The sequence below is a fragment of the Hevea brasiliensis genome, chromosome 9, assembly GCF_030052815.1.
Source record: "Hevea brasiliensis isolate MT/VB/25A 57/8 chromosome 9, ASM3005281v1, whole genome shotgun sequence".
In the NCBI taxonomy this organism is placed as follows: Eukaryota; Viridiplantae; Streptophyta; class Magnoliopsida; order Malpighiales; family Euphorbiaceae; genus Hevea; species Hevea brasiliensis.
In genome coordinates, this window is record NC_079501.1 from 95,765,467 (window position 1) to 95,837,555 (window position 72,089).

Below are 72,089 nucleotides of genomic sequence, written 5' to 3' on the forward strand. Positions count from 1 at the left end.
CATCTTTCTTTCACCCACGTCATCCCAACACAATGGGGTTCTACATTTTCTGCCATACAAAGCTTCATATGGAGGCATCCCAATGCTTGATTGGTAGCTGTTGTTGTAAGCAAACTCAATCAAAGGCAAATGTGTATCCCAACTACCCTCAAACTCAATCACACAAGCCCGTAGCATATCCTCCAAAATCTGAATTACCCTCTCAGACTGGCCATCTGTCTGTGGGTGGAATGCAGTACTGAAGTTCAATCTAGTTCCTAGGGCTCTCTGAAGACTACCCCAGAATCTAGAAGTGAACCTAGGATCTCTGTCTGATATGATGGATACTGACACTCCATGCAGTCTCACAATCTCATCAATGTACAACCTGGCCAATGTTTCTAAATTGTAGTCCATCCGGACTGGCAGAAAATGAGCAGACTTGGTCAGTCCGTCAACAATGACCTATACTGCATCATGACTCTTCTGTGTCCTTGAAAGTCTGATAAAAAAATCCATAGTTATTCTCTCCCATTTCCATTCTAGCACTGGTAGTGGATGTAATAACCTAGTTGGTACTTGGTGTTCTGCCTTTACTTGCTGATAAGTTAGGCATTTGGAAACAAACTCTGCCACATCTCTTTTCATACCCATCCACCAGTAATGCTCTCCTTTAGCCCTTTATACATTTTTGTACCACCAAGGTGCATGGTAAAAGGAGACTCACGTGCTTCCTTCAAAATGATCTACCTCAAATCAACATCATTAGAAAAACATATTCTACCCTGGTGTAGCAATAGACCATCATCTCTTATTGAGAATTCTGGTTTCTTGCCCTGCTGGACTTCTTCCAACAGTCTCTGATACTTTTGATCATTCTGAGCAGCCATTCTAATCTGATCAATCAATATTGGTTGTACATGCCATGCAACTGCTATCTGCCCCTCATCATTAATCTCTAAACTGGCATGTAATGATCTCAACTCATGTACCATAGACAAAGGAGTAACCCGTAGACTTACCATAGTCTTGCGACTTAAGGCGTCAACCACAACATTAGCTTTCCCTGGCTGATAGTCTATCAGACAATCATAGTCTTTTATCAACTCTAACCATCTCCTCTGTCTCAAGTTCAACTCCTTCTGAGTACCCAAATGCTTCAAACTCTTATGATCTGTGTAGATGTAGCACTTCTCCCCATACAAATAATGTCTCCAGATCTTAAGAGCAAACACAATAGCTGCAAGCTCCAAATCATGTGTTAGATAATCCCTCTCATGTGGTTTCAGCTGACGTGATGCATAGACAATGACATTTCGATCTTGCATCAACACACAACCTAGCCCATTTTGAGAAGCATCGCTGTAAACTGTATATTCTTTACCCGGTGTAGGTAAAGTCAGGATTGGAGCCTCAGTCAAACATTTCTTCAATTCATCATAACTCTGTTGGCATTTATCCTTCCACTGAAATTTCACATCTTTCCTAAGCAGCTTGGTCAATGGAGATGCCAACATGGAGAATTCCTTCACAAACCGACGGTAGTATCCAGCTAAACCCAGAAAACTACGAATCTCCGTGATATTTCTGGGTGGCTTCCAATTAAGGACAGCTTCAATCTTACTTGGATCTACCTTGATGCCCTCTTCTGATACTACATGCCCCAAGAAAGATATTTCCTTTAGCCAAAATTCACACTTCGATAATTTGGCATATAGTTGTTTCTCCCTCAAAATCTGTAGTACAATCCGCAGATGTCTATCATGCTCTTCTGCATTCCTCGAATAGACCAATATATCATCAATAAATACCACAACAAACTGGTTGAGGTACGTTCTGAAGATAGTGTTCATCAGATCCATAAAAGCAGCCGGAGCATTAGTTAACCCGAATGGCATGACCAAGAACTCATAATAGCCATAGCGGGTTCTGAAGGCAGTTTTAGAAATACTCTGCTCTTGTACTTTCAACTGATAATAACCTGATCTCAGGTCAATTTTGGAGAACACAGCTGCACCCCTCAATTGATCAAACAAGTAATCAATGCGGGGCAATGGGTATCTGTTCTTTATTGTCACCTTATTCAACTGTCGATAGTCAATGCATAACCGGAGAGTGCCATCCTTCTTCTTTACAAACAATACTAGCGCTCCCCAAGGTGACACACTAAGGTGGATGAAGCCCTTGTCAAGCAACTCTTGCAACTGTACTTTCAATTCTTTTAGTTCTGCTGGTGCCATTCTGTATGGCGTTATGGAGATTGGGTCCACACCAGGCATAACATCAATTTCAAACTACACTTCTCTTTCTGGAGGTAATCCTGGCAATTCATCAGGAAATACATCCAGAAAGTCACATATAGTAGGAATGTCCCTCAGTGCTGGACTCCCCATTTGGGTGTTTATCACATGCGCCAAGTACGCCTCACACCCTTTCCTAATCATTTTTCTAACCAGTGCAGCTGAAATGATGTTTGAAGGCAATAACTGTCTCTCCCCATGTATTACTACATCACCATACTAAGGGAGACCAAAAGTGACTGTCTTCAGTCTACAGTCAATCATCGCATGATGCCTAGCTAACCAATCCATGCCCAAGATAATATCATAATCTCTGAAGGGCATTTCAATCAAATCAGACAGAAAAGTGTGTCCTTGGATCACTAAAGGACAGTCCCTATATAGTCTATTTAGCCTGACCTCCTGACCAAATGGACTAGTTACTAGCACATCATAGTCCATTGGTACACACTGAATAGCGGTATAACACATCACACTAGCACTAACATACGAATGTGTGGAGCCAGGATCAAATAACACATGTACATCTTGGTCAAGGATGGAGAAAATACCAGCTACTATGTCTGATGTTTCAACCTCCTCCCTCTGACGCATGGTATACACTCTGACTGGTGCGCCATCGATACCGGGCCGTTAATGTTGCTTTGACTTCCAGGAGTGTTACCAGGACCCCTACCTCTGCCTCTACCTCTAGCAGCTGACTGTGACCCTCTAGGTGCAGAGACTTGGGCTGATCCCTCAGATGTAACAGAAGGTCCAGACCGACGAGGACTAGTACAATCCTTAGCGAAATTTCTGCTCCCTCCACAGTTAAAACATGCACCGGTGGCCTTGAAACAAACCCCACCGTGTATTCTACCACAAGTTTCACACTGTCGTACTGATAGAGCTCCTCGGGGTGCCTGCTGGGTCTGCTAACCAGACCGGGGTGGTCTTTGGCCAGAGAATCTGCCTCTGCCAGATCTACGGGAGCTGGATCCCCCAAACTATTTCCTCTTCCCATAACCACTCTTAGATGTTTGTCTAGTAGTCCTTTCAGTCTTCTCTTTCTCTTGTGTACCCTTCTTCACTACCCCTTCTGATTCTATCCTTTCCAATTCCAGGGCCTGTGAGATCAACTCAGAGAAATTCTGATGTCGGAAACCCACAACTTGCATTCTCAGATTCGGCCTTAACTCGGCCTCAAACCTCTTACATCTATCTCTGGGGGTGGAGACTAAGCTTCCAGCGTAGTGGCTCAGTCGAGAGAAGTCCCTCTCATATTCTACTATGGTTCTGTCCCCTTGTTTCAAACTCAGGAATTCTTGTAACTTCATATCCACATATGCATCAGGGACGCACTTTGTCGAAACTCCCTCAAAAAGTCTGACCAAGTAAGGACTGGAGGTTCTACCAGGCTGTGGGGGATGGTCTTCCACCATTCATACGTATCCCCTTGCAACAAAGAAACAGAATACTCGAATTTCAGCTCTTCTGCACACTGCAGCTTCCTGAAAACCCATTCCATTCGCTCTAACCACTGTTCTGCCTCCAGTGAATCCACAGTGCCTTTAAACTCGGTGGCCCCAAATTTCATCAATTTTTCATATTGCCGAGCTGAGGGCTGTGGTTGTGCTGTAGGTGCTTGCACCTGAGCTTGGGGTGGCACATTTCTCGCCATTTGCTGGAAAAACGCAGCCATCTGCTGTGCAAATTGAGCAGGAAACTGCAGTGCTGGAGTAGGAGCTGGAGTGGCTGACCCAATCACGTTCTGGAGTGCTGGGGCTTCCACTTGAACCTCAGCCTCAACAGATTGTTCCACGGAATGATCTCCTTCTTCCATTCCGTTTTCCCAAAATTTCTACTTCCTGAGATCAAACACAAGGAGGTTGACCTCCGTTAGTACATATTCATGATGTAAATATGTCATATATATCAATTAAAGACACTTGAGCAGTTGTACTTATCAAAGAAATATTCATACACATAGTCAAAATTTATTGCAAAACCATGCTCTGATACCACTAAAACATGTCACACCTTACCCCTCTATAAGGCATGACATGTTCCTGTAGAATACCTAATGAACTACCGAACTTCACCTACCGATAATTCATTAAGTACACTACAAGGGATTTTAAAACTATTTTCTTACATTTTGGAAGTGGTGAGCATTTTGATAGGAATTAAAATCATTTATTCAAAGCTTAAAAACTAGTAAAAATTTTTGTCCATTTTTATTTTTCCGCTAATTTTATAAAAATTTCGGCAGAGTGCCATCTGTATTTTGAGAAAACAGTTCTTCAAATACCTGAGAAAAACACTTCCAATAAATTTTTCACAACTCCCAACCTCCAAATAATCTCAAGTCAACTCAATTCAATCCACTTTAAAATAATTCCACAATTCAATCAAAGTTTATCATCTCAAAATATTTCATAACTTCATTCACAGTGCATAAAGTGTGAAATTCACAAATACAAACCTTAATTTACAAAAAGAAGTTCCAAAAATAATATTATTACAATTTATTATACAACTGCTCAACTTTACATTGATACATAAAACATAGCAATATTTACATCAAAATAACTACAAGGGTATAAAACAATACCCGTACAAAAATATCAGTGTGGTCCTCAATTCAATAGCAGCTCACTCTACTGCTTTCTCATTGCTCTTATCTGCGACAGCAAAATAAGCTATCGCTGAGTATAAAAATACTCAGTGGTGCACAATAAAAATTTTAAATACAATACATAAATCATTTATTAACAAAATACAATTTAAATATTTCTCAATCACATTTCACAAATTATCAAAACTCATAATAACACAATTTAGTCAAATAATTTAATAAACACAGTGTTGCCAAGTCATACACAACTTAAGCCATGACACAAAATTTTAGATCAATGCCATGTTGTACACCACGACAAAGCAATCTATAACCCCACTAATCGAAATCAATGAGGGAGGTGGCTAGCTAGCTAATGAGTACTCATCCGATCTACAACCTCAACTGGTAACCCAGAGAGGGAGGAAAATAATCGATCTCACCCCATAAATGGAGGAGGAATAATAAGGCACTGTCATGCTAAGTGTGAATAAAAATCTATTTCAAACATTTTATTCAAATAATTCATGAGAAACCCGATAGATTTCCAAAGTCATAGTTTCATACATAAAGTGGCAACACAATTCATGATTGACACCAAATTTTTATAAATCATATCAAATCAATTTTTTTTTCAATGACAAAATGCTCAAGTAAGGTTTATTGTGCACAAACCTGACGTGAGTCGCCTCTAGGCCTTGACTCAGTCTCTCAGACCTTCCAAGTCTTTTTCAGTTGAAACACACAATTTCACAGTGTTTCAGTACCATAACTTAGCATAAATCCAAAAATAAATTCAAATTCATTTTTATCTAGTTTATATCTGCTAAACTCGATATTCTTTAAATTTTGTGTTTTGGGGTTACTATTTACTACGCTATTTAAGTCAATTTGTTGACTTTCTAAGGCTTAATAGGTATGGGAATTCCAACTTCACCCACATACCACATTTTGGTCACTAAATTTGTTAGTTTTGGTTGTTTTCTCAAAACTTAGGTCTTTTAGGTAAATTTGCCAATTTTCAGTTTTGGAGTCCTAAGTTGCACTGTTTCATACAAACTTGCCTACCATTTAATTTCAATCAAAACTCAAACATATGCATAGTAACCCTAGTTGGCCAAATTTTCAGTTTGGTCCTTCACAAATGTTTTTATTTCATTTTAAGTTAAGATCTAAGTTACCTACACCAAGAACACAAATATTAAACATAAATTTTCAATTTAAATTCACTAACCTTAAACTTTGAATTTCAATCTTCAATTCCACCCCTCTTTCCTTCCTTCTTTCTTGCTCAATCCTCTTCTCAAGTGACTAAAACAAGTTTTTATGTGGTAATTATGGGAGAAATTGGGGTTTAGTAGGGATTTAAGAGCTTGAAGCAAGCTTTAATGGAGTTTTAACAATGGAGATGTGAGGGAGAGGGAGAGGGAGAGTGACGGGTTGAAGAAGACTTTTGTGTTTTGTTTTTTTCTTTTTTCTTTTCTTTCTTTATGTCTTTTGTCTTATGGAAGACCCAAAAATCCATTTAATCTAATTTATTAATTATAATCTTTATGGCATCATGCATGATGTCATGCATGATGTCATTTTCCTTCACTTTTTCATTTTCTTTTTTTTCATTTATTTTTCTATTAGTTCTTTAATTTAATTCCTGACTCTAAAATTTTCTTTTCTCCGATTTTATTTGACAGTTAGGTCAGGAGTCAGCTCTCGGGGTCAATTGACCAAATTGCCCCTCGCCAGTTCAACCCAGTTTGCAAATAATTCAATATTTCTTCCGGCTCCCTGACCTAATTACTTGACTGGCTTAACTTTTCCACTATGTTCGTAATGGTCCTAAGGACCGCGGCGTCACATTTTACGGTTCGAAATTTGAGTTTAAATCGACTTCGCAGTCGTTCCTGAGAAAGTCACCCATCGCTATGACTCTTGGCTCGTTTAACTTCTTATGTTCTATTTTTCTTATTTATACTTAACTAATTGGCAATTACTAATTATTTGTGTTTATAGGTTATCTAGTTGTCTTAGATGTGGTTCTAATACCCTTAATTGTCCAGACCGATACCGGTCACCGGAACAGTGAGATCTACCAAGCTATGCAAACGGGGATGTTACAAGCCAAGCCTGAACAAGCTAAAATTTGGATCGGCTCGACTCGACTCGACTCAGCTCGGTTTTACATCCCTAAGCCCACTCTCTAGCATGAGCATTACTTTAAAGATTATATCATTCCTTTTAATTACAAATTATAATGAATCTTAAGATTTAGAGAAATTGAGATTGAACGGTAAACATTTTTGTATTTTAATTTTAATTAAATTCAATAGTTAAATTTTTATAAGAAAAAAACTTGATTGGACTTAAAATTAGACCTAATCAATTAATTTTGATTTGATTCAAAATCAATTTCATCAATTCAATTTAATTGGTTTCAATCTTATTTTGAAACTGAACTTATAATTATTAAGAACAAATTTAAAATTTTAGAAAATTCTTATATAAACTCATATTACTATAAACTTAAAATATAACCGTGAGAGACCATAATTTAATAGGTGGATTTCACAATATATTTTATTTAAATAAAAACAATCCTAAAATTTTATAGTCCTAAAAATTATTTTACTACCATTGAATTAAAGTTTGTTGGTTAATTTTAACTCTGCTTGATATGATATTTTTTATCATTATATATCAAGATTTTAATTATCTAAACTCAATTTACTATGAATTTAAAATATAAAATATATAATGAGATTTACTTATTAAATATATTAATCTTATATATATTTATATTTTAAATTTATAATAGATCAAATTTAGGCAAAAAATTTTCTTATACAACGTATCCTTATTATAGTTAGTAATTTTCTTCGGTTGGTGTAATTTCCAAGGTTCTTCCTTAACACAGCTTCATGTACAGACATTTTGCGAAGATTCCATTTCAAGGCCCAACGTCAAAATAGCACTTAATAAACAGCTAATGCAAGGAATTTGGGGTAGCCAAGAATTTATAAACGTGTGGACTTTTGTATCATAAGCTTCCCAGGGTTTGAATTTACAGTAAATCTTTCAGATAATTAAGCAAGAAAGATCATTTCAACAATTATTAAAAAAATAAAGTTATTAAATGGTAACACCTAAATTTTATATCAAGATAGCTGTTATAAATTTGGTATTATATAAGAATAAGTAGTAATTGTAATATTAAATATTTATATTTAAATTTATATATTTATTATATAAAAATTAATTAATTTTACATAAATTTAAATATAAATATTTACTTTAATGATTTTTTTTAAAAATAACTTTCTATAGAATAAATACCAATGAGTTATTTATAAATGATTTGTACAAATTTTAATTCATCATTAAATCAGAATTATATCTTGACAGCTTTTGTTCTAATAAAAATTACTTAAGTAAAATATATATATATATATATATATATATATATATATATATATATATATATATATATATATTCAACCTTATGGACCATGGCAACTAAGATTTGTAAATCAACATTTTATTAATTAACAAAAACACAAGAAGGGGCTGGAAGGTCCCAGACAATTATACTATTAAGGAAATTCTTGTCTAAACTCATCCATCATATACCTAAAATATAATTATATAGGATCTATATATTTAATAAGTGAACCTTGTTATATATATTGACCTTATTTAGTAACAGCTTGTAAGGTAACGTTTAGTATTTTAACCATGGTTAAAGCACTATCTCTTTTATTTATATTATTCATTGATATAATATTTATAGTAGTGTTTAGAGGTTGAGAGAGTGGTTTATGGAAATTTATCCCTCCTAGCTTATAGAGATGAGAGAGCATTTTGACTAGAATCAATAAGATAATACCACTATTTTTACATTTAATGGTTAATCCAATAATTATTTTTACTGAATACTTCTGCTTTAAATCACTATTTAAAAAACTAATTACTAACAGCTAATATTTAACCGTTAATACCTAGTAAAACAACTCACAGTTACTAAAACAAGTAACACTTATTAAAACAACTAATATTATCAAATATGACCCTTATACTTTGGATTCGTGATGGATTGAGTTTAAGTAAGATTCATACTACCTAATCTATTATTGATAAACTAACTAATTAATTAATTAATGAGGTCAAGACTTAAGAAAGGAGTTGGAAATAATTTAGGGATGATAACAAACTAACCTTAATTTTTAGGCTAATTTTCAAATGAAGGCTAATTTATGTTATAGTAATAATTAAACCTCCATACTTATGTTTGAATAAAGAAACATAAGGATATAAAATAAAATGAGTTTCTCAATGCACTATTTACTTTTAATTTTTTATTTAAAAAATATTTTTTAACTTATAAATTATTTTAAAAATAAAATTATTTGGTTAATAGCATTTAAATTTAATTTAATTTTTTTTATAAAAAAATTTAAAATTTTAAAATAAAAAAAATATATGTACTATTTTAAGTAATTAAGAGTTTGTTAGAAACAAGGCTAATATTGATTTTTAAATTATTATTATGATAATATAATCTTTTATGCTTCGTCAAAGTATAAATTTTAATTTATTTTAAATAATTTTTTTAATTTATAAAATAAGTTAAATACCTTTTAGTGACATTAAAATCATCAATATAATTATAAAATTTTAAATTAATTTTACAATCAACCCAATAAAATTAATTAAAGATAAAGGCAAGGTATAAAGAATTTCATTCTTATAAATTAAATTTAGGCTAAATAGAAAATATTTTCTTTATTTTTTTAATGTTGGTACTTAGAAAATGAGTTAATGATTTTTTTTAATTAAAGAAAAATTAATTTATTTAAAAGAAATGACGACTTGTTCTTTTAAAAAAAGAAAATTATTTTTAAATTTTAATAATTTTATTAAAATATAAAAATATTTATACATATATGACATAAATATATAATATTAATTTAATATTATAATCGAATAATAAAAAATATTTTCATAGATAATATTTTTTAAAAAATATTTTTTATATATAAATTATTTCTCACTACGAAAATTAACTTTTAAAATATTATTAAAACAATCCTCTTAAATTTTAAAATTAATAAATTTTTTAATGTAATAAACTGAGATAATAATATTTTAAATTTTTAATATGAATATTATACTATAAATGAAAGGGATAATATTTTTTAATATTAAACGTGAATCATAGAATTGGCTTTAATTAATTTTTAAATATAATTAAAAAAATTAATTTTTAAATAATTTTTTAACCATATTAAAAATAATATAAATAAAAAAAAATTCAAAACCTTGATTTCCATAAACCACGTGACAGTGGTTTCAATTGGGTCCCTTATCGTCTTCCCCTCGCCCACCACGTGTATTATCGTTGCGTCTTTGTTCCTTTCATGCTTCCTCTCTGTCATTTGAAAGGCATTAAAATTGTACAACATGAAAATTCAAGGAACCAACTCTCGTCTAAAAAAGTAAAGAGAAAAATTCCAAGGCCGTGCAAGAATATGTATATATAGAGAGAGGAATAGCCAACCCAAGCAGCCTATCTGCAGAGGTTGCTTTCAGTATTGTTATTGTGTTAATTATCTTCTTGCTCATTTTCTCAAAGCAAAAGCAACCCCAATACCCTCACGCTCTACAAAAGCAAAAATGAAGTTTGGTAAAGAGTTCAGTGCACAAATGGTGCCAGAATGGCAAGAAGCATACATGGACTATGATTTCCTCAAAACCCTTTTGAAAGAGATACAAATATTCAAGCTAAGAAACAAGCCACCAGTCACCCCAAGTTGTGTCCTAAAGAGAAAGCTAACTCTGTATAGAGCTTTCAGTGGCCTAACGCAAAGAAACAACAGCCCCAAGGGCTCCTCCACTTCTTCTTCTGACATTGAAAGCCAAGCCATTTTGGTGAATTCTTTTAACCGTGATGGCTCTCAAAGCTATGAGACTATGTTCCTTATGTCTTCGGATGAAGGAGGAGAATGTGAACTGGCTTATTTTAGAAGGCTTGATAATGAGTTCAATAAGGTGAACAAGTTTTATAAGGCTAAAGTTGAAGACGTAATGAAGGAAGCTGGCATGTTAAATACCCAAATGGATGCCTTGATTGCTTTTAGGATCAAAGTGGAAAAACCTACTCTCTGGTCTGATAGTTCTGCTGATATGACTCGTCTTGCTTCTGATGTTGCAGCTTCTGCTGCTACATTGGCAGCTTCCTTTCCATCTGGAGCTGGTGCAACTAGTAAGTAATTAACCTCTTATTATAATCTAATTAATCCTTGCTCTAGAGATCATTTGCTTTTCAGATAATTAATCTTGGGTATTAGTTTGCGATGAAGGTCCAAGCCAGCATGATGGCACTATGCTAGCTCCATTGGAGATACTAAACCAAGTCAAGATCAACAACACACATGAGACTCCCTGCTCCACCATCAAAGGCATCCTCAAAGTTCCACAGGAGACACAACTGAAATTCACCAGGGAAAATCTTAGGAGAGTTGAGGAGCAACTCAAGCGTGCTTTCGTTGAGTTCTACCAAAAGCTTCGTCTCCTTAAGAATTACAGCTTCTTGAATACATTAGCATTTTCGAAAATCATGAAGAAGTATGATAAGGTATATATATATATATATATATGCATGCATATATGATATAACCCAGATTTCTCATCTAATTAACTGACTAATAATTTCATGATTTTAATCTCACCTTTTTTTTTTTATTTGGCATTGCTAATATTAATCTCTGCAGATTACTTCAAGAGATGCATCAAAAGCTTACATGAAAATGGTGGATAACTCCTACCTTGGCAGTTCTGATGAGGCAAGCAGCTTTCTGGATCTCCATCTAAAGAACCCCTTTCGTTTAGTTTAAATAAAAGAATTATGATTTCATGGCCATATATGTGTATATATCATATAGGTAATCAGACTCATGGTAAGGGTTGAAGCTACATTCATTAAGCATTTCTCAAACTCAAATCGCAGTAAGGGCATGAGGATCTTAAGACCAAATGCCAAAAGAGAAAGGCATAGGACAACATTTTTTGTGGGTAAAATTTCTGTTGATATAACAACTGCTCTGCTTAATTACATGTAAATTCAGATATCTCTATGGTGTTGAGTCCTTTTTTATTGGAAAAACTCTCAGGTTTTTTCTCTGGCTGCACGGCAGCTCTCATAATAGCTCTTATTTTGATCGTACATGCCCGCAATATCATGGATAATCCAGGAAGAGAAACATACATGAAAACCATGTTTCCCCTTTACAGGTAAACTGAGTGATTTAATTTCTACTTCCCAGAACTCGATCAAAGCAATAGAGCTTATCTGATCATGCTTAGCTATGGCCCATGTCTTTGACAAGCTATATATCTTGCAGCTTGTTTGGGTTCATTGTCCTGCATATGCTAATGTACGCTGCAAATATATACTTGTGGAGGCGATACCGAGTGAATTATTCCTTCATATTTGGTTTCAAACAAGGAACAGAAATGGGCTATCGAGAAGTTTTCCTTGTCAGTTTTGGTGTTGCAGTACTAGCACTAATCTGTGTGCTCTTAAACCTCGACATGGAGATGGATCCTAAAACAAAAGATTACAAGCAATTAACTGAACTTCTCCCTCTAAACCTGGTTATTGTAAGATTCTTCAACTAATTCTACTCTTCTCAGCTCCATTCAACTTCAGAATTTCCAAGCGAAATTCATCATTTTTCCCCATTTCTCTGCAGCTTCTACTTATCCTATTGTTCTTGCCATTCAATGTCCTATACCGCTCAGCTCGCTTCTTCTTGCTCACATGTGTCTTTCATTGTATTGCAGCTCCTCTCTACAAGGTCAAACATTGTAGCAGACTTGAATAAAATATGAAACTTAAATTAATTTTTGGATTTCTAATTGTCTTGTAAATTTCTTCTTCCATTTCAGGTTTCACTCTCTGATTTCTTCTTGGCAGATCAACTAACCAGCCAGGTTAGTTAGTGACCAATGCTATATTTCAGTCTAAAAAACAACCCTTTTCTGCAATAATATGAGAATAATAAATTCCAATCAATGTACTGATATAGGTGCAAGCCATTAGAAGTCTGGAGTTCTACATCTGCTACTATGGTTGGGGAGACTATAAACAAAGAGAAAACACTTGCAACACCAGTACTGTATACAACACCTTCTACTTCATCGTTGCTGGGATTCCATACTGGTCTCGCGTTCTTCAGGTTACATATATATAACCATTAAAATCATGATTTGTACCAAATTTTTTTTGAAAAAATTATTAGCTATATATTGGCTAACATGTTGTTTTATTATCAATTTGTTTCAGTGCCTACGGCGCCTGTTTGAAGAGAAAGATCCAATGCATGGATACAATGGATTGAAGTATTTTGTGACAGTAGTAGCGGTTTCCCTGAGGACAGCTTACAGTCTGAACAAAGGGGTTGGTTGGAAAGTAATAGCTTGGATATTCTCAGTCATAGCAGCAATCTTTGGAACATATTGGGATCTGGTTATTGATTGGGGACTTCTTCAGCGCCATTCCAAGAACCGCTGGCTGAGAAATAAACTCCTTGTCCCTCACAAAATTGTGTACTATGTAGCCATGGTTAGTAGCTCTAAAGGAATTATTATTATTATTATTATATTAGAAAAAAAATTTTCTAAACTTAGTCTATGTCTTGATTTTGTCATCCGCAATGTTGTGTTGCAAATTTCATATTTCAAATGTTCTTGTCTAGGTTTAAAGGGCGTGTTATCTTACATTGACTAGATATAAGGTAAAAGTGTTAAATATAAAAATTCAGACAATGATTCTCTTAAATTAATTTTTGGAGTTGAGTTAGACCCTTTCTATTTTCTTTACAAAGTCCCATTACATGATGTTTATGTTGTCAAGAGTTCTAAATATAAAAATTTAGGCAATCATCCCTTTAAACTAACTTCTGATCCATTACATATAGATTCCATCATATATATTTTGTTAATAACTAAATTGATATGATCTGCAGGTGTTGAATGTCTTGCTGAGGTTTGCTTGGTTGCAAACCGTATTGAATTTCAATTTCTTTTCCTTGCATAGAGAAACTTCAATTGCCATTGTTGCTAGCCTGGAGATCATTCGACGTGGCATATGGAATTTCTTCAGGTAAATGCATGCAAGAATGCAAACTTGGAATATTCTTAACAATGCAAAGACTTGGCTTATAAAACCTCTCATTTTCACTAAAAATTCAATGGTTTCATCATTGATAGGTTGGAGAATGAGCACCTGAACAATGCAGGAAAATTTCGTGCATTCAAATCCGTACCACTACCTTTCAACTATGACGAGGATGATGACAAAGATGGATAGCTAGCTGTACATTTATCAACCTGGAGAATTTAACACAGCATAGAAAACTAGAAAAATCATACAGAGAAACGCTTTCTGACGGGTGAAAAAGTAAAAGATAACCCAGCAGGTTCTTTTCATATAATTGGCTAACCGACGTTTTTGACAAGTAACAGAAACAAGAGGAAAAATAATAATAATAATAATTAAAATAAAGAACCCATTTTCAAAAGTGCCTTGTGTTCTTAACTGTATATTCATGTGCAGCTACTATTTGTTTGATTTTTGGTTTCTCTGTTAGTTAAACTTTCTAGAAGATATATACTTGCCTTTGATCTATTCTAATTTGTCGTTTTAACGTTAGATAAAGCAGATTAGCAGAAACAGTCAAATACTTTTTTTTTTTTTTGGGAAAAAGAGAAATTCTTTAAATCATGATGAATGATCAACCCTGAAAATATTTTTGCAGTCTGATCTGGTCATTAGGATAAACAACGGCAATAATTTTCCTATCACTTGCTCTCACTTTCTCTCTGGCCAAACAATTATAATTTTAATCAGTGAACTGTTTAATCCCTCTCATTATTTTAATAAAATATTTTTTTAACTCAACTATTTAATCCATGATTTGAATAGTATAATTATTTAGTCCCATACTTTTAAATCACGATCAACAATTCAATATACTACTATTATCTCTCCTTTAACTAATTTGAGTAAAAAAAAAATAACGAGAGAGACTAAACATTTCCTAGAATAAAAATAAGAAGATTACATAACATATTTCTCAAAATATAGAGACTAAATATTTAATTTTATTAAAATATAAGGAGTAAATAATTATTTTTCTAATTTAATTTGTAATTTTAGTAAATAAATCAAGTGAGCACAATTCAATTTAAAAAAATTAATTATTTTTTATTTTTTATTAGATTTTATTGTTAATTAGTTCTGTTTTTTTAACGATTGAACCAAATATTTCAGTTCTTTTGTTGGTTCAATTTGATTGTAATTTTAATAATTTAATTTTCAATTCTGAACCAATTGAATGCTCACTCTAACTAAATGCTTCGAATTAAAAAAAAAAAAAAAATTAATCCCTTCTCCAATACTTTGAATTCTTTTGTTCCTTTCCTATTTATCCTGCTCCACATTTTAATCAATATGTAGTAGTAACAAGCAAGGAGAGTGATATAAAAAATGATAAAGGTCAGGATGTGACCACCGAGTGATTCAACTATGAATCATCTCACTCAAAAGCCAGCCTTTGCTATCTTTACCATCAGTCAAGCAATTGGCAATCATCAACATCAAGAATGATGTTATTATTGGATTTTTTTTTCTATATATGGCATTAGTGATGCTATTCTCCCTAGTCAATTCTATATTCAATTCAATGTCATTACTGATCGGAGAGATTATCAAAACCAGTCTAATTCTTACAGAACCACAGTCCCAAAGAGGCTTTTAGTATTTGGAGTAAAGTGTAAACCATATTAACAAGCGTAGGATCACTCATTACTAATTAGCCTTCCATACTAGAGCACAAGGAACAAATATGACAAACAAGAACTTGCCAGTTTTACAATTTCCATGCCTCCTAATGTCTTGCTCTCATGTTGAGTTATGAACTTAAATCAATCATATTCAAGGGCTCAAGTATTTGTAGCACTCTAATGTTAATAGTACTATGTAACCAGGGATAAAAGGAAAAGCTACATTATCCTGCTTTAAGCTCTGCTTAAGTACAGTTACTACCATAAGCACTAGACAACATCACCATACAAGCTCCAACTAGTTGTAGGGGTTTGCAATTTTCTGTTTAAATCCAAAAATTCGATTCAATCGAATTGGTGGTTTAGTTCAATTTGAGATTTTAGATCATTTCAATTTTAGGTTCAATTTTTCACTTGCTTAATTGAAAAAAAAAAAGAATCGAGGCCTACTTTTTTATAGGACTTACGTATATTTTGTCCAGGTCCAATCAATAGACTAATCCCAACCCTTTCCAAGCTTGCTTACTCTTTAATCAAACAGTAACGATATTTGTCTATTTGATTCGGTTTGATTATTCCTTGAATATTGATTTGGTTTGATCTAAATTATAAGGTCAATCAGTTTTTCAGTTTTGCTTAATTGATAATCCATTAATGCAACAAAGCATAAAAACAACTTGAGGGTTGCCTCTTTAAAAATCTAGAATATGGAGAATTATGTTAGATTCTCCAACAACTTTGTCAAGGTAAAATATTTGCAACTGAATTGATCATGGAAAAGAAAACAGCATCTAGATCTAACACAATTGATCTTGGAAAATATGTTCCCCAAGACCATAGCTTGGGGAAAGCAGGGTCTTGTAACAAATAGAAAGGGGGAAAAATTGTAACTTAATTTTGGCAATAGCAAGTGGCAAACGTGTTTAACAGGATGCACATGTTCGTTGACAGGAAGCAGGGTCTTTAAATTTCTCTCATCTCTCCCTCTTTTTCATGTGTGTGCCTGAACATGTAAGCACACCATTTGTCCTGCAAGGTTCACATGATAAGATGAAAACTGTAAGCTAAAGCAGCAACAGTCTCTATCATTCACCACTCTCCCCAGCACATATTCTCATTTCAAATTAAAAATGTAAGACATTGGCACTAGGTTTAGACATTGGCACTAGGTTTACTCTCTCTCACTCGATACAATGAATATTTCCACACGGGACAATCACAGTCGAAAGGGTACTTGGCTTTGCTCTTTCCCCAACCTACGGTGAATTGCAACGCAAGCTCGTAAGGGAGCTTGCAACCTACAAGCTTAATGGGGGAGCTGCAATCTATTTTACAAGCGAGATAAAAGAGTCAAAATTTTCCACCCTTTATTCCTCATTCCAATTCATGCATAAATACACAAATTATGGTTCTTAATTTGGAATTATACACTTGAATGCATAATTAATTCCTATAATTTCTACAATTAAATCAAAGACATGGGAATAAATTAATGCCTAACTCCCTTACTGATTGAATTCTTCCAGACCCGCTTATTATGTTAGTGAGGGAATGAAGACTTGTTTGGAATCCCATCCTGTTGCTGGGATCATCTAGTGTGCCACTTGGGACCATCCAGTGTGCCATCTGATTCAGGTCTGTATCACACCTGCAAATAATGCAAATTAACCTGTATAGACCAGGTCAAAAGTATCAACACACTTTCACTTCAGTCTTGAACAACCAGATTGACAAAGATAAAAAGCAATAAAGCATAAGAAACAAACAGTGCGAAGCACAAATCCAAACAATCCTTATTCATATGTAGCAATCATTTGAAAGATCATGTCAACAATGATAGAAAGCAGCAATTGGACTTCCCAATACTATCTGCATTATAGAGTTTGTCATCTTGGTAAAGATTTTAGCAACTCCAGGCACAAAGAAATAAGTATCCACCACACATCTTCTGGTTGTTGCAAAAATATCCACCACTCAGCTTCTACCAGGATAACAGTCCCAGGAGTTGAACCACAGAGGAAAAGAGTGAAAGAACAGTCTAATTTTAGGTAAAATTTCATGCAGTTATGATTTTATCAGCTCTAAGTACCCATGTTGTCAGCATTCATAAGGAATATCCTACCACAAAATCAAATTTATATATTTAGCAGCATTGCTCCTCAGGAACTCCATTTTACCATTATATATATACACTCTTGTCTCATTAGCAAATAAACCCGTAAATCATATCACCATTCTCAAGTAAACATCATCACCATTGTATCAGAAAAGTCAACTGGTAAGAGTGGTGAAATTCACTGGCATTCACAGAAGTATGATTGAGACAATAACCCAAAGATTCTACTAAACAAGTAAACCCAAAATATAACAAAATGTGCAACTGAGATATGCTAGTCAGCCAAAAACATATCACATAACATAAAAATGATTGTTAAATGTAGATTCACGTGAAAGTAATCAACACCATTCATTTGTTCTAAACATTTTCATCGATCACCTTCTCTTGTTAACCCAATACCCATATCGATTAAGGAAGTAAATCTTAATTCCTAATATGTTCTATTGCATTAATTAGTTCAAATTAGCATAAACAAACAGAATTTGGCTTTCAAGAAAGCCCCCAAAACAAAAAATCAACAATCACCTAACCATCTCATTTACCATTCGTCGAATCTTTGGAATCCACAACTATTTCTGTTTCCTCCTCAGCCACATTTGATTCTGATCCTTCTGACGCCTTTTCGTTCTCCAATTCTTTCATGAACTTCTCTTCTGCATCCTTCTCCACCCGCAAAATAGGCTCGTAATAATCGGCGTGAGCCTGCATACACTTCCTCAACGCCGCAGTCGCATCAAAGCACTTATCTACAACATTCTCCTTGTTAGTGTCGGCCTCTTTGATGCAATTCTCCCAATCTATAAAAACATCTCTGCATCCACCCCCTTTCATGAACAAACAGAACCCACACTCTCCCTCCTCTTCCTCCTCCTCTTCCTCAGTGGGTTTCGTTTCTTGATCTGATTCATCTGGGTTTTGGGTGCCAATTGAAGAATTTGTGGTTTCTTTTGACAATTCATCCTTGGAAGGAATATGGGTAGCTGATTCTGGGGCTTTGGGATCCGAAGAGGTCATGGCAGGGTCTGATGAGCCAGAGGACGAATCGAGGTTGTGAAAATCAGTTGGATTCGTCGTTGACGTTGCCGTCGCCGTCTAAGAAGAGGGTACAGAACCCATGACCATAGCTTAAAACCTCCTTAAAACCCTTGTCTTGGGAGCTGACCGCTGACCATTTTTTATTGTCCACCCGACCATCGATTTAAAATTAAATTAAAGGTAAATTACTATAACATCCCTATAATTTATTAAAATTAATTATTTAATCTTTATTTTTTAAAACACTTTAATAAAATCTGCTTATTTAATCTTACAAAACGTTAGTTAATCTTATACATTTTAGTCTTATAATTTTAACTATTTATATTATTTAGATTTGTTCAATAATATTAGTTAGGGGAGAGCAGTTTTCGGTTTAAACCAAAAAATCAAATCGAACCGATTAATTCGATTCAATCGGTTCGGTTTTAAAATTTAATCAGTTCGGTTCGGTATATAATTTTGATAATTTCGATTAATCAGTTCGGTTCGGTTATTTTCATAAAAAAATCAAAAAAATCGAACCGAACCAAAATTATTAATATATATAGGAAATAAAAAAAAATCAAATCAAATTGAATCTAACCGAATTGAACCGAACCGAAATCAAAGAAAACCGAACCAAACCTTAAGATTTTTGAGTTTTGATTTCTATTTTTTTTGTTTTTATGTTTTTATTATTTAGATTTAATGTTAAAAATATGAAATTTTATAAATTTCGATTTGATCGGTTTAAAATCGAATCGAACCGATATATTATCGGTTCGATTCGATTCGATTTTCTCTTATCAATCGGTTTGGTTCGATTATTAAAATTTTTAATTTTTAATTTTTGGTTTTATCGGTTCGGTTCGGTTCAAAACCGAACCGACCGTTTGCACACCCCTAATATTAGTTATTATAGTAATTATTAACTATTTTATTACCTATTAAATTAACTAATAGTTGATAATTTATTTATACAGTAAAATAACTGGCAGTTATTAAAATAGTTGAAAGTTATTAAAATAGATAATATTGTCAAACGAGACTTTAATGTAAAAGTATTTAATAAAGATAATTGTTGACGTAAGGCCTATTTGGCATTACTGTTGAAACTGCAGTTGAAAAAAATCACTTTTTTAAATATATTATTTAGAGAGTATTAAAAAATAATTAAAAATTAAATTTGATCAATTTTAATCATAAGAACACTAAAATAACAAAACAAATTTTTCCAAACTACTTTTTTTAATAGCATCTAAAATGATGCTTTTATTCAGAAAAATAGTTTCAGCCTCTGAAACTCAATGCCAAACAGAGCTGTAGTTATTAAATATAAAATAGTTACATCATCTTATTGTTTTTTATCAAAATATTCCTTCAATCTCTAAAAGTTATGAGGAATAGATTTTTATGAACCACTATCTCAATATAAATAATATACTACTGAATAATATAAATAAAAAAAATAATATTTTTACTTTAATCAAAATATTAAATACTGTTTCAAAAGTTATTGTCAAATAAACCTTTAATTTATATAATTTTAACTATTTATATTATTTAGTCATTCTGAATAAGGTTAAATAAGTTTATTAATATTTTTTTATACAAAAATTAAACAAAAGTAATAAAACTTTGACCTTAAATTAATTTAAATTATATTTTGTCAAATTGACTGTATTCATCAACCAAGTTAATTAATTAATTAACTTTTTTATTAAAAAACAAACAATATTAATATGGTTCGATCATATCATTCTTATAAATAGATTTGATTTGCATTGAATTGAGTTTATTGCTCAAGTTAATCCAAAATTTCATAATTTTTTAAAAGATGTTCTTTTCATATCAGGTTAACAATTTTAGAAGATAAATCATACCATGATAACAAAAAAAAGAAAAACTTTCATTTAACCTCAATTTAAAGCTATTAATATTCCATAAAAAAATATCAATATTAGGCTCTGTTTGTTTCATAAAAAATATTTTCTTTAAAAATATTTTTCTAATTTTTTAATGTTTGAAAGTACTCAAGAAAATTAATTAACAGAAAATATTTTTCTAATCGAAAAAAAAAAGATTTCCATTTTTCAAAAAAGAAAGTCATTTTCCATTTTCTAAACTTTAAAAATTTTATTAAAATGTGAACACACTTATACATACATGAAATAAATAAATATTATTAATTTAATATTACAACCAAACAATAAAAAATATTTTTATAAAAAATATTTTTTTGAAAAATTTTGTAACACCCCTAATTTTTTTTAAATTTATTATTTTTGGGCAAATATTGATGTTTTAATTTTATTTAAATTTTAAGAAATTATTTGAAATTTTTCAGATTTTCGAAATCGGGTTTGATTTTCCGAAAATATAAAACTTTGATGATTTTTAAAAATTAATTTAAAGATCACGTGGCAAAACTAAAAATGTATTTGGAGTCTACAAATTTTTTTGAGTTTTCTAAAATTTTTTCGGAATTTTTGGGCCTCGTTTTTGGTCCCAAGGCAGAGTAAAAATTTAAAATTTTATATTTTGAATCGAACCGGCCGAATCGAACCGGACCAGCCTTCCTTCTTCCTTTTTCTTCTTCCTGCGCGCGTCCCGACCTTCCTCTCTTTCTCTCCCGTTTTCTCTCTCCTCCCGCCCACTGGCCACGACCACTTCCCGCCACCCTAGCCGCGCAAGAACCCCTAGCCGCCTCAGCTTGGCCGCTCAGAAGGCCGGGCAAGCGTCGCACGAAGCGACGCGACCCTTCGACTTCCCGGTCGAATTCCGGCCGATCCGGCCACCAATCGGACCTCGTCTTGTGTTTAAATCCATCTACTCGTCGAGAGCTTTCCATAGACACTAAGAACACCGAAATCCATCAAGCGGTTTGTCCAATTTTTTGCCCGGGAAGTTTTAGCCCATTTTGACTTTTGGGCAAGATTTCTCACAAACCGTGAACCCCACGAAAAAACCGAGAGTACCAGAGCGCTCCACTCGTCGAGAGCTTCGCGGCAATATAAATTTCGAAATTTTTCGATACCGTTTTTGAGTGGGTCCCACGGAATTTCGCAGTATTTTTCAGAGCATTTAATGAGCTTAGAAAATTCTGTAAAATTTATGTACTAACCCCCGTATTGTGGGCTTCGTGTAGGTATCTTCAATTCGCGGAAATTCGACAGTTGTCTAGGTTCATGAATTTCCTACGCATGCATCGACTCACCAAAAAGTCTCCGAATTGGATCAAGGTTTTGGCTACCCCACCATTGTCAGACATCCCAAGCGCGTCCCGAAGTCAGAATCGGCATAGGTAAATCCGAACTTTACTTTTTCGTAATTTTCTAGTGCTTAAATGGGATTAAAAATCCGTAAAATATTCGTGGTAGCTCAGAAAATTATGATTCTTTTTGCAATAGTCTAGAAATATTGCTAGGGACCGCGGGGCAAAGTTTTAAAATTTTTAGAGCTTATTTGGGCAGTTTTTGCAAAAAATGATCAATTATAAGAACTAAACTGTAAATTTACATATTGTGATTGATGACTGTTTGGATGGGCCAGGAGGGGCTGTGTGATATGATTGAGTTGTGAGTGTATGAATTGTGAATATAAAAGTGCGTTTTGAGCCCTTTTGCAGATTGGGTAGGTCTTAGGTATAGGAGAGACTCTGCCGGATTTTCGGCACGACTTAGGACGTATTTGGTCTTTTCTTAGTTTGTATTGAGTCAAATTTATTAAATGATTGTAATAAAATTGTTAGGTAAGCCGGGACAGCCTTCTTCCTCCGCCTAGCCGTCACAGTGATTGCTGTCAAGTCTGTGAGTAAAATATTAATTTTAATTGTAATTTCACTATTATTATATGTTCAAGTATGCTCATGCATCACTTATATGTATATATCTATGTAGTTAAACTTTAGGCACGTTTTATGTTGCATTCACAACTGTTAAAGTGCCATGGATGTTGTTGTGGTAATTTGGAGCAGCGTGCGTGCGTTGGCGTGCGTGTGATGTGGTGTTGGCTATGGATAGGACGGGTAGTCACGGCTTGAGATCTTCGCTGGGACCTGATCCTTCGGGGTAGTCACGGCTTGAGTTCTTCGCTGGGACCCCAATTTGGTTTATTAAGTGAAAGTCCGGCTTGAGTTCTTCGCTGGCACAAGTTGGATTTAAGAGAGCTGTATAGGGGATTAGCTCCTATATATTATGATTGATATTACTGGGTGTGTGAGTGCTCCAAATTACCTTTTTGCTGTTATGATGAAAAATATTGCTGATGTTGTATTTCACTCTACAGGGTGCATTAGTTTTAGATAGTTATAGAGATTATGGTTAAAATTGATATTTTACTCTCTGAGTCGAACGCTCACTCCTGTTCAATATTTTTCCAGGCCACATGAGGATATTTTTGAGGTTAACCTGCTTTTCTCCCTCGCAGGTCGTCTATTCATGTTTGTGTAATTTTATAAACATCTAGAATTTCCGCATGTGTTAGAAATATTTATTTGATTTGGGTCTGTAATGTAAATTATTATTTTGGACCTGTAAACTTATTATTTTATGCATGTTGATGGATTGGATGAGGGAGCTGAGCTCCCATTTATTTTTATGTTGATAAGAGTATATGGAGGGTGAGCTGAGCTCCCCAATTGATTATTTATTGTGTTTACAGGTCGGGTGAGTCAAAAACTCCCCGTTGAAAGGTCCATTTTATGGCCGGACTCTGTCCGGTTGAATTCTTGAAATTGGGCCCAAATGGGCATTAGAGTTGGGTTAAGGAATAGTTAGGCTTACTACGGGTCTCGGGGGCTTTAGGCTGGCTCAGGTCCTAGTGCCGGTCCGGCCCATAGGTTGGGTCGTGACAAATTTTTTCATAAAAAATATTTTTCATATATAAGTTATTTTCCGTGAAATAAACGAAGCCGTAATAATAAATAAATTATTTAATAAAAGCTCAATGGATCGAATTTCTTACTATAGGTCCATTTGTTTGGCGAATTATATAGAAAATATTTTTTATAAAAACTGTTTTCTTAAAAAATATTTTTCATGAAAATATTTTTTGTTATTTGGTTGTAATACTAAATTAATGGTATATATTTATATCATGTATGTATAAATATTTTCACATTTTAATAAGATTATCAAACTTATTTTTCTTCAACTTATTTTTTTGAGTGCCCCAAACCGATCCTAAATATGATAAATTTCAGAATAAATAAATAAATAAATAAACTCCAACTTGAGACTTTTTAATTCCTTATACCTTTGAAAATGAAACGAGATCAACTAATTGTTTGGTTCTATTTGATTGACCTAAAAAATTAAAGTAACATATATTTCTGATTAAATTTTAAAATATCAAATTCGAGTTTCAATTAAAACTAAATGAAAAGCAAATAATCATAGATGTCATGTTCTCCATATCTTTTTTTTTTATATAATTTTTAAAAATTCTTTTAAAAAAATCTCACTTTTAAAAATAAACTTACAAAAGGAGCGTACCTAAAGACTTATTAAGCTCTTTTACTGTACTTAACAATGTGGAATTCATAACAATAGAACATCTTACTTACTTCAAATTGTAACAATTCTTGCCTTGTCATGTTTATTGTTCCTATTTTAGGGACTGAACTCCATAAATTTATCATTTTTTGCATTGATGAATACCTGAATTTTGCTTATATTTGGTGTACCATGAAAGATTCAAACTTCAGCCTATAAACTTTTTACAGCTCTGGAGATAATTAAAAGATTTAAGGCAATTTATTCATCCATTAACAGAAAAAAAAAATTGCTGCATTCATCAGCAGCTAAAAACCAATATCATCAAGGATTATCTGGTTAAGCTTCTTCATCAAGTGAACCAGCAAACATGGTTAGCCAGAGACAATGCAGATCTTCCTCTAACTGTGGCCTGAATTGAGGTAGCTAATATTGATGCTTAATCATCCTTATCAGCATCTGCATCATAGTAATTGAAAGGAAGTGGAACTGATTTGAATGCTCGAAACTTGCCGACGTTGTTCAAATGCTCATTCTCCAACCTGGTTGAATATCATATGAACCATTTTTCTAGGCATGAGTTACACATTAACAATCACTTGATAATGCTTTCATTTAGACTCTGGAATTGTCATAGGTACCTGAAGAAGCTCCAAATACCACGACGAATAATCTCTAGGCAGGCAATTACAGTTGATGCAGCAATCTTATGATGGCTTGGCAGATTGAATTCTAATACTAATTGCATCCAAGCCAGTCTTAGAAGTACATTCAAGACCTGGATAAAAACCCAAGAAACATATGGAATCAGTAGCAGCAACACTACACCAAGCTCTCATTTTGATCAGTTAATATTTACCATTGCAGCAAAGTAGACACTTTTGTGTGAAACTACAAGTTTGTCTCTAAGGAAAGGGTTCTTTGATTTCTTTTGCAAAAGGCCCCAGTCTACCACAATATCCCAATATGTGTTCATAATTACTGCAACAGCTGAGCTGATCAAGGCCAACACTATCCAGGTCCTTCCTTTCTTCAGTTCACAAGTGGTTCTCATTACAACTGCAACAATTGTCAACAGGTATTTGAAACCGTTGTATCCATGTGTTGCATCTTTCTCTTCGCACAATCGACGAAGACACTATGAATTTTATTTTATTTCAAGAGAACAAACATCTGTCAGCGTATTTTCTAACATAAAGTAACTCATTTAAAATGATTATCAAGAATCTGTTTCTTTTCTGATGGAAGATTGTTCTATAATAAGACTGACATGGCGTCGAAGAAAATATCAAAGCAAGACTAGCTAGAAATGTCACCTGTAGAAAGCGAATCCAGTAGGGGATAACAGCAACTGTAAAATAGAAGGCATTATAGATACCATGATTATGACATTTGCTTTGTCTCCTAGAGTATTCCCCCAAGCCATAGTAGCAAATGTACAATTCAAAACTTCTGATGGCCTGGACCTGAAGTCAAACAGCAGTAACACTAACACCACAATCAAGATGAAATGAAACTCTTTCCTCTCATTGGTTCAATGCATGGGATGATGGGAACAGTTCAAACCTGACTGGCAAGGTGATCTGCCAAGAAAAAATCTGGAAGGGTAACCTGCAAATACATATCATCAAGAAAGTTATCAGATTAATTCAGTTGCATCAGGTATTTATTTTATTGTAACCCTTTGTTTGATTACCTTATACAGTGGTGCACAAATACAACGGAACAAACACCGGATAAAGAAAAAACGACTAGAGCGGTATATGATGTCAAAAGGGCAGAAAAGTATGACCAGAACCACCTGGATACATAATCATGCTAGGTTAAATTTAAAATATCTCATATATATTTTCTTACAACAAAACAACAAAAAATTCAAGTGTGTGGAAAACTAATAGCCATTTTTCTGCAGAAGCAATTTGTTCAGTAATCACAAGTAAAACATTCTGATGGAAATAAACTGTAGCTACTTGTAGAACCTTACAGCAACCAAGCCTAAAGGAACCATTTCAGTGACTGTCTTGTACTTTGATGCATTTGAGCCTGAATCCAGGTGCAAATTTGCCAGGCAACTGGCTAATACAAGTAATGCAAGGCCGTTGCTTAGCATGAAAACTTCTCTGTGGCCTAGCTCTGTACCTTGTTTGAAACCAAATATAAATGGATAATTGACCCGATAACGCCTCCAGAAGTAAATGTTTGTCACATACATGAGCTTGTGTAGGACAGCATATCCAAATAAACTGCAATCAAACTAAAATGATTCTCAGAGAAAAAACACAAGCCAGATGAATAAGCTGTGAGAATCCTATCAAACAAAAAGTTTTAGTTAGGACCATGATTGTCTCTTGCCTGTAAAGTGGGAAAATGTTGACTACATATGAGACCCCTTCCCTCTTTTCCATCAGTTTCCGAGCTTGTATTCTCAAAACAACAGCTATCAATAGTAAAATTGAGCAACCGGAAAAAAACCCTGAAAACAGTAACCCAAAGGTTCAATCAATTAATGGAGGTTGCAGAAACGTAAATTGAAGAATGCTTCCAAACATGCATATCCGTTACAAAATATAATGCTGTCCTGGTACTGAGATTTGAAATAACAACCCTCAGTTCTTGAATTTTGAAATAACACCACTCAATTCTTGAAACAACTTGCCTGAAAAGAATGTTACACTGTGCTTTTCTCTTTTTGCTTTTGGCCTCAGTGACTTCATACCTTCCCTGCGATTTGAGTTTGAGAAATGCTTGATGAAGGTAGCCTCCACCCTTTCAAGGAGGCCACTCACCTATAATAGCAGAGAGTTATCTGATTTACCAGGAAAATACAGGTAGAAAAGATAGTCCTTTTAATAAATATGATTTACCATGAAAATGCTGTATTTATCAATGTAATGCATCCTTTTTCTAGCTGATTCAAGAGAGATTCGTATGGAAGTATTTGTAGAATTGATGTCGGCTTCAAGACTATTAATGCTATTTAGGCGGTAAGCATGACCATATATAGGGTATCAACTACCACCATGGGCACCTTACCTCAACTACAATCATCAGCAATCCAAATCTTCTCTCAAGATCTGATTTTTATTTACTAAGTCAATTCAATCCAATTTTGGTCATTATTCTTCAAACACTTTCAGAGGATTCAATTCACTTGCCATCAGAGATGAGATGATTATTACTTTTCACCAGATTTTAATACCACCACGTTCTTTTCTTGAGATCAAGAAGGTGTGTTTGCTTACCTTCAATCTTTCTAATGCCAATATCAAAATGCAATGAAAACCAAAAGAATTTGAACTTTATGAACTTGTTATTTGTTGATAAAATTGATGTTGAATGAGAGAGAAATAAGGATATGTTTATTTTGGTACATGCTTGGATGCCAACACAAAGTAAATATATACCAGCCTCCAGTCCTAGAGGACAGGTATTATCTCTGATATCATCATTGTTAAATTTCCCAGTATATGGTAGAATTTTTTTTTTTAATTATTTAATGTCTAAATGAAGAATGAAATATCTTGAATACCGCATGTTAACAACACATTTATTTGATCTTGTAATTCAAACATGAACAAATCAATATACCTCGTCAGAGCTGCCAAGGTAAGAGTTGTCCACTATTTTCATATATGACCTGGATGCTCTCCTTGATGTGAACTGCATTACCCCAGAACAGGAGATTAAGCACAGAAACCTATCACTAGAACAGAACATGCAAGCTCCAAAACTGAAGCAATCAACCCAAAATATCTTTTCTCTTGTGTGAGTGTTTTGGTGCATTAAAATTCAGAAGAATGAGAAAAAAAGGGCCTATTTTCTTTCATGGTTGTCAATGTTTATGATAGATATTTTGGGAATCTAAATCGGCCGTAAAATAAGTAAATGTCTGACCTTTTCATACTTTTTCATGATCTTGGAAAATGCTGCAAGGTTCATATAACTGGTTCAACCATTTGAAAAACATAAACACATAGTTGTTCAATGAGATCAGAAACAAGAACGTATTTATAAAGTATAAGTTTCGCGGAATTTGCAATATCAGTTACCTATAGTGCTTTAGAAGACGGAGCTTGTGGTAAAATTCAATGAACACAACTCTAAGTCGTTCTTCAACTTTCCTCAGCTCCTCTTTGTTAAAGGAAAGGTCCTCATCTGTAGAATCCTTGAAAACTCCTCTAATAGTTGATAAAGGTGACTCAAGTGTATTGTTAAGTTTCACATACTCAAGTATTTTCAATGGATCTCGTTCACGATCATTTTCCTCCTCTTTGCAAGCACTATCACAATTTGCAGTATGAACTTCGTTTACGTCTGGATTGCTAGTAGACTCTGGATCCGAATCATTGCTTGTATCCTCTCTGAGGGTTGATTCCAGACACCCCCTTCCTGCACGTTGGCCTAAATATGTCAAATGACTTCCTAATTGGAAAAGACAGTTATCTAATTATTGCCAAGATCAGAACTGCATCACCACTGCATGTGTGAGAATACTCCAATAACAGACAATTATTGCCCATTTACATTCCAAATTTAACATCCATATTCCCCACTCCTTCACATATAGCATTGAATTCTGAAAAATAGGGATAACGAATTCTTCAAATTTGAAAGATCTTTACTGTAAATTTAAAGAAAAGATCATTTATATATTCTGCAAAATTGTGTTCTAAAGATTATCTACTTTATTCATCCTCTCCAGCAACTGATTGTTCAATACTGGACAGGATCTGTAACTTCTGTCCAGATTCCAATATTCGTGGTTTTCTTACTTTCTAGTTGCAATGCTAATCCTTACTAGTATACTCAATTTGGGAAAACACCACATCAATTTGGAGCATACAAACGAATAATTTAGATGTAAATTGTTATGACCCCAGCTGTAGCAACTGAGGAAGAATTGGCAATGGAAAAGTGGTTAATCTGTTGATTGCTAACGAGGAAGTCACTACAGAGCTAGCCAATGATAGTTGATTTAGAATGAATATAAATGGATTGAGTTGCAACCATTAGAGAATTAATGAATTGAATGCAGTTACAATATCTCTTTTTCCTTGCAAATTCTGTTCTATTTCTATCGCTTTCTCTCATTTTCTTCCTCTTTTTCTTCACTTTCCTTCTCGCCAAACTGGAATTAGGACGCCAAGGTCTTAAAATAAATTTGTAGCCAAAATCATAGTTTCTGCTTTCTTTAAGTAGATGCAAAATTTTAAATCTATTTTGGGTCCAATTCTCTTCTTTGTCGTAGTTTTATTGTTGCCTATTAAAAATATATAAAAGAATACACATACCATTTGCAAGTCAACCAAAAAATCAGAATAGGCAGTAGATGTTCAGCTCTTACCTAAATTAATGTCCCTCAAGGGGTGGTTTGCAGCAGCAATGTCATTTGAACAACTTGCCTCAGCATTGGCACCCTCAAAATCATGTTTTTGCTGCCTGATCCTCAACGCAATCAAGACATCCATTTGTCTATTTAGCAAAGATGCCTCATGCACCATCTCCTCCACCTTGTCCTTGTAAAATGAGTTAACTTTGTTCAGCTCCTCATCAAGTTTTTTGAAGAACATTACCTCAATGTCTCCCCCTTCTTCAGACTTTCTCAGGAACTCAGTCTTGTAAAACTTTCTACAGCCATCTTCCAGCGATGTACTAACATCTATAACTTGGTCTTCAATGTCTCCCTTACTGGGAAATTCGGTAGATTGTGGTAGCTCTAGCCCACTAAAGGCTCTGTGCATTGTTAATCTGTGATGTAAGGATCTCAATGGTGTTGAGGGTTGCCTGCTTTGCTTGCATTGCAAGATTTCTCGAAGAATTCTTTTAAGGCCATTATAATCCATATAAGCTTCAGTCCACTCAGGCACCTTTTGTTTCTTGAACTCTTTGCCGAACTTCATCTTTCTGTCTCTTCTAGTTCAATTTATATAATCAAAGTTTTCCTGGAAAAATTTGACTTTATCAGAATCCTAATAATTCAGAGTTTCTTCCCTTCTGCAAAATAATCAGATTAACGATTGAATCCCAAATAAAGAACCCAGAAATAAAAAAAAAAAACATTGCGTTATATACATGCAGTTCGTACACAAGAAAACATTACAGTCATAAATTCAAGAGTTGTAAAGAAAAGAAAATGAACCCAGAAAGAAAAAAAAAAATTGAGAGAGAGAGAGAGAGTGGAATGTTAACCTTCAGTTGTTGCTTAGTGAAGAGTGATACTACCATTAAAGCTTCCTTTGAGCATGGAGATGCGTCATTCTGTAATGTGCCACGTAAAACCCCTGCTCTGCTCAACGCTGACATGAAGTTTGCCAGGTATAATGAGTCTCTTCATTTCATATATTTTATTTATTTTTTTTATAATTTTCTTATTTAATTTTTTATATTTTATTATTTTATTTTAAAAGCAAAATTTAATATTTTATATTATAAAAATTTGATAATAATAAAATTTTTAATTAATTATAGTATTATATGACTTTTGACCAAGACATGTCAATTGATTGGTAGAATCACATGAAATACAGTGGAGAGGGAAGCAGCATAATAATTATTTTGCGGTAGAGAACAGTATGAGCCGTTAGTGGCCTACACGTGTCCCTTACGTGGAAAAGAAAGTATGACCTGGCGCTCTTTATTGGGCGGTTACAACTTACGAGGGCTTCACGGACGACAGTTGCACGTCAGATTGGATATTTCCAGCTATCCGTTTTATTGGATAGTGATTTAAACAATTAAAAGGTAATTAATTAATTAAATGAAAAATTTTGAATTTGAGATTTTTTATTTTTGTTTTTTTAAATGAATAAAAATTAATTAAAATATCTCGTAATTGGTAATTACGTAAATATTAGAGTGCACATAATTCATAATTCTTCTCTTAATAAATTAATTTAAATTTATAAATATTTAAAATTTTAAATAATTATATATTTTATTAAAATATTTATAAGTGATAGATAAATTATTAATATATTTAATAAAAAAATAATTTATAAATATATTTATTATTAAAATAATAAAAATATATTAAATAAAATTTATGATAAATTTTAAAAAATAAATAAAAATAATATAATAAAATATTTAATTAAATTAATTTTAAGTATTAAAATAAAAAGTTAAGTCTTTACTTATTTTTTTAATTTATAATAAAATAAATAAGCCAACTCATTTTTAAGATTTATAAGCTGATTTGATTATTTATAAATTAAGATAAATATCTTTTAAATTAAATTAAAAAAAATAGCACTATAAAAATTAGTTGATATTAATTAATTTTATATTATTCCTTAATAAATGTATTAGATTAATTAAAATATAATTACTTTAATAAAACTCTATTTAGAAGTAAAAGATTTACTAATTTGTTACATAATTTATTAATTAAGAGATTAAATATATTATATGAGTGACATAAATTTTATTATAAATTAATAGTAAATTAAAATTATAAATTGAATTAGTGTGTTATATAAATCATATTATAATTTAATGAAAATATGAAAAATCGTACAAAATATTGCATTATTAAAATTAATAGTTTGATATATATTATAAATACAAATAAATCAAGTAAATTTTAAATATAGCCAAATTTTAATTATTATAATTAAAACAAAGGGGTTTTTAGGTAGCGCTGGGGGCGGGGTTGGCTGCAGGTTGGGTCTCAAGCAATCATTGGTGGTCATCCATGGCACATATTAGGGGTGAATAAATTTCAGTTTGAATTAAAAAATTGAATCTAATTGAATTAATTTGATTCAATTAATTTGATTTTAAAATTTAATCAGTTTGATTTGATTTTATATTATAAAAATTTTAATTATTTTAGTTCAGTTTAATTTTAAAGAGAAAAAAATCGATTAAATCGAACCGAACTGAATAGTATTTTTATTTATTTAAATTGACTCAAATCGAATCAAATCAATTTTTGAATATTTATTTTTGTGGGGAATTTATAAATTATATTTAATTATATATATAAATTATTTAATTTTATTTATTAATGTTTATTAGGTTCAAATTAAAATTAAAATTAGATCAAATAACTTAAAAATCAAATCTAAATTTAAAAATTAATAAAAAATCAAAACCGATCAATTTGAACCGAACCAAACTAAAATAAAACGATTCGATTCGATTTTTCATCCATTTCGGTTCGGTTTGATTTCTAACATATGTAATTTAATTTTCATAATTTAATTCAGTTCGATTCGGTTTGAACCGAATACGCACTACTAACTGAAATGGAGCTTTCTGAGTTGATGCTTCATCTTCAAAATGCATAATGAACAAGAAATGGAAAAATATGTTCCCTTTTTGTATTCTTGGCAATAAGATGACAAAAAACAAAATTAAATAAAAAAAATATTTAAAAATTACAAATGATTGAAGATCAATTTGAGCCGTTTTGGTCTGAATTTAAATAACTTTAAGCTAACAAAACTCATTTTAAAAAACACAAGAACCTGCTTACTTGTGGAAAATAATTTTCAATTTTTTCGAAAAAAAACTCCAATTTTCATTTTTTATGGAAAACAAGGAAAACGTGTTCACCTACAAATAATAGAAGTGTTTATTTATCCCTCGAATTTGTTAAAGGACTTAAATGACTTTTAAGCTAAACTTTAAGGATTAAAAAATATAATTTGCCTTGTATTTTTGTTATAACTAGTTTTTAAGAATATAAAGTTATTGAATTATAAAGGTCACATTAGAACAGATATAAGAACTAATGAAATCTTCAAAGGTAAAATATTAACCAAAATGAAGATGAATGAAGATGGTATGGCACCAAGATATGCATACCAAAAAGTTGGTAGTTCATTTTTCATTCGACCTTTCTAATTCATCAAAGCTACCAAGAGGACAGATGCCATTCCAACAGTAAAAAAATCTTGAAAAATATTAACAAAGGGGGCAAACAAAATAGTAGCATAATGCAATTGATAAACAGAGTAGTAGCATCATGCAATTGATATTCCTACAAAACGTCAATTCGAATTGCTGATAATTGCATAAAGTTTCAACCATAGTTATGTCAAACCTACGTGTTGAACTCTATAGTTCACTTATCTCAGCTGGGAGATAATAAAGGGCTGTTTGTTTAGTTATTTTGCTCGCCAGTGTTCCCCCTGTCCCCACTACAACAGTAGAAATGTGGTAGCTTCACTCTCCCACAACTCCTGCAAGCAAACAGTGAATCACAGAAAAGAACAATTCAGATGCGTTAGCTTCATACTCAGCAAATTAATGTTGTTGGTGGATTTTTCCTGCGGGTATGGAGATGGGATCAAACATATGATATAATTCCTGAATTTAGGAAACACTAGCTATGATGATATATAATGAATTTCAAAGTTATTGATGAAAAGCACACTTGATTTGTTTGAAAAACAGAGACACAGTTGAAGCGAACCCATTCACGGGTTCAGTTTCATATTTCCTCTTAAATGCTCTCGTAACAGACATTGTTTATATTTGTTTTATCATCCACAAGAAGTTTATTTCTTTTATTCAGGGCTTCGTCTCCCCAAGAGAGAGAGAGAGAGAGAGAGGTGAAGCAATCCACTCCACAGTTCCTAAACCAGTCACTCTGAAAATCAACATTTTTACAAACGTTGAAATTTAAGGTCAAAGCAAGAAATGTTTCTTTGGACTAAACTTTCTGCAGCAGTGATTCAAACATTTTCTAGCCACCGGAATTAGATACCATAACAAAAATGGACAAATATTTCTCAATGAACTGTTTTCCCTAAATCACAAGCATCATTGGCAAACCCTTACCTGCAACGAATAATCACTGGTGTTGGTTTCAAAGCCTTTGGTCCATTTCTTATACCCCTCTTATGGGGAGACACCTACATGATTTACAAAGCATTAAGGTCACTACCCCATATACACACACACACACACACACACACACACACACACTCACAGATTTCAGTGTTCCAAAATCATGGTTTTGTACATAAAATTGGTCACTGAAAACAAATGCAAAGTGAATTATACATCAACAAACCTCACAATTGAGTTAAAAAAATAAAAAAAGAAGAAGCAACCCAACAAGGTCTAATTATTAGAATTGCTGCTTCAGAGATAGTGAAAGGGAAATCATCAAGGAGAGTATCAAGAGGAGAAATGTCCATGCACTCACATATCCGCACTGTGCATTAACTACACAATCAACCCAAAATCAGAATGTCATAACCCTAGAAGACTGTCACTAGATATGCTCATTATTGAAATAATCCGCTAAAGTAGAATAATAATTTGTTGACATCCTAGTCCACCTCAATAATAGGCATGTTCTTCTCACAAACTATGAAGCAAGCAAGCAAGCCAAGAGAAAGGCATGAAGAAGTGATCCAATTTCTTCTTATTGGCAATAAGCAAGCAATATCAGCATTTTCTCGGCGAAACCTAAGAATAATTCACAATTAGAAAACCAGAATGACCAGAAGCCAATCCAATTCAGAAGCACAGCCACCTAGAACGCCACCAAAACCCTAGTTAACCGCCCCAAAAAACCCAGATCCTAAACTAATACGTGATCATAGTAATAATGATAATAAATAATAAGAATAGTAAAAACCGATCAGAGCAAGAAATGAGGTGAGCAATTACCTTCTTCTTGGGGACAGCCATCAGTTCCATGGATCCACCGGAAGAGAAACTCGGGAGCCCAGGATGTATCTGCTACTGCTGTTATCTGGGTTCGGATCAAACTCCGGCGAAACCATCTGTGGAGGAGCGATCGTCCGGTGGAGGGACCCATCCAACAGTGGAGGCATTATGTGGAACCACCTCAAGAGCGCTAACATGCATCCGTTGTCACCGCCGGCGGCTTTTAGCATACCTAATCGCTGCGCCATTGACACAAAGGATGGGGAAGCTCGCTTCTCTGTTTATGCATCAGAGGCGATGACGGCGTTGGATGTGGAGAACGGCGGTGCATAAAACGGCGTCGTAAAGAAGCGAAATGGAGGGAGCGGCGAAGAAAGTTAGAATGCCAATTAAAACAGCGTCGTTTCAAACAATAACACAAGGAGGTCAGATTTCCATTTTGGTACAAATAAGTTGGGCATTTATTAGTTTGACCAATTTTATAATTCTGTTATATATATATCTTATTGTATTTATTCTCATATTTACATTCAAAATTTGTTATTTTTTTGAATAATTTAAATAAATTATTTACATTAATTTTAATAAATTTTAAAATTATTTTTCATTAATTTTAATAAAATATTTATTTATTTAATTTAAAATTAAACTATATTGTAATTAAAATACATTTTGATAATAAATAATTTTTTATTTGAGTTTTTTAATTATTTTAATAATAAGTATATGTATAAACTACTTTGATAAACGTGTCAATTGCTTATCAATAAATATTTTAATTAAATACATAAATATATAATTAAATCTAAATTTTACTTAAAAATAAAACTAAATTATTAGTCTAATCTTCATTAAAATAAAAATTATTTTATAATATTATCATATATTTTATATTATTTTTATAATTTTTATAATATTATTATATATTTTATATTATTTTTATATTCATCATATAAAAAAAAATTAAAAATTAAAATTAAAGTCATGCACATATTGTGAGTATCATAGTTATGGTAAGCATTTGCGATTTATAAATCTAAATCATTAGCTTGATCTGATTTTAAATTTGATCCGAATCGATCTTAATTTGATTCGCGGTTCGAACCGGCCATGCCGGTCTACTTGAAACCTCTCAAGTGGCAACTCAAGACACAGAGCTTCGTTAGTCAACTTTCCCTCTCCTCTCACCATTTTGGCTCCAAAAGCAAAACGAGATCTTACAAATGCAGAATGGAATGGATCTGAATTCCTTCACAAGGAGGCGATTATCACCTTCCAAGTACACTGATCAAGGCCCCGCCCAGCTCTTTCGGCTCCGACTTCGGAGATTCGGAACCACTACGATGACTGTCACCAAGATCTTGGCAACCGGTTTGGTTGCTTTGCCTGTATTATTCACGCTCTCCATGATGCTTGGACACCAGCCGTCTGATCGGTTACTGGGGTTGGCTGAAGCTAGAGTTCTCGAAAAAAGAACCCAACCAAATGATACAGGAGCGTTCTCATCATTAGGACTAGGACGTGGTGAGTTCCTTCAACATTTCTTTCGTTTTTCTTTAATTTTTTAGGGTTTCTTGATTTCAACTTATTAAGAATGTGATTGCATTTTGAGTAAACGTTTTTGGGTTTTCAAAATTTCAAGCTGAATATATCTCTGATTGTGTAAGCAATCATGTATTGATAGTATATTAGGTTTACTTCAATTTGTGTGAATAGAATCACTTGGATTTTGTTTCTATAAGATTGCAATCCACAAATTTTTGCAAACATTTGATCAAATTTTTGTTAGGCTGCTAAGAATGTCCTATGGAAAATGAAATCACAGTGGAGTGATTTGCTGATTTAAAATCGTACCAAACATGGATGATAAATTCTGTGATCATGGTGAATTAATTCTAAGTAATAAGAATTTCAAATTTCTTAGTTCAAGAATTGGAATGAAATGGGATGTGTGAGTGATTTTCTTTTTATTTTTCCAAACTCAGGATCAGAACATGTTCTATCACAACCTACTGATAAATCCAATGACAAATTGCTTGGTGGACTCCTTGCCGCTGGATTTGATGAAGCTTCTTGCACCAGTAGGTACCAATCCTATTTATATCGCAAGACTTCCTTCTATCAGCCTTCTTCATATCTCACTTCCCGACTCAGAAATTATGAAGATCTTCATAAACGTTGTGGACCTAATACTGAGTCCTACTACAGAGCTCTTGAACAACTCAAGTCTGGCCAAACAGTTGGTTCTTCAGATTGTAAATATGTTGTATGGATATCTTTTAGTGGCTTGGGTAACAGGATACTATCCCTAGCTTCAACATTTCTTTATGCTCTTCTCACAAATAGAGTCCTGCTTGTTGATCGAGGTAAGGACATGGCTGACCTCTTCTGTGAGCCGTTTCCAGAGAAATCATGGTTTCTGCCCATGGATTTCCCTTTCATTGATCAATTTGAAAGCTTTGATCAGAAATCTTCTCATTGTTATGGGAACATGCTGAAGAATAGTGTCTTAAATGCTTCAGCAGAATCGGTCCCATCTTATCTATACCTCCACCTAGTTCATGATTATGATGATCATGATAAGCTCTTCTTCTGTGATGAAGATCAATCTCTTCTTGCAAAAGCCCCCTGGTTGATTACAAAAACAGATAACTACTTTGTCCCTTCTCTTTTCTTGATCACTTCTTTTGAGCAAGAGCTAAGCAAATTATTTCCTGAAAAAGGAACCATTTTCCATCACCTGGGGCGGTACCTTTTCCACCCCTCAAATCATGTATGGGGACTAATCACAAGGTATTATCAAATTTACTTGGCAAAGGCAGATGAGAGCATTGGCATTCAAATAAGAGTTTTTGAATCAAGACCTGGTCCATTTAAACATGTGATGGATCAAATTTTGGCCTGTACTCTGAAGGAGAAATTGTTGCCTGAGGTAGATATGCAAGACTCTGTTGTTACTCTCTCTGAAAACCCAAAATTGAAAGCTGTTTTAGTGACATCATTAAATTCAGGGTACTCTGAAAATCTGAAGAACATGTACTGGGAACACCCAACTTTGACTGGGGAAGTTGTTGGCATTTACCAGCCAAGCCATGAGGAGTATCAACAAACGGAGAAGCAGATGCACAACAGGAAGGCATGGGCAGAAATGTACCTCCTCAGTTTGACAGATGCATTGGTAACGAGTTCATGGTCAACATTTGGCTATGTTGCACAAGGTCTTGGAGGTTTGAAGTCCTGGATACTTTATAAGCCTGAAAATGAGACAGCCCCTGATCCACCTTGTCGCCGGGCAATGTCAATGGAACCTTGTTTTCATGCTCCTCCCTTTTATGATTGCAGGGCTAAGAAAGGAACTGATACGGGTGCGCTCGTTCCTCATGTGAGACATTGTGAGGATATGAGCTGGGGTCTAAAGGTGATAGACAGTCACGATGAATTATAGAAGCCATTGTTATTTTGTTAGTTCACCAATTTTGCATACAAGTTTAGACGTGATACATTAAAACTGGTGGCCCTTGAGCACTGTTTCCTGAACAATGCATGAACATTCCTGAATTCAGAGTGTTTTCTCTTTTGTTCTCCTCTCACGGTATGGGTGACCTGGCAAGAAATTGTTGCGCCTGCTTTCAAGAAAGTGATGGAGAAATTTAGCGACCTAGAATTTGAACCGTGAAGATCTACGTGCCAAAGTCTCCGCGATATTGTTGTCTGCAATATGTGTTACAACAAAGAACAAAACTAGCAACATACACACCAGAAAACTTGCTAAATATGTGACTACGTACTGGCAGAATAAAGAGAAGAGTGAGCTAATCAGAGTAGAGGAGGCATGGACTGAGATTTTTTGGAGGCCTGAACTCAGATGGGGGGAAGTCAATGTCGGTATCAATGTCACATGTGTTGTTCTGTGTGATAAAATATTAAAGGTTGCTTTTATAAATAATAATGTTCTTTTTTCTTCTCTTTTAATAGAAAATCATTTGAAATTAACAGAAACTTTTCCTTTCATCCGATGCCAGTTAGCAGAAACATTAGAATTTGTCGTATTATTGAATTCACATAATCATGTAAACATTACCAGCGGGTTATAATCTAGTACATATAATTATTTGATGTGCAGGTCTGCAATACAGAACGTATATAGGGAACTGTATTGTAACGCTCACTCACTTGAGTACTGGTTAAGAATGTCGTAAGCTATGAAGAGTTGCAGAACTGAGAATTCCCATAGACAAGTAGTGTTGGATAAAAGGGTTTATTTCTTATTGAGTTTGAGACCATTTGACTAATGGAGTACTAAAATTAAAACTAGGGAATGAAAGAGCTCAAATAGCTTCTAAACACAATATGAGAGAACTAATTTGCAAATGACAAGATATGTGCAAGTGTAAAATGACTTTCGATGATAACCAAGAAAAATGCAAAGTAATACACGATATCCCCAGTGTTTGGCTGGGTAGCTCCACTGATTATTGCAACCAATGCTATTGAAGCTAAAGAAAAGCTATTCCAAGCCACCTCTTTGTCCGCCCTGCAACCTAGCTGCCTTCTCTTCTTTCAGCCTGTTCAGAATTTGACGTACGTTGGGATCATAGAAACGAGCACGAACATACTTCCTCTCCTTGGCTTGAATTTCCTTAATGACACTAGGATATGGATTAGGAGGTGGTCTTTTTCCCTGAGCACGGGCAATTTGTTTCAATCTTTTATATGCCTTCTCTTTTGCCTCCCTCTCTACCTCATATTCCATCTAGGCAACAAAAAACCCATTTCACATTAAAACGAGAGAGAGAGAGAGAGAGAGAGAGAGAGAGAGAGAGAGAGAGAGAGAGAGAGAGAGAGTTGAAAATGTTCATGGAAAAAGTTAAACTCAAGAATCCAGAAAATATACATTGGCTAACTCCTCAGCGTCCTTCTCTTTAAGTCCCCGCTCCATCAACTCAAGCACCCGCAAACCAAATACACGGGCTGGAGGGGGATCAAAACCACAAATCCTGCACAAGCATAAAGCATAATTGAAGTTGAATTTTCTTTGTTTTAAATGTTATAATTTCATCAGTGTTACAGAGATAAAGTTAATTTCTGTTTTATTTTTTTTACGAAGATCATAATCAGAATCCAAATCTTGAGAGAATTGTAAAACTATAAGATATCTAAGTCAAAAATACTATAGTGATGCATTTTAAAGATCACCTGGGTTAGAAAACTGAGCAAGTCTCAGCACTTAAGTATAACAAAAATTATCAAAAGAAAGACAAATGATAAAATATCAAGTTCCAGTTCCAGAGTTTCAAAAACATCACTTTGAAACCATCATCAGTCCCCAAGCAAACATCCGTTATCCTCCAAATGCACAAGCATAAGGCATCTAGATGAATAATCTTTAATTTTCAAGAATTTTACAACATGATCAGTGTTCTAGTAACTTAACTTGAGTTGGACAGAAATCAATGTAACAGTTCCCCATTCTGAGATGTGTTCCTCCACATTGGCAAATGCGTAACCAATATTCAACTAAAATTTCAAAATTCTGTCACCCATTGAGCATATTGGAAGCCTCACTTATCCTAGCATTCAAATGGTAATTATTCTATTATTCTCTCAACCACAAGCATAGTGGCAAACAACTATCCCACGTGCCTATATGAGAGGAGAAAAAATTCGAACTGAAAAATTTAAGTTAATTTGGCAAAATTCAGGACCAAAGTACACATGTTTGCATCCCATTCACCCCAGTGCCCAAAAAAAAAAAAAAAATTTCAACCATTTGAGATAACAAGCACAATATCATAAAAATTAAAACCCTAATGACAGCTTTTAAAATTAAAATAAAACCCATAACAAGGAAAAATAGGGGCTGAAATAAGCAAGAGGAGTATATTACTTAATGGCATCTTCATATATTGAATGTGGATTGCGCTCAAAGAACTTCTTTACATAAGGATCCTCCGGGAGATGAATTTTCTCAACTTTCCCATCAGTGCGTGGAAATGTTGCAGGCGGTGCCCTGAATAATGAAATCAAGTGCACAGATTAGGGGAAAAAAGGGGGAATTTTTGCAGAAGCCATATAATCCACTGACAAAACTAGATACCCGTTTACATCCAGAAATCAAAAACTAATAAAATTTAAAACTATATCAGAAAAAGAAGGAAAGAAATAGAGACTTGACTGTTCCATGGCTTTGAGCCAAGCAGGCTCGGCTTTGGCCAAACCCTTGACGAGCTTCCTGGTTCTTGTCAGCAAATCTCCTCTCATGTACGACATGGCTACCCTCTATGTTTTTTTTTTTTTCTCCCTTTCTCTGCTGCCTTCTTCTCACTTCCTAGGCAAAAATGACATCGTATGTAAGTAGCCAAGAGGTTGAAAAAACAAAATCAATTAAGTTGTATAGCAAATTAAATGGAATTGTGAAAGTCAAAAAAAAAAAAAAATAGATGGAATTGTGTGCATATGTATATATGTAGAAATGATTGATACGATACTGTTGTTTGGCGAGAAGACCACTGCTGTTGGAGGTTGTTATAATATGTGTGGGAATAAAGAGAGAGAGTTAGAACTGTACACGTGTATTGTTAGTTAGTTCAAGAACTGTAAAAGCTATAATCTCAGCATTGCAATTCATTCTGGATTCTTGATGTCAATGAATTGGTTTTCTTTCTCTGTTTCTCTTCTCTGGATCCTCCCATTTCTCTTTGATTCTTTCCTTTATCTCTCTGGTTTTTTTCTTTTTTCCTGAATCATATCAATTGGTATCAGAGCTAATGGTCCTTGGCTATGGATTCTGCTGCTAATTCTTCATCTCATATCCCTCCTTTCTTGATCTAGGTTTTTTCTGTTTCACTCTTCTTCTTGGGTTCTCTGAGATTGGGTTTCTTGTTACTTTTCTTTTCTCTGTTACATTCTCATTTATCCTATTCTTCCTTTCTTGATCGTCAAAAGCAGTGGAATATTCAATCACAAGAAATTTATCGGAATTAAATGAAAGAAGGAATAAAGGTCTCAATTCAAGGTGTGAGGAGACCTATTCATTGAGTCACAATTGTGATAAAGCACCCTTATTTGTGACTATCATCAACGATGAAGATGATTTTATTGTGGATGAAGCTGTGGGTTGTGGGGACAGACATGAGAGTCCTGGTGGTGTTATCCATGAACAAGAAGAAGATGAGAATGAAGGTAAAATGGAGTTTCCGGAGCTGCCATAAATCCAAGAAAGTACTGCCACAAGTAACAACAACCTGAAGAAGCCAGATTCCTTGCAAGATTGTCTGAATTCTTTTGATAATTTTTACCCAAATTCATGCCTATAGGCTCCAGCTGCAAAGGATTTTGGTGATTTTTCCAAAAAGGTGAATGATTTAAGTACACTCTATGGGAAGAGAAGTTTGCCTCTTGATATGGGTAAAAAGGCACTTGGGTTATTGAAATATCACCGTTTGTAGGTGATTGAAATGAACAACAAATTGATGGAAATTTATGGAAAGTGTGGGAGTATGAGAGATGAACGTCAGATGTTTGATTAAATGTGGAAGAGGAACATGGGTTCTTAGCAATTGTTGATAAGCCAGTATGTAGCAAATGGAAAGCAATGATTTGTTGCTGTTGTTTGAGGAGATAAAAAAATTAGGGGTACATCCTGATAAGGACACTTTTGTGGTAGTTATGGCAGCATGCTTTAGTGCAGAAGCTATTGAAGAAGTTTTCAAAGCAATGAGGAGTGAGTACGATCCTATCAATAGTCAAGGAGGCAGTGCATATCTATCAGGAAGAAGAGCTCAGATGATTAATGCTGACTATTTACTGAATTTTCACAATGATCAAAACAATGACCCCATTGCTCATCCTCAACCAAGAGTTCCTCCTCCAAGACAACAGCAGAAGATAAAGCCTTACAACAAGGATTTGTTCATTCAGGCTAATAACATGTTTGTTGTGTTAGATACAGGGAATTATGCTCTTGAATTGATAGATCCTGATAAAATGCTTAGGTGGAACAATATAATCTGAGTGAGTCCATCTCTGGAGCTGGATACCATGTTGAGTTGCAATGATAAGGCATCTGATTCCTTATCAAGGTTTACATTTACATCAGATATGGAACTGTTAGTACAAAAAGCAATAGCAGATTTGGATGGCTGGTTGGCTAAGGACTTATTAATGACTTGGAGAAGTTTCCATATGTTTGAGCTGCAATGGAACAATTAGAACAGAGGAAGAAGTATTGGAATGAGCATCCAGTGTGTGACAATGATAGAAATGTTATGTTCCAACAATTGGAAACAATATCAAGAGCTTTTGTTAAGCACAAATATGAAACTTTTTGAAGAAATAAAATGTAAAAAAAGGTGCAGGAATCTCAAGGAGAATGAGTATGAAATGGGGCAAAGACAGAGGAAGAAAAATATGTTTCCAAGCAACCAAGAAGCCAAGTATGGGAATATGCCAACAAGCCATATCTGCATTCTTCAGAGTTCCTTGATGACAAGGAACTTTTCGATGGGAAGGTATTGATACGATACTGTTGTTTGGCAAGAAGACCACTGCTGTTGGAGTTTGTTACAATAGGTGCAGAAATAAAGAGAGAGAATTAGAACTGTACACGTGTATGGTTAGTTAGTTCAAGAACCATAAAAGCTATAATCTCGACATTGTAATTCATTTTGGATTCATGATGTCAATGAATTGGTTTTCTTTCTCTGTTTCTCTTCTCTGGCTCCTCCCATTTCTCTCTAATTCTTTCTTTTATCTCTCTTCTTTCTTTCTCTTTCTTTCTGAACCATATCTAATGGAAATCAATAAGAACAACAAGATCCTAGGAATGTTCGTGAGATAATTCAAGATGCAATTGCAGAAGAAGCTCCAATCACAAGTACTAGAGTTAAGAAGATGCAAGAGTTGATTGAAGAAACAGCTGAACAAGAAGCTAAATATGGAGATACAATCAATAAATTGGGATTACAAGAAGATGGAAAGTGGCTTAATTTGATCCAAGTTTGCATGGGTGATAATCAAGAAATATTTAGACAGAATTGATGGATTTTTATGTAAATTTAGTGTTTTTTTTTTTATTTAGGACAAGTCTGAATAGTTTTATTTAATTATTTTTTTTCAGATATGTGTTTTGGGCCTTATTTATGCGTTTTTGGGCCTTAGGTAAGAGTGCAGCCCACTCCAGCTTTTTTATTAGTTTTTAGGGTTTTATTTTATTTTTTTAAGTTTAGGGAATTAGGTTTCAGCTGCATATATAAGACTAACTTAATACTTTTTGAGGAAACATTACGTTTGATTAAATTAATACAAGAGAATGATTTTTCCTAAGTTCTTTCTTGAACTAAACTAAATTCTCCAAGAGTGATTAATCTTGTAGGATTTAACAATCTTGATATTCTTAGTTCTTGTTTGATTATAAACTTTGGGTCAAGAATCCTTAATTCTACCTTTGAATTATCTTGGTTTTCAATTCTATATAATTGATAGGTCAAGGTATTCTTTGGTGTTTGAACTTGATTTTGGCTTTCTTAGGATTATAAACCAAACATATTCGTGGGTTTCAAGGCATCGTTCTTGAGGTTCGCATCAATATCAAAATGAATATTAAAAAAAGATAAATTTATATTAAAAAAACCATTGTTAAACCATTTGTTACCAAAATTTAAATTCAAATTAACTATGGTTTACAAAAACGTCTCTGAGATTAGGCATAATTCACAGGTTCATCCATGCTATTTGAAAACCTAACTATTTAGCACCTAATGTTTGATTTATGTTAATTAATTAGTCATTTCGTTTAAAATCAACATTTTTTGCCGTTAAAATTGAAGAGAAAATACAAACTTACCCTTAGCTTTTTTAATAATAATAATAATAATAATAATAATAAGAGAATTCACAATCGAATACATCAAGCATGTAACTTATGCATAACTAGGAGAGAGCATTCGGTCGGTTCGGTTCCAAACTGAACAGAATACCAAAAACCGAAAAATAAAATCGCTTAAAAATATAAACAGAACCGAACCAATCACATAAGAAGAGCCGAACCGAACCAAACAGAAAAATATTGATTCGGTACGGTTCCGTTGCATTAAATCAAAAATATTAGAATTTTTATTTTTTTTGGCTGGGTTATGCATCTTGAGCCAGGTTATGCATCTTCGACCTTAAGGCTTATGCATCTTGGGCTAAAAAATTATTTGGGCCATTTTACTATTCAGTTTTATCGGTTTTACGAAACCCGAATATGTTTAAATTTTCAAACCGATCCAAACCGATAAAACTAAAAAACCAAACCAATTGAACCGAAATGGCCCGGTTCAGTTCGGTTTTTCATTTCACACAGAAAACTGCACAGCCCTATGCATAACTCACAGTGTATATCAGAACTGAAAATTGGAAATAAACTCTTCAAGTACAATTGTTATAATTTAATAACAGTAATCTTAACTTAAAGTAGTTGAGAAACCCTAGCACCCAAAATTAATCTAAACTCACACTCACACTTTACAGTAGATGCGCAACCCTAGCACCCAGAATTAAAATCATAATAGATACTTGAAATGTCAGTTTCACAGTAATGAACAAGTCTCACAATCACTGCACCTAATTAATCAAAAGAAGTTTCATAATTTACCTTAATGCAATAGCCTTTTATGTTGATGAGCGAACTGAATTGAAGCCCAAACAGCCACAAATAGGAAAGGGGGCAGGCGTGCAAGTGCAGCAACTTTTAGAGCTAAAAGAAAGATGAAAAAATATTAAATTCTTCTAATGTCGGAAATCCAGCCGAAAGCAGTAGAGGAAAGAAGAAGAAGATGATGAAGAAGAAGAGTAGACTTGATAGTAGAGCAACCTCACCTTGAAGATTGAACGGACAAGGGCTGAGGTCATGAGGCTACGCGAGCGGCGCAGGAGAGTACGAGAGCAAGGAAGAAGAGAGCTTAGGGAGTTAGGGTTTCTTCATATTATTAGGCTGGGCTTTCATCGCAGATGGCTGAGACATTGACTCGTCAATCTCACCTAATTATTTTATTTTAGTTACGCAATTTAAAATTTTTAAAATAAAATCTTTTAATTTTAATTTTATTTTAAAAAAAATTCCTTCAATTTGTAAAAATAAATTTATAAATTATTTTTTAATTAATATTAAATTAATATTTAATCAAAATAAAATTATAAATTATCATTTATTATTTTTTTATTTTTTATATAAAAATTAACATATTAATAAATATTAGATATTAATAAAACATTATTTTAAAATTTAAAATTTATTATTATTATATTATTATTTTCCTAAGTTGTTACAAATTAAATTTAATTAATAATAAATAATTTTATTAATAAATTTAGTTAAAATAGCTGAAATTGCGGGAACTGTTGGAAACTGAAATTAACTCCCTGCAAACTGATTTAGAGCTTTTAATTTAATGCATGGAAACCACTAATTTCATCTAGAACTGACTCATAATCAAAGCTAATGACAAACATTATTGATTATATTTAATTATTTTAAATATATTTTAAAAATAATTCTTGATCATTTTTTAATTTATCATACATGTTAATAATTATTAGTTACATTTAAATATTAGGTAAATTATTATTTAGCTTTTATATTTTAATAAAATTAATTATTTAATTCTTATATTTTTTAAAATATATTATTTAATCTCTATATTTTACTTTCATTAAATTGTTTAATTCTTTTATCAATTTTTTCTTTAGTTAATACTAATCAAATTATTATTTAGTCTATATATTTTAGTAAAATTAATTAATTAATTCTTATATTTTAGAAAAATATATTAGTTAGTCTCTGTAATTTGATTTTGTTAGCAATTTAGTCCCATAACTATTTTTTATACCTAAATTAGCTTAATTTTTTTCCTCTTATTTCTCTCTCTCTCCATATTTTTTCTCTCAACATCTGTACTTTTCTCCTCCTCATTCTCTCTTTATTTTCATTTGTTGATAAAAACAAGACAAGCTGTCTATACAAAAAAGTTAATCAAATTCCTTAAATTTATAAATAATTAAAGAAAATTATTTTTCGGTGGAGAAAATATAAAAATAATGTCAAAAGAATTAGAAATTTTTTAAAAAATGTAAATTTAGATTTTGTCTCCACATAGTAAAATTTATATTTTTATTCAATAATATATTTTTCAAAATACATGGACCAACTAATTAATTTTAGTAAAATAAAGGGAGTAAGTAGTAGTGTTTTTCAAAATGTAAGGATTAATTAATTAATTAATTTGCTTAAAATAAAATGACTAAATAATAGTTTAAATAGTATAAATAACGAAAAATTTAATAAAGGGACTAAATAGTTTAACGGAAGTAAAATACAGAAACTAAATAATTTATTTTAAAAAATATGGAGATTAAATAATTAATTTTATTAAAATATAAAGACTGAAAAATAATTTTTCCTTAAATATTTGATCATATGACTTGCATAAATGTAAAAATAATAATTACAATTATATAATATTGATTTATGATATTATTCGATGGACTGAAATTAGATTGATCTAATTCAAAATTAGAATTTTTTTTAAATTAATTTGAATTGAACAAAATTTTCTTTTCTCTTGAATCAAATCAAAATCAAATAAAAATCAGTCTATCCAATTCAAGGCTATAAAACAAATTCTTTTCCTTTGAAAAAAAAAATTGATCGTTGGATCAAAACAAATCTATCCAAATCATAAACAAACCAAAATCAATATCGAGAGATCATGCGATTCGATCTTGGATCCCAAAATTTTTGAATCAAAACCACTTGTTCTGACTTGAAACCAGCTCAAACAAAACCAATGGCTAGATCTAATCGACATCAATAATTTTATTGGACCAGTGCTACTGATCCAAACCACTAGATCATTCTTTCCTTTTGAATCGAATTAAAATCAAAGCAATCCGGTCTAATTCAAATTGACATTTTGAAAAATTTGTTATTTAATAAAAGTCTTGGCCCTAATGGTTTACTAAAGCTTTCTACCCTAAATTTTGGCATATAATGAGGCAGAAGTAACATCTTGTGTTCTTATTTTTCTTAAATATAGTCAAATGCCAACCGATGTTCAGGAAAAATTATTATTTAGTCTCTATATTTTAATAAAATTAATTATTAGTTAATATATTTTGAAAAATATATTATTTAGTCTATGTATTTTATTTCCATTAAATTATTTAGTCCCTCCGTCAAATTTTTCATCATTCATTCTATTCAAACTACTATTTAGTCCCTCTATTTTAAGAAAACTTATTAGTTGATCATTATATTTTGAAAATTACTACTATATAGTCCATCTATTTAGTGAAACTAATTAGTTAATCTATGTATTTTTCATAATACAGTATTTTAAAAATTATATTATTAGATAAAAATAGAAATTTTTTATGTGGAGATTAAATCTGATTTTACTTTTTTTTTTTAGATATCTAATTCCTTTTTGACATAATTTTTTTGTTTTTTCTATTAGAAAATGATTTTTCTTGATTATTTAAAAATTTAAGGAAATTGTTTAACTTTTTTGTGAATACAGTTTATACTGTTTTTTATCAACAAATGAAAACAAAGAGAGAATGAAGTGGAAAAGGGTGTGAGTGTAGAAGAGAAGAAACATAGAAAGAAAGATAAATAAGAAAAGATAAGAGAGAGATAAATGGGAGAGAATTAGGGTAGTTTATGTATCAAAAATTAATTATAAGACTAAATAGTTAATAGAGTCAAAATACATGGACTAATTAATGTATTTTTTCAAAATATATGAATTAACTAATTAGTTTCGTTAAAATAGAATAACTAAATAGTAGTTTGACTAATATTGACTAAATGAATAATTGACAAAGGGACTAAATTATTTAATAAAAGAAAAATACAGGGACTACATACTATATTTTTTAAAATACAGAAATCAAGTAGTTAGTTCTGTTAAAATACAGAGACTAAATAATAATTTACTCCAATATTAATGACACTCTAATTACTTTAATCCTAAAATTTGGTTCCCCAAAGAACGTTAAGGATTTGAGGTTTATAAGTCTCCGCAATGTTGAAAAACCCTAACTTTTTTTTTTAAGTAAATTAGGTTCAATTGGGACTCAAATTGAAGACTTTATAGCCTTTTAAATCACTCCAGTACCACTAAGCTAAAGCTCATTAGTAAAACCCATAATTCTCTGTGTGCTAAAATTTTTCAATCAAAATATTTCCCTACTTCTACATTGGCCAAAATGGGATGTTCCCCTAGCTTTGTGTGGAAAAGTATTATGAGCAGACAATTATTGGAGAAGGGAATTTGTTGAAAGATTAGGGAAAGGCAAATTATTTAGTATTTGGAAAAATAATTAGTTAATTGGTTCCAATTCACTCAAGCCTCTTGTCCATTAAGAGTCCATTTAAATAAATATATATATATATTAAAATTTTTTAATTTAAATTTTCAACATAAAAATATATTCTTCACAAATCTAGAATAGATAAATTATATAATATATTTATTACACTAAAAAATAATATACCGAATATTCATATAATATATTAAAAAAATAGAGGTGAATTGACTCTTATTTTATTAATGCATCAGCCACAGGATATGCAATAGTAGTTATTATACTTGTTTTTGACTAAGTTACATAGGTAGACTAGTTTTGATGGGGGCACGTAAGATTGATACAATGTACCTAAGTGTACCATGGCTACATTTGATTTACAGATAACTTAACTTTCCTATAGAAGACCAGCAACCCACCATCATCATCATCATCATCATCTGGTTTTCTTTGATCATTTGTTGGATTGAGATTCGAGACATTAATTAATCAATAATACTTTTAATTCAAGTTGTGAGATCACAATCAGGAACTAATGTTCCACCACACATGATTCCATCTTAAATTTGTTTGAATAGCTAAACTATATATTCTCAAAAAATATATATATTTTTTTATAATTTATTATTAAATATAATAAATTGATATAAAATTTCGAAATAATTAATAATTTTATTAAATTAAAATTAAAATTGGATGATTTTATTAATATAAATTAAAATTGAATTTGTTAATAGATTTAGCTGCCATAAATGAAATTATTTAATTTATTCATGAAATTAAAGACAGATAGCCTTGCCGCCTCCAACCGATTCATTCCTTGACAAGGCAATGAAATGGAATTTAAATATAATCTTGATTTGTTTTATGCCTAACAATACAACTCAATATAATTAGTTGAGTTGATATAAATAAGTTTTTTTTTTAAATACAACATAAAATTGTGAACAAATTATTATTTAATTCTTATATTCTAATGAAATTAATTATTTAGTACCTATATTTTGAAAAATATACTATTTAACCTTATATATTATTTCCGCTAAACTATTTAGTTAATCTATCAAAATTTTTATTAGTTAAAGAATTTAATGCCAGTAAAACTACTATTTAATCCTTCTATATTAGTAAAATTAATTAATTGGTCCGTGTATTTTGAAAAATACATTAGTTAATTCAGATAATTTAATTTTGTTAATTTTTTAATCCTATAATTTGGTTCTGTTAACTTTTTAGTCCCTCCTTTTTTTTTTTTTTTCCCCAAACTATGTTGACCCTCTCTCCTCATATCTCTTCCTCTCTACACACGCACACCCTTCTCCCTCATTCTCTCTTTATTTTTCATTTGTTGATAGAAATTGGTACAAATTATATGCGTAAAAAAGTTAATCAATTTTCTAGATCTCCAAATAATTAAGACAATAATTTAAGAAAATTATTTTTAAATAGAGAAAATGCAAAAATGATGTCTAGAGAATTGAATAAAAATATTTAAATGATTATTTTAAAAAGAATTTAAATTCATATTTAGTCTCCACACAATAAAATTTTTATTTTCATCTAGGAATATATTTTTTAAAATATTGTTATTTTCAAAATACAGCATATAATTAATTAGTTTTAATAAGATAAAAGGACTAAATAGTAGTATTTTTTAAAAGATAGAAACTGATAAATTAAATTCACTAAAATAGAGGACTAAATAGTAGTTTCACAAGTATTGATTAACAAAAAATTTAACGAATGGAATAAATAATCTAATGAAAAAAAAATATAAGGACTAAATAATTTATTTTTTAAAATACAAATATTAAATAGTTAATTTTATTAAAATACAAAGAATAAATAATATTTTTTCCTAAAATTAGTTAAAATTTTATATCAGAGTGATATGAGGAAGTAAACCTTTAGAATCATTAAAAAAAAATTATAATGTAAATTTGTTTGAAAACATACCTAACTAAATATTTGCAAGTCCTAATCAAGGCTACTAATACAACTAAAATAATGGAAGTTTCATTCAACATTTAAACTTAGCGAATAGTAATGACCAGACTATTAAAGAATTAATTTCAGAATCCAACTTATATTTTTCTTTTACATTGAAAATCTTTAGAAAGAACTTAGTTATGAGATTTAAAAAAAAAAAATTGGGTTAAATGGATTGTTTGAAAAGCAGATGTTTGAAAGATAGTTTGAGTTAGATGGTCAATTGTGGCCATCCTTGTATTAAGGACTGTTGGATGCAATAAATTCTCAAGGGATTCAAGGGGCCAATTATGACACTTCAAATATACAATATGTTTTAATGGTAAATTCTTATCTAAATTTGATTTATTATAAATTTAAGATATAAATATGTGAGACTCAATAAATTTTATTATAAATTTTGTATCTTGAATTCGTAATGAACTGAATCTAGACAAGAAAAATTATATGCCCAATACTCCCTTGCAATTTTTTCACAAGTTAGATTTTATCATTTCAGCTTACAACTATTATGTCTTTAAATTTAATTGGAAAAATTACTATTTATTCTCTCGACTTTAATGAAATTAATTATTTTATTTTACAAAATATATTAGTTAGTCCCTAATTTTTATTACGTTTACTCTTAAATTTCTTGGACCATTTTAGACATTAGTTTGAATTTCACTCAATTCTTATAATTTGAAAAACATAACTATGTAATTCCTCTATATTATAGGTCTCGAACTATGTAGTCATATAAAGGTAATTACTCTCTTCTTTGAATATATTGACTAATATAAAATTTAATTTAAATAGAATTGAGGGGCTAAAAAGTAAACGGAATAAAAATATATAGGCTAATTAATATATTTTTCAAAATCAAAGGACTAAGTAATTAGTTTCATTAAAAAAGAGGAACTAAATAGCAATTTTTTAATTTTAATTTCAAGAAAAATTACTATTTAGTCACTGCATTTTGAAAAATTAACTATTTAGTCTTTGCATTTTACCTTTGTTAAAATTTTTAGTCCTTCGGCCAAATTTTTTGTTAGTAAATAAATTTTAGCGTTAGTCAAACTATTATCTAAACTCTATATTTTAGTGAAACTAATTAATTGATCCATATATTTTGAAAAACATAATATTTTAAAAAACATATTATTGAATGAAAATGGAAATTTTATTGTGTGATACCAAATTTGAATTTATTTTTTTTAATTGCTCAAGTATTTTCATTTAATTTCCTTGCACATCATTTTTGTATTGTCTGTATTGGGAAACAATTTTCATATATTATTGCCTTGATTTCTCGAAGATCTAGGGGAATTGATTAATCTTTTTGCATAAATAGTTAATATCATTTTTTATAAAAAGATAAAAAATAGAGAGAGAATGAGAGAGAGAGAAGGCTGTGGTTACAGAAGGAAAGAAATGTGGGGAGAGAGAAATAAGAAAGGAGAACAAAGAAATAAGGGGGAGAAATTTAAGATAATTTATGCATAAAAAAAATGATCGAAAAGATTAAAGAGTTAACAAAATCAAATTATAGATATTAACTAATGTATTTTTCAAAATACATGAATTAACTAATTAGTTTCACTAAAATAAAGGTACTATATAATAGTTTGATTAGCATTAAAATCTATTGACTAAAGGAAAAATTGACGAAAAAATTAAATAATTTAATAGATTAAAAATAAGGAATTAAATAATTTATTTAAAAAAAAGACTAAATAGTTAATCTCATTAAAACATAGAGATTAAATAGCGATTTTTCTTAATTTTATTTATTATACCGTTCACTTATCTAATATTCTCTCAATTTGTCATTAGTCAATATTGAAGCACCTCAAAATCTGTATGATGAGCATCACATTATCATCGTTGTTGGTTTTGGGTTTTGAATTTATTGATTTTAGAGTTTCAATTGGCTGTAGAATCCAGCTTTTAAGGGACCATGGCATTGCGATTTTAGGTATGATCCTAGTTAGCTATGAAGTGACGAGTAAAGGGTGTGTCGTTGTAATTTGGGTTTGGTTGATTATCAAATTCAAATTGGTTTTGATTTGCATCAATAGATTTTAATTTAATGATATCGAAATTGCCTATATAATTATAAGATCTTGAGTTCAATCTCAAATAAAAAATAATTGAAGTGAATTAATTTTTTTTCTGTCAATTTTAAAATTAATTGCAAAATTAATTATTTTAATTGGCTAATTCACATTGTCTCTACACACACAATTTACAACTGATATGAGATTCCGAAAAACTAATTCACAACTAATTCACACCCTAATATCATAATACTTAGTCATTACAAAAATGAGGAGAAAAACTAGTGATATCTCTATAAAAAAAAAAAATAGTAATATTAGCCTCGTTGAATAAAATTTAAGGTGAAAGATTTTTCTACATAATATAAATTGAAATATTATTGGGAATATACAAGTGTGAAACTCTCACATCGAAAAAAAAATTTATTTTTGTGGCTTGAATTTTTGGATATGTTTTTATGGGCCCGAATTGTGACCCGATCTGAAAGTTTCGCGCTGCGACCCGATTGGGATAAAAAGTGAGATCTGTGGTAGAAGCGAATGGCATGGGCCGATATTGTAATATTGTAATATTCTACCATTTGCGAAAGAGTTGTGAGATATTCGGGAAACACACTAACGTTAGGGTTTAAGAGTTCCGATTGATTGTATCTTGTTCTCTTTTTATCATAGTGGAACTTTTTTTTTTTTGTCTTGCCTGTGGACGTATATTTATAGTTGAACCACGTTAAATCCTGTGTTATTCTTCTTCGCTTTTTAATACTGTGTGATTGTGTGATTTGTGTGTGTGTCTTAAATTTGCGTGCTTGTTATAACAAAAATAAGATAAGTGGGGGACATATAAGTGGGAAGGACTAATAGATGGATTGAAATATTATTGACTCGTTATTTTAAATAATATTTTGGGTTGAATATGATATCAAGCTTGTGAGTATGATTCTCCTCAAGTGCATTGGGCTCTCCAAATCTTTGATAAATATAAATGTTACGAACATTAAAATATAAGACACCTATATATATATTTTTAAATAGTAATAATAAATAATAGTAATTTCTATTATTAATTATGATAGGAAATTTTTGGATAATTTGTTTTAGTATATAAATAATAGAGAAATTAATTACATAAATTTTATAAATATTTATCGTTTAAGGAAGAATTATATTTTTTTTTATAAAAGAAAATATCATTCTATCACCAAAATAGCCATATAAAATCTACAATAAATAATATTAAAAAAATATGATTTAACCTTACAAAATGAGAAAAATCTCTTGAAATATTATATTCTAAATTGTTTTAATGTCTCAACATTTTTTTAATAAATCTCTCCATCACAATTGTTGTAATTTTTTTTTTAAAGATCACGTTTATTCGATAAAAATTAATTTATAATAATTTGAAATTAAACGATAAAAAAGACAACTACATAAAAAATATTAGGAAAAAATACAAAAAATATTATGTAACTTCGCACTATGATACAAGAGGGACTGTGATTTAATTTTTGTCAACACAATACTTTTTATTTTCTTCATAAATTATTCGTTACCATTAAATGATGTTGATGTGCTTACGTGTTGTCCGCATGGCACTCATATGGCAAACACGTGTTGCCATATTAACATCATGTGTTCGTTATGTCATAATCATTTAACGGGATTAAACCGCAATTGTTAATAAAGAAAAACATAAGATATTAAATTGATAAAAATTAAATCACAATCATTTGTGTGTCAAAATGTGAAACTACAGAGTACTTTTTTTTATTTTTTTTTAAAAATAAACTCAATATGTAAAAGATAAAGATAAAAATTGCACATAATGACAGAATTAAATTCATATAATAATTTCAAGGTGCAACAATAAATTAGTCAAATTAACAAAGCCAAATATTAGGAATCTTTATACTTATATATAATGAAACAAAAGAATATATGTTGCGTCCTGTACCTGAAAGTCTGCCATTGCTTAATTTTATCATTATTATTATTATTATTCTTTTGAAAGCTTCCATTTTGTCAATAAAAATAATTAACAAAGGGCTTCATAGGGACAAACTTTTAAGCCATCCAACTTTCAAGATTCTTGATATGTCATCTTTTTATTACAGACTTTGAATTACGAACAAGTCATTCGAGCTACGGTACTAATAATAATTAACAAAACATGCTCAAGCTGTTAATGTCCCATAGAAACTAAAGGTTTTTCTAAGTTAATTTATTAATCTGTCAATTATTTTATAAATAAAATTTCTTAATTAATGATTACTAGTGAAGAAAAAACAGAAAAAAGAGGGAGGGTTTTAACAACGATGTGAGTAGTTAGATGCATTTTATATATCTTATTTTCTTTTTTTTTTTAAATTCATAAATGTAAAGTAATTTTATTCGTAAAATAGTTAATCGGTCAATAAGTTAATTTAAAAACTTTTATGAAATCAATTGAAATTCAATAAGTTTTATGAAAAAAATTAAAATTAAGTGACTCTTATGAAAACACTCATAAAATTGAGTTACCGCATATGATATTTACTAATTTTTTTAAGATGGTATCAAAGTCTTTTCAACTAATGCTTGTCCCTTCATAAATGTTTTATGCTCTAAGTTATTTAGTCCTGGGCATGAACGGATGTGTTAATGTCACATATTGGTTTGAAAAAGAGATAATGTGACTCTTATAAAGTTTTGAACACTCATTCTTCCTTGAACTAACTTTTAGAAGTGAGTTAAACCTGACCCATTTTCTTAAGATAAACATCCATTTTTCTTATCACGTGAAAAACTTATATCTATCATAGATATATAATCCATTTATTTCATATAAAATAATTTGTCTATGAAAAACGTTTTCTGAAAAATTATTTTTTATAAAAATATTTTTCATTATTTGATTGTAATGTTAAAGTAATTGCATGTGTTTATATCATATACGCATAAATATTTTCACATTTTAATAAAATTTTAAAAGTTAAAAAAATAGAAAATGACTTAAATTTTCTTTTATTGGGAAAATATTTTCCATTACTATTTTTTTAGAGTCCTAAATACTAAAAAATATAAAAATTATTTTTCTAAAAAATATTTTCTACAAAACGAATAGAGCCAAAAAAATTTTTCCTCCACTTTCCTTCTCTCTTCCTAAACAAGGTGCATATGAATTAATCCCAAGTGTTAACATTGACTTTGACACAATTATAGACTATTGTCCATAAAATCCCCAGAATAATTATTAGGGAAATAAGATTAATATTCACAAGTTTTATATAAATATTGTAATATTAATTTTATTAATATATAGTACAGCCATCAGATGCAATCATTGACGCAAAAGAATATAATAAAAGATTTTTGCTATATTTGAATGATTTTTAGGTCTCTTACCATTCTTCTATGCTTACATTACTTGAAAGTTAGATTGATAAACCACAGGTTCCATAGAAAAATTACTTCCCGAATGAAGGCTCTGCATAGTGTATTTTCACAGGAAATTCCATATAAATTCAGATCACTATAAATACGTGAAATTTATGTAGTTGATAGATAAGTCTCACTATCTTATATTCATGGTAAACTGAATTTAAGTAAGAAAAATCCGTATTTCCACTCTATAAAAATAAAAAATTTCTTCACAAGTGGGGTGCCCAAATTAATTATACTTGGGAAGAAAAGCAGGTGAGTAGTGGAAGTAGCAATTAGCAAGTCAAATCCTTCATGCATACTAAAGAACGTGTTGAATACGGAATAAAGATGAATATAATTCATACATATGCAAGAAAGTTTATTTATAAATACAGAGACAACATGCAACTAACTTTCTCATAGCCTCAGAAGCAGAAGAAAAACCAATCTCTGACTTCTCATTAAAACCAAACGAGTGCAGCATAATTTTCTTGGCCTCAGGTTTTGATCGATCATCAGTTCTCATTCTTTCTAGTGCTGTAATGGATGCAGCCTGCAGAAGGATTGCCACTACTAATACTTCTGTTTCTGCATCTTCTACAACTAGAAGAATGGCAAAAGCAATAATGCTAGGCAGCATTTGCTTTCCAAGAAACCAAAGAGGTCGATTAAATCCTAGGCAGTGTTCTCTCCTTCTCACTCGTTGCTCCACAAAACCTGGCATTGGTAGCAGCAATAATGCTACAAGTAGAAATCCTGCCATTGAACTGGATTCTAATTCAATGGCCCGTCGACATTTACCAACTCCAACATCAAATCCACCACATACACCACCAGAGTCCAACGGTTTGGTCTTTGATTTAGGTCCCAGGAATTCTTGGGATAGTACAGAAATTGGATCTCCAGTCGTAAAACGATATATCGGTGATAATGAAGAAAGGTGGTGCATGTGGTACCATGGAAAGTCGTCTTCAGAATCAGATGATCACAACAATTCAGACCAGATTGGACTAGCTGTTTCAAGCAATGGAATCCAGTGGACTCGCGGATCACAACCTGTGAGGTCGTGTGCAGATGTAGGTGTTGTGATGAATTGCAGCAAGAATTGGTGGAGTTTTGATACAGAAAGCATAAGGCCTTCAGAGTTGGTGATCATGTCCAGCCCAATGTATAGTTCAGTTTACTGGCTTTACTACACAGGGTTTAGTTCTGAACAAATGGAGATTTCAGGGTTTCCCAACGTTTCTGTAGAGAACCCAGAAAGAGTTCACCATGAACATACAAAAGTCAGCAAAATTTTCAAGTCTCTGCCAGGTTTAGCTTGCAGCCAAGATGGCAGGCACTGGGCCAGGATTGAAGGGGATCATCATAGTGGGGCTTTGCTCGATGTAGGGTCAGGGAAGGAATGGGATTCTTTATTTATTGCTGCACCACACGTTGTTGTTCATGGAAGTGATGATATGAGGATGTATTACTACTCATTTGATGCAGAAAATGGGCACTTTGCTATTGGACTTGCAAGGTCAAGAGATGGAATCAGATGGGTGAAGTTGGGGAAAATCCTGGGAAGAGGAAAAGAAGGTTGTTTTGATGAGCTTGGCGTCAAGAATGCATGTGTAATCAGGAGACGAAAAGATGGAAACTATTTCATGGCATATGAAGGTGTTGCTGCTGATGGGAGGAGGAGTATTGGATTAGCAGAATCTACAGATGGGCTCAGGAATTGGAAAAGAGTTCAAGAAGATCCAATACTTGAGGCTTCAGAAGGGGATAATGGATGGGACAATGAGGGAGTGAGATCCCCATGCATGATTCAGATGGAAGATAATATAGATAAATGGAGATTGTATTATGTTGGTGTTGGAAGAGGAACCACAGGAATCGGAATGGCATTTTCAGAGGGAAGTAATATCAGGACTTTCAGAAGAAGCTCACCCGGAGTTACCCTGTAAGGTAGCTATATGTGTATGTGGAGTATCATGTGTGAATAGATATATATTTATATATATAGTTTCAGGATTTGCTAAATCAAACTTCTGCTCTCTGTTTTTCTTTAAAAAAAAAAAAAAAAATCTATTCTCTTTTGAAGGAGTTTATATGGAAGTGTTTAAAAGCTGTAATATAACGTAGAATTGATACATTTGATTGTAGTGCGATAGATTTTAAATAATAAGATAAAAGTAGTTATTTTAAATCTTTAGTTTTTAAACTTGTCATGAATATATGGGACCAAATTCAAATTCATTTTTATTTACAATATAATAATATATTTAATTCAAATCCAAATCTATATTATCAAATCTCTTAATTCAAACATAGTATTAAAGCTATATAATTTTTTTTATTATACTCTAATTGGAACTCAAACTCAAAATTTTACAATCTTGAAAATGATTTCACAACATTGAACTAAAGTTTATTAAGAATAACTAAGAATAACTATAAATAACTTTACTAAACAGCATCTAAAATGATATTTTTCATTAAATTCTTTTTTCATATTTCAACTTGAATACCAAACAAAAATTAAATTAGATTAAGTTTACAATGCTAAGAAGACATCAGATATATTATTCAATCCACAATCACATAGCATCTTCTTAAATCACCTAGTATGTGTATACATCAGATTCAATCACATAATTGGCATCCTAATTAAAATAGTATTTCTCACTTATTTTGATGCTATTCATATTTAATATGACTATTTTATCATTCATTAATGGATTTTTCTTGCTTAGACTTCGTCGATCATAAATTTAAGACATAAGATGTATGATGAGATATACCTATTAAATATATAAATTATATATATTTGAGTCTTAAATTCATAATAAAATTCAAATTTAAATAAGAATTTCCCTTCATTTTCTGCAGAAAATAATAAGTTCTTTAATATATTTTGATGATAGATATCCACAATTTATTAATCAATTATTTCATTATTAATTATTATATAACACCATTTTGGGGTCATTAACGAAGAAAGCAAAATAGCTCTAGGTTACACAATAGGAGTAATCCATCGCTACTCAGAGTAGGCAGTTGGACTTATCATGGGTAAAAACAAAAGTAATAAAAGCATTCAATTGTTAAAAATAAAATAAAATTGTGAGGTTAATTATTGCATAGTAATTAAGAGATTGTTTAATAAATGGGCCAAAGATTGTGAGGTTAATTATTGCATAGTAATTAAGAGATTGTTTAATAAAAGGGCCAAAGATTCATTTTAAGCTTATTTAGAGGGTATTTATCTTAATTTATAAGTGTTGACCCCATGAGTTTAAAGGAGCTTAAATTTTGATGATAATAAAATTCAACTAGAATCAAACTAACCTTATTTTAAGTGTTGTGCTTCTCAAAGAACAAAGAAAAAGACTCAAGGAATTCATGATGGATTCGTGCTTTTAAAGAAAATATGACATTTTAAGATAACACAGGATGAATCAAAGGAGATAAAGGAAAAAAATGTTACCTTCTAAAGCTGCATTGAAGATCAAATTTGAAGGTACATGTAGTATAGAAGTTAGTTTTAACTTTTAGTATTGCTTGTGAAAAGAATTGAGAAGTAGAAGCTAATGATACTTATTTTTAATCCATCAATTATTTTCTTTAAAATATCATCAATGCCTAAAAGCATTTGATTATGATTTGGTGTAAAGTTTTAAAGTTTTCAAAGTTATGCAGAAAAGTTTTCCTGGTATGCTAACTGGTTTGCTACTTGTTTTGGTATGCTAACTGGTTTGCTACTTTTTCGGTATGCTAACTGGTTTGCTACTTTTTTCGGTATGCTAACTATTTTAACTCTACACAACATCGCAGAAAAATACAAAATAATAGTTATTTTCTTGAAATTTGAAATTATAACATTCAAATGAGTTCTCAAACGGTCAGAAATGATCTAAAGCTATAAATACACTTACTCTTGGCCATTTTTCACTTAATGAAAGTCTCTATACTGTTCCTAACCTTTTAAGATCATTAAAAGCTTTCATTCAAAGTGCTCAAATTATTTTTATTACTCATCATTAGCTTACCTACTAATCTCTTCTTTATAGATTCTATTGTATTGAGTGAGATTGAGTTTTAAACACTTTCTTATCATTTATAAGAGGTCATTCAAGCACCTATTGAAGCTTGATTGTGAAAAGTGTTTGGGATAATACTCGGTAGAAGTGTGAAGCTATTTGTAAAAGCTTTGGTGAGAAGATTTGTAAAGGGCTTTTGTCTCTTGCCTTGAAAGAGAAGATTAGTGGAGTGAAAACTCAAAGTGGGATCTTTGAGAGAGTGGATGTGGGCTAGTTGAGCTGAACCACTATAAAAATTCAGTGTTCAATTTTCTCAACCCTTACTCTTTACATTTATGCATTTTAATTTTCTTATTGAAATGATTTTGCTGAGATAATTAGTTTACTGTTGAATCTGCTGTCAACTAATATATTTAGTGTACTGCTCTGTTTGCTGTGTTGTGATCTTATTCAGATTACTGAAATTTTTACTGTATGCCAATATATTCTATTAGATCAGTATACTGAATGCTTATGAGCCAACTTTGTATCAACTTATCAATTGAGTAGTATTGCACATATTTCACATTAGAAATTAGGTTGAACCAAGCTGCAATTTTTCAAAGATTTTGAGCATGAACCAAAAAATTATTTTTAAAGTCCAATTCACCCCCCTCTTGGACATATTTTGGGACATCAATAAGCTCTAAAAATATACTAACCTATTTATTTATAATAATTTTAGGATTTATAAATTGAGTTATAAGTTAAAAAAAAATAAACTAAGAAAATCCAACTTTATATTTTGATGTTTATAAATTAGTTTCACCAAGTATTTTACTATATTATCTTTATTTAATTTTTAAAATTTCATCATAAATGTCACGACCCAATTTTATGAGCCGAACCGGCACTAAGACTTAAATCATCATAAAGCCTCAAAAATTCATAGTAAGCTTTACTGTTTCCAAGCCATGAACAAACCCAAATTCAAGGCCCAACATACAAAATAAAATAAAATAAATAAAATATTATAAATTAATTTGGGCAATGCAACTTAATATTTATTAGTGATCTACAACTAGAGGAGAGCCCAGCTCAACCCTGATATCCAGCATGCATAAACCATTTAATACCATTAATTTTCATTAATTTATATAATATATTTATACAATAGTGTCACAACGGAGTTTTAATAATTAAACAAATAGATAAATAAATAAATAAACACAATAAAAAATATAAAATAAGAAGCACTACAATTTATAGAGAAAAATACAGATTAAAACCAAAAATAAACTTGCTTCTCCTGTAACTTAGAAAAATATTTAAATAAAAATGAGCGTTCGATAGAGAGTTTAGATATTAATTATATATATAATTTCCATAACTACCTAAAATCAGTGCAATCCTACCATAAAATACACATCTAACATATATAACAATAATTCACCCAATATTCGAACGCGAAGATAATTTGGAGTTACACACACATGCAATGTATTACATCAATACATAAATATGGGAGTTGATCCCCTATAATAGCTCTCTTCGTCCAAATCCCACCAACAAGTTCAACTAAAGCCGGACTTTTGCTTAAATCTAAGTGCAGGGACCAGCAAGATCAACTCAAATTTGTGCCTCATTCTAAGTTTCCATAGCCATAGGAATTGGGTTCCAGCGAGATTAGCTCAAGTAGCGATTACTCATCCAATTCATATCCATCACACACACACACACACGCGCACAAATATAACACAACCAGCTCCAAATTATTCTCAGGGTGACAAACATAAGTAATTTAACAACAATTAAAAATGCAACAATAAGAATACCTCTAAATTATTTAACTAATTATGTGAATATATTTATAAAATGCATGAGCATGCCATAAATATAATAATTAATATCTAACTCATAGAGTGATCGACCCGACTGCAACTGGTCCAGCTAGAGAGAAGAAGACGGCTTGCCTAAACACCTATATAGGTACACTGACTTTTATTAAATGACTGACATAATTAATCAATTAATTTAATCTATAGAAGCAAGAATAAATCTTAAGGTCTTGTCAAAATTTTAGCGAAGTCTTCCGTATAGTTGGACCTAACTCCCTGTAAGAAAACTCAGTAAAAAGCAACACACAAAGCCTCAAATCCACAACAACACATCACATGTCTATCTAGGGCCTACAAGAACCTAATCTAAGTCCAAATCTCGAATCTCCAACTCAAGTCCTAACTCCTCTACAGTCCAAATAATAATTTTCAGCACTTCAAAAATTTTAAAAATATTCCTAGAGGTCCTTTACATCGTCCTTCTATAATTAAATTTATTTTATTTAATTTTTCTAAGCCAATAACATTTTATAGACTAAACAACTATCAAAACAAAGTAAAAACTACACAATTTGAGTTAAGGACTACATTTGTAATTTTTGCTACTTAAAACGTGTCTGAAATGTCTGAAAACCTTAAGATTTACTGTAATCATGAACCCTTTCTGGGACAGCTAACCAGACATTTAGATAAAGCTGAAAACTCAATTTCAAGTTTGGTAAGCCATTACCAATTCGATCGCGCCTAAAAGAAGCTCATAAATTATTAATAATTATCTTAAATTTATAGGCATTAAAAAAGCTCAAAAATCTCACCGAGCGATCTGACTATGTAATGATCGTCTTTTTTAAATGGTATCTGATCGGAGTGAGGTTAGTCCTATCTCGAAGGTTTCAGCGTGCTGAGCTCAAAGGTGGTCTAATCACCAATCCAATGGCCAAATCGACTGGAATTTGACCAGAAAGCTTGAAAAAGGCCCATTTTTACTCTCCTTTTTTTTCCTCCCCTCTGGCAACCATTTCCTATGAGGTTGGTCGAGTTTTGAAGCTGGGCTTACAAGGATTTTGGTGCCACTAAGATGGCCAAAAAATCCCATCGTACAGCACCAAAACGATGCTCCAAAGTTGATGCCTCATGCGTGCGAGCTCCCCTCTCTCTCTCTCTTCATTCTACACATTGTTGGCTAGATTCAGGGTCCTTACTATCACCGGTCAGTGCAGGAGAGGTCTAGGACTAGCCAGCCAACATAGGTTGGTGGCTTGCTGGAAAGAAAAAGGAGAAAAGGAAAGGAAAGAGGTGGGGAGAGGAGAGATAATGAGGGGGAGGGAATCGACTGCTGCTATTTTTTTTTCTTTTTTTTTTTTTTAAACCATTTCCTGCACACAAGTACACGCACTGTCCAAGGTCCTCTCATTTCATCATCACTAACTTTTCCATTTCATATATACTAAATAATTTAAAATATTTCTATTAAATATTATAAAATAATGTACTTCATGACAATTTTATTTTTTAATAATAATAATAATAATAATAATGAAATAACTTAATTAGAAGAACGCAATGATTAAACAAATATTTAAAATAATATACAAATAAAAATATTCTAAAATTGTAAATTAACTGGACAATATTAAAATGCTATTGAAATTTATCAATATTTAGTTTGTAATGTAAAATATTAAAAAAACCCAAATATAAATTTTCTAAATAAAAAAGAAAATAATTTTTTGAATGGGTCGGTTTCAATTCAGAATCGTCAGTTTAAACTAATTGATTCTAGACTTGTTTTAAAGGAGGAGGGCCCTAAACCAATCCTAACCCTGGTTTAGGGTTAGTTCAAAGTTTAGAATGATTAACCCTACGGGTTGGTCTTGGTTTTTTTTATGGGCTAAATCGGCCCTAGGCTTGGTGTACTTCCAGGAAACTTACTTGTTACAAAGCATAACATGAATGTGTTTAATAGACAAATTAACTTCACAAAAAGTAAATTTGCTATTAAGTTACAAAAGATAATAATGTTTGGTTTTGCTACTTATTTTTAACTTTTGACTTAAAATATATTTTTTAACTTATTAGGTAAATTAAAAATAAGTAATTAATTATTTGGTAAAATTACTTTAAAATATTTTTTAAATAGTTTAAATGTTTGGTTAAAAGGGGCTTAAAATTAATTTAATTTATTGAAATTATTAAAAAAGATATATAATTAAATGTTTTAGTTGTTGAAATGAGATAATATTGATATTTTTACAAAATTATTAGGATAATATAGTGAAGCCTTGTTCACTCAACTGATCTTCTCAAAGTTTGATCAAAGAATAGTTTTAATATAAATAAATAGTTATAAATAAGGTATCCTCACTTATAACTCTTTATATATTTTAAATAGTTTTTTTAACTTATAAGTGAAATCAAACGCTAATATACTTATGACTTTTTACTTTTAAATAGGTTTAATTAATTCATAAGCCAAATCAAATATCCTCTGAGTTCTTATTAAGTTGCTTACATTTGAAAAATTGATTTGATAATACCAATCAAATAAAATCTAGATTTTTTTTTTATTTAACTTTTCCAAACGAACTTATTTCAATTCTAAGAAGGCCTTATTTTAAAAGCAAATGAAGTGCATTAATTAAAGAAAAAAAAAAAACATAAAAAGTCCATTTTCTTGACTGGTGGAGACCATTTATGATCCATATCATATAGCATTTAACACGTGTTAATATTTTCTCCAGAGCCACCGAATACTTGTAAGTTATTCCACTTGCAGAAAATTCCGATTACTATCGACCACCATAGCTTCCAGCAGCTGTAGCAATGGATGCGTTGTGCCCATTTGTGCTAATGACCAAGATATCTAGAATCCTTCCATGCTATCATATTCATTCCACTAAAAAACAATAATCAATTTTATAATTGATTATTGCAACTAAATGAAATCGATTGCTATTAGCAATGAATTTTACAACCGATTTATAATTTCAGTTTTTTTAGTAAAATAATTAATTTTAAAAAAATTGAGTAACCGATTCAAAAATCAATTGCTAAATCGGTTGTTATTAACAACTAATTTATAATTGATTATTAAAATTGGTTGTTATTAGCAACCGGTTTATAATGAGTTGCTAATTGATATTAAAAAAACTTAAATATACGATTAGCAACTGGTTTTAAAATGCTAATTGATATTAGAAAAACTTAAATATAGGATTAGCAACTGATTTTAAAATCGAGTGTTATTAGCAAACAATTAAGAAATCAGTTGATAAAATCTATTGCTAATAGCAATCGATTTTAAAATTGGTTGCTAACAGCAATCAATTTAGGGAATTGGTTACTAAATTAAAGAATTATTTTAGTTGGCTCCACAGTTAGCAACCGATTTGCAATCGGTTGCAAAAATTAGCAAACGATTTACAATCGATTGCTAAAATCGGTTGTTATTTGTAATCGATTCCTTATCAGTTACTAATAGCAATCGATTTTTACAACCAATTGTAAATCAGTTGCTAAATTTTTTCTTTCAAAAATTCTCCCTCAATTTTTTTTCTTTTTTTTTTTATTTGCAATTGATTTTTCTCCCAAAAATTATCTCCTAATTTTTTCTTTTCTTTTTTTGATTAGAAACCGATTTATGAATCAATTGGTAACAACCGATTAAAGTCGATTGCTATTAGCAACCGATTTTGTAATCGATTTTTTTCCTCTAATAATTTCCTCTCAATTTTTTGTTTTTTTAATTTTATTTGCAAACAATTTACGAATTGATTGCTAATAGCAATCGATTTTTGAAACCGATTAAAATTGGTTGCTATTAGCAACCGACTTTGCAACCGATTTTTTCCCACCCGCCCATTTTTTTTTTCTTATTTTGATTCGCAACTGATTTGCAAATTGGTTGCTATTAGTAACCGATTTTATAACTAATTGCGAAACGATTGTAAAATTTTCCCTCCAAAAATTTCCATCCAATTCTCAAGTATTAATTTTTAGTAATTTTTTATTATAATATATATATATAATTTTTTTAGTAATTTGTCTTATAAATATGTTTTTTTATTTAATTTTTTGTTAATATATTTTATAATAGTTATTATTAGAAATTTTTTTATAATATTTTTATATTAATTTTTAGTAATAGTTTTCATTAATAACTTATTATTTTAATAATTTTTAAAAAATTTTATTTATTTGAATTTATTATTTCTTATTTGAAAATTTTATTTTTTTCTATAATTTTTTTTTAAATTAGCAACCGATTTTTCAATTGCTAAATTAGTTACAAATAGCAATCGATTTATAATATGGTTGCAAAATTACAAAATTATATATATATATATATATATATATATATATATTTTTTTTTTTTCTTTTTGGCAAATGATTATGTTTCGGTTGCCAAATCAGTTGCTACTAGCAGCCGATAGTTTTTACCAAAAATTTTATTTTTTTAAGTTTAATTAATTTAGCAACCGATTTAGTTGTCAGTTGCTATTTACAGCAGATTTAATTGTCGATTACTATTTGCAACCAAGCTCATTGCAACCGACTGAATCGGTTGCTAAATCGATTACTAAATCGATTACTAAATCAATTAGCAACAGATTTTAATAAATTAACAACCGATTTGGTTGGTTGCTAATCCTTTTTTTTTTTTTTTGAAGTGTTTGATGACTCCAAGAACCATGCATTATCCACCACTGATGAACTTCTATCATCTAATGATCTTCTTTATCCACCATTGATGAACTTCTATCATATAATGATCTTTTTTCTCATAATCTTCTACCATTTGGTCCCATTCGTTTCCCAAATTCATTGCTTCTTGATCAAGATCAGTCCCTGATCCATTTTCAGCCATTACTTCTGTGTCTTGGGTAGATTTCAATGTGGATGTTAGGGACTCTAGGGGACGTAGCTAGTTTTTTCCATGCTTTTAGAACGTCAAAACACGATGGTCTAGTTGGTAGAGCAGGAGCAGCTACAGTGGTGGGTTTCTGAGAGATGATACCACTCAACCTAAAAGCTTAAATTTGTAGGTGAGAACTCTAAGCATAGTTCTATATCTCTTTATAAGCTTTTAGGTTGAGTAATTCCTTGATATGATATCAGAGCCTCTTAAACTAAAAGGTCGTTCGAATCCTGGTCACTCCATTTATTAGTTAAATATTTTAGCACAAGTTAAAATGGGCTTTTACTGGTTCAAGCTTCAAGCCTCGTGGACTTTCGCATGTAGGAGTGTAATAAAGAGATATAAAACTATTTTTGATGCTCTCATATGTAAGTTTAAGCTTTTAGATTGAGCGATTTCCTGACAGTTTTATTTGGAAAGGATTGAAAAGTAGAGATTGTAGTACTAGTGTGGAGTCTCAGGCCAATTTGGCCTTGGCTTTGAGGTGTGCGCTCTCCCATTGAGCCATGTGTCTTAAGCAAGCAGAGTGAGCTAGGCTGGAGCTAAAAGCATCAGGGCTTGGTTGGTGTGTTGCAGGGTCAATGCCCATTTTGTGTAATCTCTTTTTAAGAAGAGTATTCCAATAATTGTTGATCTCATTATCAGTTCTTTTATGCAGGTGAGATCCTATAGATGACCACCTAATGATCAAACCAAAACAATGTCATAAATTCTTATAGGGATAAATTTTAACAACTGTCCTTGAACTTTTATAGTTGTAACACTACAGTCCTTTTACTTTAAAATGTAACATAAAACGCCCTAAACTTTTAAATTTTATACAGTAAAATTCCTCTGACTTTTAATTATTGATATTCCAGTTAAAAATTGATGTGAACAGCTCCCATATAATGTTTTGTCAACATTTCTCTCTCCTTTCTTATGCAAAGTGTAAAATTATTCCCTCTACATGTGAAAAATTATTCTGTCTATAGAGAGTAGAATGATTCAATTTACACATGGCTTGAGAGAAAAAAGAGAAATACCGATTAAGCTCCATACTGGAACTGTCCAGGTTAGCGTCTAACTGAAAAACTGATAATTAGATATTAGAGAGATTTTACTGTGCAAAATGTGAAAGTTGATGGGGTTTTATATTACATTTTTAATTTGAGGCACTGTAATGTTACAACTAGATAAGTTCAAGGACGGTTGTTAAAATTTATCCATTCTTATAGTGATGATCATTGAGAACAAGAAACATAGAAGATGAGCTAGGGAGGCCATTCATAAAATTTATATATGGAGGAGGAAGTGTTTAATTAATAATTGTATATGGATTTTGGAATTTTTTTGCCTAGACTGAGTTTGATCTATATAAGATGCAAAATATATGGTGGGATTCACCTATGAATATATAAAAATTTCATATATTTGTGTCTTAAGTCCATAATAAACTGGGTTTAGGTAAGAATTTCCCATGGATCTCACTTGTTTCCCACAAAAGCCATCTGAGACTACAACTCTTCCCACACCTCTGAAGTCCTACACACGGCAACACAAAAATGTCATGAGTTTCCTCTCTAGCATATTAAGCTTCAAATTCTGGTCAGAGCTAAAAGTATATAATAATAATAATAATAATAATAATAATAATAATAATAATAATAATATTGAAAACTTCTTCCCAAGTATATGTACACAAGTGTGTTATAACAAGCACCAGTCGCACAATTACAATAAAAGAAAAAATAGATTTATGTGACTTGATTTTAAAATTTATATCCATAGGCAACACACAAGGGAAAAAAAATCAACTATAATGAAGGGATCTGATGCTTCATGGGGTAGTCCTAATGCCACATAGTCCTGCAATAAAGAAAAAGATGAGGTGAATGGCTTTTTAGCGAGCCACTTCGACGCTCAAGTCAGAGAAACAGATTTAAAAATATGAAGAATATTTGTAATGAGATTTTGAGAATGAGAATATGCATACCTTATTTCTGGTTATTTAGTTGATATTTATAGGCCTTTTAGGAAAATAATCGTTACTTCGTTTATGGAAATAATTTCGGCTGATATGCCGAGATTGTCTCCGTGAAATCCGGTCTTGCTTCATTACTGGCGTAACTATTGCTCGGTATATCTTTCGCTCGCCTAATAAGGTATTTTTGTTCGGCCTTGTTTCAGTCCCATTTATATATATGTGCATAATTTTTATTGACCTAATTTTTAATTTATTTGACCTTCCAGTGAAAGTAGAGAGATTTATTTAAACTTTTTTCCTTGTATAATTAACAAAAACTACAAGTAACAATGTAAGTATAGCAGTTATTCCATGTCAATAAGTTACATAGAATGATAAATCAATATAAACTTAACACATCATTACAGTTATAAAGCTGGTTGAAAAAAAGAACAAAAACACTACAGGATAGTTATGTTTTTATAAGATCCATTTATATATATGTGCATAATTTTTATTGACTTGTCATTATAGATAATCTTGCATGTAATCACTTAATGTAATTTTTCCAGGTACAATATAATTCTGATTTTTAACACAGCGAGAGCACAGATAGAGGAGAAATTGTTTTATTTAAAATTAATATATAAAAAGATAATAAACTAATTATATAGTGACATATAAATAAGAAAAAATTAATATAATTTGAAAATGAAAAACTAATGTCCTTTCCTTTAATTTTAGATTTAGTGGAAAATGGAAAACGGCATAATATATGGCTAATGCTCGATTCTGAATAAAACAATTACAACATTGACGGTTTTTAATTCAGTGATATTAGAGTTATTTTTATAATTATAAAATATGAAATTTGAATTTTAGTTATATTAAAAATAAAAATGAATAAGATAATTATTAAAAATTTTAGTAATATTAAGAAGAGGCCAATTAAAAATACATAAAAAAATAAAGAGAAAGAGCACATATCAACGAGTAACTTTAAAATTTAAATATTATTTATTTAGAGAATATTTAGTTTTATTTTTTTAGAAAAAAGTATTTATATGCAGTTATAAATATAATATTTAAATTTAGGGGTATGATAGATATAATGTTTAAATTTAAGTATTTTTTAGACACTTTCATTGTAATTTGAACTTTTTTTTAACATAATCGATAAAAAAATAATTTTTAAAATTTTAAAAATATAATATCATCAAATTTTTTATTAATTTGATTAATAAAATAAAAATCAGCTACTTAAACTTTTATTGAAAAATAATCAAATCAATATCGAAATTTGATAAGGATTCCTCCCTGCTAGGGTGGCAAAAGATATAATATTTTTAAGCATTTGATTTGACCAAATTTTGTTAAGATGAATTTAATTAAAATGTAATTCAGTTTTTAATAAATTTAAATTTAAAAATTAATATTTATTTTGAGTTCAGATTTTATATGTTGAATATTTATTATTAAATTTATTTATATAAATGAGAGGAAATTATTATTTAGTCTTCAGATCTTTCTAATTTTGAAAATATATTAGCTAATCACTATATTTTTTATTTATTCATGTAAAAAAAATATAAATTTGATCGTTATAGATTACATGATTAGAGAATATGTGTACCTAGAAATACGCTTGTATCCATGATTTTCTATGAACAATAAAGAACGGAAGCGAAAGGTACGTTCACAACTCTCAATATCCACAGCCTTCAAATTCTATATAAATTTTATCTGATGTTAAATGGATATCAGAATACATATATATAGGACTGAGAGTTGGGGCCTCTTCCTTAGTGGCCTTATGGACAGCCTGACCCATTACAGGCTTGCCCAATCACATGACCCAATTCATTTAGATATTGTCAATTGCTAAACTTATTATTTGATATCATTATTTAATCTATCAATGAGCCTAACAATTGATTAATGCTAATCCATATCCAGATATAAATAAATAATCCAACAATCTCCCACTTGGATAGCAGTAATCAATTTATTAAACTAAAAGTACAGATTAATAAAAAACAAAACAATGTCCAATAACAAGTAAGCAATTTAACCTATAAAATTCAGTTAATGTAATGACAAACAAAATAACATTGAATCCGATAGGGAAAACAATATTATGTATATGTGCCAACAAAATCTCAAAAAACAAAAAACTGAATTTAAATGGAATATGTGACAAGATATGTCCAAAAACAATGGTCTAAGCATTCCATACAAATGCCAACCCAAATGTAATATAAAATAAACTCCCACTAAACCAAAGCATCATCAAAAGTTTTCACTATACCCACATGCGCAACATGCTTCTGAAAAACACTAATGGGCAAAGCTTTGGTTAATAGATCCGCAATCATTTGGTCCGTAGTAATATGTTCAATCTGAGTATGTGATTCACGAATCTTCTCTCTAACAAACAGGAATTTGACATTAAAATGTTTAGTTTGACTAGAATTCCTGTGATTTTGAGAGAAGCAAACAGTAGGAGCATTGTTGTAATAAGTGGTCAAGGGCCTTGAGATGCTCTCAACAAGCATACTAGAAATTAATTTCTTTAACCAAATAGCTTGACAAGTGGCCTCATAACAAGTAACATACTCTGCTTCCATA

The 72,089-nt window shown here is 31.4% G+C and overlaps 7 protein-coding genes across 11 annotated transcripts; 3 read left to right on the forward strand and 4 right to left on the reverse strand.

The window, feature by feature from the left end:
• Window positions 1-10,542: 10,542 nt before the first annotated feature.
• Window positions 10,543-14,313, forward strand: LOC110673797 (phosphate transporter PHO1 homolog 3-like). 3 transcript variants are annotated; one of them, XM_058154217.1, is made up of 13 exons: window positions 10,543-10,681; window positions 10,715-11,097; window positions 11,240-11,503; window positions 11,640-11,711; window positions 11,811-11,940; window positions 12,039-12,159; window positions 12,270-12,528; window positions 12,621-12,725; window positions 12,817-12,861; window positions 12,957-13,106; window positions 13,214-13,492; window positions 13,896-14,032; window positions 14,140-14,313. In XM_058154217.1, exons 1-13 carry the CDS (start codon window positions 10,543-10,545, stop codon window positions 14,237-14,239), a joined length of 2,184 nt encoding a protein of 727 aa, XP_058010200.1. In that variant the 3' UTR covers window positions 14,240-14,313. The 3 variants fall into 3 exon arrangements, with proteins under 3 accessions (XP_058010200.1, XP_058010198.1, XP_058010199.1); XM_058154215.1 differs by having other exon boundaries at window positions 10,543-11,131; window positions 11,217-11,503; XM_058154216.1 differs by having other exon boundaries at window positions 10,543-11,131; window positions 11,229-11,503.
• Window positions 14,314-17,056: 2,743 nt separating this feature from the next.
• LOC110652461 (uncharacterized) lies at window positions 17,057-19,021 on the reverse strand. Of its 2 annotated transcripts, none has more exons than XM_021808065.2 (2): window positions 18,376-19,021; window positions 17,057-17,362 (listed from the first exon to the last, which is right to left on the reverse strand). In XM_021808065.2, the coding sequence occupies exons 1-2, from the start codon at window positions 18,845-18,847 to the stop codon at window positions 17,346-17,348; spliced, it is 489 nt and encodes a 162-aa protein (XP_021663757.1). In that variant the 5' UTR covers window positions 18,848-19,021; the 3' UTR covers window positions 17,057-17,345. The 2 variants fall into 2 exon arrangements, with proteins under 2 accessions (XP_021663757.1, XP_021663759.1); XM_021808067.2 differs by having other exon boundaries at window positions 17,057-17,383; window positions 18,376-19,018.
• A 5,454-nt stretch (window positions 19,022-24,475) lies between these two features.
• LOC110665343 (phosphate transporter PHO1 homolog 10) lies at window positions 24,476-30,526 on the reverse strand. Of its 2 annotated transcripts, XM_021825405.2 has the most exons (13): window positions 29,690-30,526; window positions 28,395-28,734; window positions 28,240-28,288; window positions 27,934-28,005; window positions 27,002-27,131; window positions 26,698-26,818; window positions 26,330-26,588; window positions 26,042-26,146; window positions 25,912-25,956; window positions 25,662-25,811; window positions 25,205-25,483; window positions 24,987-25,123; window positions 24,476-24,887 (listed from the first exon to the last, which is right to left on the reverse strand). In XM_021825405.2, exons 1-13 carry the CDS (start codon window positions 30,243-30,245, stop codon window positions 24,785-24,787), a joined length of 2,346 nt encoding a protein of 781 aa, XP_021681097.2. In that variant the 5' UTR covers window positions 30,246-30,526; the 3' UTR covers window positions 24,476-24,784. The 2 variants fall into 2 exon arrangements, with proteins under 2 accessions (XP_021681097.2, XP_058010017.1); XM_058154034.1 differs by lacking the exons at window positions 24,476-24,887; window positions 24,987-25,123 and having other exon boundaries at window positions 25,268-25,483; window positions 26,325-26,588.
• Window positions 30,527-33,226: 2,700 nt separating this feature from the next.
• Window positions 33,227-35,437, reverse strand: LOC110665328 (uncharacterized). The gene is given in 4 exon segments (XM_021825388.2): window positions 33,227-33,533; window positions 34,135-34,208; window positions 34,975-35,036; window positions 35,039-35,437. Coding segments are annotated over 4 exon segments (399 nt in total). The 5' UTR covers window positions 35,223-35,437; the 3' UTR covers window positions 33,227-33,454.
• A 619-nt stretch (window positions 35,438-36,056) lies between these two features.
• Window positions 36,057-38,939, forward strand: LOC110665329 (galactoside 2-alpha-L-fucosyltransferase). Its single transcript, XM_021825389.2, has 2 exons — window positions 36,057-36,498; window positions 36,960-38,939. Exons 1-2 carry the CDS (start codon window positions 36,198-36,200, stop codon window positions 38,417-38,419), a joined length of 1,761 nt encoding a protein of 586 aa, XP_021681081.2. The 5' UTR covers window positions 36,057-36,197; the 3' UTR covers window positions 38,420-38,939.
• A 279-nt stretch (window positions 38,940-39,218) lies between these two features.
• LOC110665330 (uncharacterized) lies at window positions 39,219-45,706 on the reverse strand (the record flags this gene model as incomplete). Its single annotated transcript, XM_058154035.1, has 5 exons — window positions 39,219-39,727; window positions 39,869-39,971; window positions 40,862-40,984; window positions 41,145-41,302; window positions 45,611-45,706. Coding segments are annotated over 5 exons (726 nt in total), but the record flags the coding sequence as incomplete, so codon positions are not given.
• An 11,455-nt stretch (window positions 45,707-57,161) lies between these two features.
• Window positions 57,162-58,909, forward strand: LOC110652812 (uncharacterized). The gene has a single exon (XM_021808428.2). The coding sequence runs from the start codon at window positions 57,296-57,298 to the stop codon at window positions 58,703-58,705; it is 1,410 nt and encodes a 469-aa protein (XP_021664120.2). The 5' UTR covers window positions 57,162-57,295; the 3' UTR covers window positions 58,706-58,909.
• The last annotated feature ends 13,180 nt before the right edge of the window (window positions 58,910-72,089 follow it).

Excerpts from the sequence above, each read along its gene's own strand:
- LOC110665329 (XM_021825389.2), top strand. The coding sequence starts at position 36,198 with ATGCAGAATGGAATGGATCTGAATTCCTTCACAAGGAGGCGATTATCA. Across the intron at positions 36,499-36,959 it reads ATCATTAGGACTAGGACGTG|GATCAGAACATGTTCTATCA; the intron begins GTGAGTTCCTTC and ends TTCCAAACTCAG.
- LOC110652461 (XM_021808065.2), bottom strand. The coding sequence starts at position 18,847 with ATGACCTCTTCGGATCCCAAAGCCCCAGAATCAGCTACCCATATTCCT.
- LOC110665343 (XM_021825405.2), bottom strand. The coding sequence starts at position 30,245 with ATGAAGTTCGGCAAAGAGTTCAAGAAACAAAAGGTGCCTGAGTGGACT. Across the intron at positions 28,006-28,239 it reads TCATGAAAAAGTATGAAAAG|TTCACATCAAGGAGAGCATC; the intron begins GTCAGACATTTA and ends GGGGTAATGCAG. Across the intron at positions 25,812-25,911 it reads CAGATCACCTTGCCAGTCAG|GTCCAGGCCATCAGAAGTTT; the intron begins GTTTGAACTGTT and ends GTTTGACTTCAG.
- LOC110652812 (XM_021808428.2), top strand. The coding sequence starts at position 57,296 with ATGGATGCAGCCTGCAGAAGGATTGCCACTACTAATACTTCTGTTTCT.
- LOC110673797 (XM_058154215.1), top strand. The coding sequence starts at position 10,543 with ATGAAGTTTGGTAAAGAGTTCAGTGCACAAATGGTGCCAGAATGGCAA. Across the intron at positions 12,160-12,269 it reads ACCATGTTTCCCCTTTACAG|CTTGTTTGGGTTCATTGTCC; the intron begins GTAAACTGAGTG and ends TATATCTTGCAG. Across the intron at positions 12,726-12,816 it reads TTGCAGCTCCTCTCTACAAG|GTTTCACTCTCTGATTTCTT; the intron begins GTCAAACATTGT and ends CTTCCATTTCAG.